Source organism: Eleutherodactylus coqui, chromosome 1 (assembly GCF_035609145.1).
Source record: "Eleutherodactylus coqui strain aEleCoq1 chromosome 1, aEleCoq1.hap1, whole genome shotgun sequence".
Lineage (NCBI taxonomy): Eukaryota > Metazoa > Chordata > Amphibia > Anura > Eleutherodactylidae > Eleutherodactylus > Eleutherodactylus coqui.
Genome location: NC_089837.1, coordinates 417,516,211 through 417,588,299, shown reverse-complemented (window position 1 = coordinate 417,588,299; position 72,089 = coordinate 417,516,211).

Below are 72,089 nucleotides of genomic sequence, written 5' to 3'. Positions count from 1 at the left end.
TAAGTCAGCACTTACGGAAATTCCCAATGAATAATTAGCAATGGAAACTACACTTCTTTTTATGTAGAACAAAGTACTTAGTCAGACACCCTAAGGACCAGAATGATGCTAACCGCTGCATCTTCATTAGCAGGTATTCTACTACAGGAATATTGCACATAAGTCCTTATGGTTTATGAGTGAACACACATCCAACTTCTCATCTGATAGATCAGCCTTACACTTCAGACTTTCACTAAACATATTAATTTATATTTCATTATATATTGCTATATTCGTCTGGACCTGTAACCCCAAATGGCCAAGATCATGGCTAATTCTTAAAGGGGAACTAACGTTTCAGACAACTTATGTGCATCTACTAGCTTGAGTTAGTGATATCATTTCTGTAATACACTTGCATTATGCAAATAATGCAGATGGATCAATGCCTCCACAGTGCCACCTATTGCAAAGCAGCATTCCTTCAAGTCAAAGCTAGACTCTTTATACAAGCCTTGTAACAATGACCGGTAATTGACAGCATTTCTGACACTTGCATTAAACATGTTGTTGCTTTGCCACTGTAAATCATATTTGAAGTGGCTAACACTAGGGCTCTTCCTTTCAACTTCTCTGCAATTCACTCTCTGTCATTAGGTTCAGAGCTTCTGCGGTAATAAAGACACATAGATGTTTCCATAGCAACAGGGGAGGGGCTATCTTTATAGGCATCTCCCTTGCACTTACAGGAAACAGGCTGACAGATCTGCAGACACTGTGATAAGGATCTTCTCAATCTCTGCCTGTCCTGCTCCTACATTGCCTGTGTATAACTGTGCATACATTATAGTGGGTATCCTAAGCATTGGGCCAGAATGGTTGAATACTTGAATCCTCCAGGGAAAGCAGGGAGCTGGGCATTCAAATACTGTCTCCCTGCTGATTGGACCAGAGAGTGCAATGCAGCATGGGAAGTAAAGGCAAGCAAGTCTAATCAGTGAACTACTGTCAGAATTCTATCCTTCCTATATGCCCTTTCCTTGAAAGTGGATTGCAAACAGCAGTAGAGCAGAAAATTGGGAAGATCACCTAAAAATCAGAACTTACAGACATGCAACGAGTTCAAACAGCAGCAAATGAGGGGGGAAGGCGAACATGGTGTTAAAAGTAACTTGTTGAAAACTCAAGAGAACTTTATTATCAACATTTCTATGGTATTCTCTTTTTAAGAAAAGCTTATGTTCAAAAGGTGTAGACATGACTCAAGGCATAAATATGTATCTAATATAAATATCTATATAAACTCATGAAACACGCGGGATTAAGGAATCTATATTTGTTGATGCCTTCTTACTTATTAAAACTGAGGTCCAGTAGTTCAGCACACGTGATTTATTCCAAAGCTGCAGTGATCTATAATTCTCTTTGATCCTGTAAGTACATAGGACACACTTTTACAGAAACATTGAATGGTATGGAAATTCACTGCTTAATATATCAGTCTAGAATATCACATTCGCTTGTTCTATACTCAGATCACTTCTGGACTTGACATCGCTTTCCCTTTAAGTCATTATAGTATAATGTGAAAGTCTATAACCTACTTTTAATTTCCATTAGACCATTTTGTGATCTTACTCAAATTAATCTAAAGTTATTTCCCTGTAATAATAGGTGAATATTCCATGATTTTACTACAGAAAAGCTTCTGAAAGCTTTGAAACATTTAATGGATTATCGGCTATTCTATCCAGATACTGTTATGTGCCAATAATGTATGTGGTATTTTAAAGATTACTGTATTTAATGACTTTATCTGTGCAATGTTCCATTTTATAATTTTATTTTACCTAACACTAATCCAAGTGTCTGCCTTGAGCCCCACTGTTCATAAATAATAAACTAGTCACTGAATGCATTGTTTGAGAAAGCTTTAGATGGCTAAATTATTGTGGGAGCCAAGCTCATTATTCCATCTCTATAGTTTCTTACATGCCATTACTAACCACCGCAAGCTTTCCACTCTCTTTCCGCTACAGATACGTTCAAGGCTATAGCTTTTGATAGCAGAAATGTGCATACAGAATCTGTCTTAAATTGCACATTAAAAAAAAACCTTACTGCATTTCATCTAAATCGACCCTAGCTCTGAAACAGCGTTGGGTACACAGATAGAGTTCAGTTTATGGTGGGGGCATACATACGTTTCCATGGTTTACTTGTGAGTACATCACAATATCTGAGTCACCGTAAAAGGTTTTAAGTGTTTTTTTCTATCTTCAATAACATCCTGTATTGAAATAGCTAAACAAGATGTACACAGCAGCACTGACGTTAAGAAAGGTAAATAGGTGCATGTCTCACAAGGCCGCAAAAAATGCTCAAATCCAATAAGGTAGAGGGAGCCATCGCATCCAAGAAGTGGTGACTTGTTTTATCTCACCATTAGGCCTTATTTAAATGACTGTATATGCGCAGCTATTTAGCTGCGTCCAAAAATCGGGCAAAAATTGTGAAGTCTGAAGCATTGGATTCAGATGTAGTCATTCAGATGTCCAATTTTTAGCCATGTACAAAAAATTGTACCGGCACAAATAGGCGGCCATTTTCGGTTACCGATTTTATATGCTGAGTCCAAAGATAGGTCTTGATCTATCTTTGGCTAAGATACACTGGAAGCTCCCAAAGACTCCTATGGGAGCTGAAAAAAGCGAGGGGAGGGAATCTAGCTGCGTCCAATGCTTGGAAAAGAACACAATTGGCTCTATTTAAGCATTAGCAGTGACTCCAAGGATTTCTGTGCTGCAGCATATTTTTTCTTGTAGATGCGCTCCGGCCACCCGTGTGAACGTCAAAAAATATGTGGCAAAAGATCAGGACTTGAACGTGGCTATTCTCTATTTATGCAATTTTTCAGCACATATGGCCGAACGTAAAAACGCATAAGGTCGTATGAAATAGGCGTTAGCAACATTCGAGTTCCTGTGAACCTTTCTCAAGTCAATCCATAGAGCAAATGAACAATATATATATATATATATATATATATATATATATATATATATATATATATATATATAAATCTCAATACTCAATTGATTTGCCGCATGTCCCAGTGGGAGAGAGATGATTGGCATGCAGCACGTCCTAGATGACATTTCGTACTTACTCCGTATTGCTAATTGCCATGCACTATCTTGGAATGTATGCACGTATAATACGTGCCAACATAGAACATGCTGCGATTTTATAGCAGCCTATGGAAGATTGGTACAGCATACTCCATGTGCAAAACCTGCTATTACAATATGTTTGTGTGAGAGAGCCCTAATAAGGCTAATACATAGATTATTTATATAACATGTATTTTAATTCATATAAGAGTTCATTCTGTAAAAAAGTGACAAATATGTAAGGGATATTTAAAAAATACATAATTTCCTCAAGTCTTATTAATGTGCTAATATAAAGCATCACCTAATATTGTATATTCTAATTATTAAACTGCTTTAAGATCTATGGGAGCAGCTTCCTCCCGCCGCAGTCTTGGTGTTTCAATACTCACAATGCACATGGAGAACTAAAAGAACTGCATTGACTTGAGAAAGGTTCACAGGATTTGAAATATTGCTAATGGTGAGATAAAAGAAATCTTCTCTTGCTGGATGTGCTTTCTCTCAACTTTATTGGATCTTGTATTACATATTTTTTACTTGAAGGGGCTGCCCAGGACTTATGCTATTGATTGTCAGGGTTCCGTCCCTCGGGATCACTGCCAATCAACTGTTTCCTGAACCAGCCATCAGTGTGGATAGCACTGGAAGCAGATAGTTCTGTCAAAGTGGCAGCAGCTGGGTTGTTGCTGCAGGCAGAGCTCCCAATGTATTCAGTGGGAATTGTGCCTGCAGTATCAACCCAGGGCAATGCAATACAGAAAGCACTATCTGCTTTCAGCTTTGTATATACTGACAGCTGGTCTGGAGAACAACTGATGGTGGGAATCCTAAGGGGTAGACCCCTGTTGATCAACTATTGATGACCTATGCCAAAGATAGGTGATCAATAGGAAATATCTTGGACAACCCCTTTAAAGTGCACATCTAGTTTGCTGTAGCTGACAGACTATAGAAAAAACTTCCCTCCATTGGCTCTACACGCTGAACCATAAAATTCACTGCTATGTAGATAAGATCTATAAATGCAAATATGGTTTGTAATAAAGACTTGTAAAGGTTCCCCAACCAGGTATAGAAATGTGTAATACATTACAAAAGAAGCAGTGCCTCTAACCTCTACACTTAGAAATGAAATTGTCTAGAAGAGGGTTCTTTACTGTAAGAGCATTAAGACTATGGAACTCTTTGCCTGAAGACGTGGCGATGACAAATTCTGCAAAAGAGTTCAAGAGGGGCCTGGACGCCTTTCTTGAGCAATACAATATTATATGTTATAATCATTATTAACTACAAAAGGGGTCGGTGATCCAGGGATTATACTGATTGCCAGATTGGAGTTTTTCCCTTAAATGGGAGAAATTGGCTTCAACCTCATTGTTTTTTTGCCTTCCTCTGGATCAACATTGGGGGGTAATAAGCTGAACTGGATAGACATATGGTTTTTTTCAGCCTTACATACTATGCTAATTGTTGGTTAAAATCCACTCTGGAAAAACACTGGCGCCAGGCAGACAAAAATGTACAAGAAAGAGATGCTCCAGTTTGGGAAATAATCCCGGAAGTTTTACTAATCACCTAAAAAGACAACACAATCAACAAATAGATCCCAAGTTTGCACGTTACTTTTCCTACATGTTTTAAACTGAAGAGTTCTTGGCATTTGTATCTGGTGGCATTATATTAACATATGAAATGAATAGCAAACATCAGGACTCAAAATTAGAATTAACCCCTATTGTGCTGAATTGAAATTAAATATATTGATTCCATGAAGCTGTATATATTAGAGATGAGCGAGCACCAAAATGCTCGGGTGCTCGTTACTCGAGTAGAACTTTCAGTGATGCTCGAGAGTTCGTTTCGAGTAACGAACCCCATTGAAGTCAATGGGCGACTCGAGCATTTTTGTATATCGCCGATGCTCGCTAAGGTTTTCATTTGTGAAAACCTGGGAAATTCAAGAAAGTGATGGGAACGACACAGAAACGGATAGGGCAGGCGAGGGGCTACATGTTGGGCTGCATCTCAAGTTCCCAGGTCCGACTATTAAGCCACAATAGTGGCAAGAGTGAGACTCCCGCCCCCCCCCTTCCACTGTCAGCATAAAGATCGTTCTCCTCTGCCACAGCTGTAACAGCTGTGGCAGAGAAGAACAATGTTAGCCCATTAAATTCAATGGAGCCAGCAATACAGCTGGCTCCATTAAAAGCAATGGGCTGCCGGCGATCGCGGGATGAATTGTCGGGAAGGGGTTAAATATATAAGCCCTTCCCTGCAATTCATCCAGAAATGTGTAAAAATAAAAAATATATATATATACTCACCTGGTCCCGGCAGACGGAGTTCAGCGCCGCCAGCGGCAGTCCTCCTGAACTGCTCTGAACAGCTGTGAGTAGTATTCAGCAGCTGGGGATTTAAAATCCCCGCCTGCTGAATGAGCTGCCTCTAATTGGTCACAGCCTGACCAATCAGAGGCAGATTCCACTCACACACCCATTCATGAATTTATGAATGGGTGAGTGACTGCTGCCTCTCATCTGATTGGTCCCGCTGAGCCAATCAGAGGCAGCAGTCACATACCCATTCATAAATTCATGAATGGGTGTGTGAGTGGAATCTGCCTCTGATTGGTCAGGCTGTGACCAATTAGAGGCAGCTCATTCAGCAGGCGGGGATTTTAAATCCCCGGCTGCTGAATACTACTCACAGCTGTTCAGAGCAGTTCAGGAGGACTGCCGCTGGCCGCGCTGAACTCCGTCTGCTGGGACCAGGTAAGTATATATATATATATATTTTTTTTTTACACATTTCTGGATGAATTGCAGGGAAGGGCTTATATATTTAATCCCTTCCCGACAATTCATTCCGCGCTCGCCGGCAGCCCATTGCTTTCAATGGAGGCGGCTGTATTGCGGGCTCCATTGAATTCAATGGTCAGTGCTCGTTTAATCGAGACGAGTACCGCGTGGTGCTCGTCTCGAGTAACGAGCATCTCGAGCACCCTAATACTCGAACGAGCATCAAGCTCGGACGAGTATGCTCGCTCATCTCTAGTATATATATAACAAAATACCAGAAAAAATATATGGCATGCCATGACTAACAACTCTTCAGTTCGAAACGCATAGGAAGAGTAGTGTAAGAACCTGGGATCTATTTGCAGATTATATTGTTTTTATCGAATCATCAATAAGTCTTCTTAATTCTATTCCAAGAACCGAGTATTTCTTTCTTCCATGTGCAATGCATTACTAGGGACAACCGGACTTCTGTGGTGCCATATTCCATATTCATTTACCACTTTGAATAAATCAAGTAAAGCCACATAGATGTGAAGGTTTTGAGTGGTCCAAGTGGCTTTCTAATAAGAGGTTACTATGTTTGTTATACTGTTTGCTGCATTTTATTTCTGAACTGAAAATGTCACTCTTCAAGTGCTCTGAAAAGTTCAAACAATGATTTATATGAAAATCCGGGACCTGCATTAACATACCAGAGCAATAGTTCAGTGCTCCTCAGGCACCATCCAAAGACTAAGATAATTACTTAGACCCAGGCCACGTTGGTGTGCTCACTTATATGCCATAGATATGCTGTATATGGCTTTCATTTAATCATCTTATATTTTTCTATAACAATATGAAGGATATTATTCAAAGGACCAAGTTACATTCCACTTTATGTATAGCACATAATTAACATCACATTTGGGTACACTGGTCTCAGCTGAACTCCGCAAACAATAAAGCTTGTCACTTTTCCCAAAGTACGGCACAACAATAATTTTAGATAAAAAATAATTTGCATAATATAAACAGTTGGAAAATATTCATTAAATGAGTTTGACGTATGCACATTCCCTCAGTCCAATGCAGTCCTTTCCTAGAGGCATAGCCACAATGCCCTTTCGGGCTGCTGTAGGCCATTTTTCCTTAACTAGCACTATTGAATACATGTATTCAAGTCACATACAGTATTTTTCTTCTGGTTGTATTTGCGATGTTTATTTGTCATATACATTCTAGTAATTAAAATGTAAATATAGCTTTTGCGAATACTAAAATGCAAAGATTACAGGCCCTGCTGCCTGAAAGTTCTCAAAAAGTCCATTCTTCTGTAAGAGAATAAATAATGCTCTGCACTTTAGAGGGGGGCTGTTACAGGTTTCGCATTGGGGCACAATAGCTTCATAATATGACTCTGTATTTCATATTATATTATTAGTTGACCTTTCAAATTACTACGAAGTCAATGGAAATGAAGCATCAATCATGCATTGACGAGATTTATACTTTTTCCAGTTTTGCTGGCTTTTGCAATGAATTGTTGCAACCAGTCTCTATTACTTACATTAAGTTGTTTCCTATAAAACAGATGACATTTAGGGGACAAGGCAGTTTCATTTACAATAAGCCATTAATACAATGCCATATTAATTCTGAACTAATGGGCACAATAGCACACTTTAAGCACACTCTGAACAGTTCCAAAGAGGCGGACTTTTTCATAAATTCACTCAGCATAACATTGAGTGGCACACAACAGACTTCCCTGAAGCCTCTTGTGAACCACAATTCACTTTGATAGCCTCTAGTGGGTGCAATTATGGGACATAGCACAGCATTGATACAAGCATTGTACACATGCCAAACACAATAAACACTGATTATCAAAAAATCAAGCACCTGGAAGGAGGTGTCATTTTGCCGCAAAGCTTGGCATGCAGTTACATCTCAGGCAGACATGCAAATGATTAGAATTGTGGTGTGATTAGATGTATGGTCTTGCCACCTGAGGCTCTATAAGTGCTTCCACCCTCAGCCCATAAAAAAGGCTGTCCGAGGCTTCTTGTGTGTAGTCGACCTTTTTTCTTGCCTGTGTAGAGCTTGTTCACCACTAGACATGCCTCTATGATACAATCAAAGAGATTTAGCCAAGTTCAAAGTGTTTGAGAAAGGGGCACATTATTGGAATCCAAGAATCAGGCCATTCTGGCCAGACTGTTAGGAGGTGTTGGGACCAGTGGATGCATGGGGGCATGCACACAAGGCAATCTGGCTCAAGATACCCTCAACAGACCATACATTTAAAAAAAAAAATCATTTTGTTTACCTTTTTAGCCCCAATAAAACAAAGAAAAAAAGCAGTGAAAAAAACTTCCCTATATGTAACAGAAAGAATGCAGCAAAATAAATTTGGTAGCTGAAGAAAAAAGCAATAGGGCAGTAAAACCGCCACATGGGTAAAATCCCTAAAAAGTGTCTGTAACACCCCGGGCGTTAAGGGGTTAAGTGATGTACAATTTAATCCAAAGCCATTTTCTTGTTATGGCAGTAGAGAGCACAATCCATTCCAAATTTCAGATACATGTTTTTAATAATATATTAATTTGTTAACTTTTGATTAAATTGTTTATCATGTACTGTAAATATTAAAGAAGACTGCGATCTCTGGTAATGATCCAGGAAACCGGGAATTTTCCAAAAAACTTTTGACTTCAACATCTTCTCTTGCTATAGAATGCACTGCAGCATTGAAGCAGCTCCCAACACTTTCATATGCCAGTCAATGGTAATGTAATATTTATAAATACTATTATTTAGTCTTTGTTCTTTACTAACAACATAAAAATAAAACATCCACTTTCTTCTTCCTGATAAAAGGCATCAAAGACAAAAGAACAAAATGTACTGCATGTCAAGCAAATCAGTGTATTGTCAGTGATACAATGCAAACGTCGACAGACAGATGTTAGGTATGTGTGCTTAATGCATAGCAGCAGAATTAAACCTCACTGATTAACAGCTTCCTGATGAAAATAACCTAGTTTATCTTATAATGCAAATTTAATAGGGACAAATTATCTTTGTTTGTCGTAAGATTAAAAATGATCCAAATAGATGTTTTCTAAGACCATATAAGCACACTTTAGCTTTAAAGACTCAGTTTCTTAAAATACAGTGAGTATGCCTAATTTAATGTACTAGTAGGATGGCTCAAAGTCCCTTCTGGCTCAAAGAGGGTAGTGCCGATCAGGGGCTCAAAATTTATGACAATTACCTATGTCATGTGTAGGAAACAAGAAATGATGCAGCAGATGGAGTAACCAAGGTGCACAATGTTTATTTCAAAACACAGAAATAAAAATGAACAATAGAATAATAATGACTAGGCTAGTAAGGTTATGTTTTCAAATATCTATGTGCTATCTGCTGCCAACTAAGAGAAAGGTCGGGCTCAAATGGGAGATTACATCGGAATCCATGTGGATGATCAGCGGCAAAACGCGGGCATTGTAAAGCATGCGAAATCGTTTTTTTACTCACACTCATGAATATGCATTGTGTATTCCATGAGCGGAGGAAAAATCACAGCATGCTCTTTTTTGCTGCGGACTCCACATAGACGGCCTCCATTGAAGTCAATAGAGGCCGTCTTCCTTGCAGCCCATATGCAATTAACATTGCTTATGGACCACGGGCATCCGTGTTGTCGCTAAGCGACGGCATGGGAAATACAAATATTGAAAAAAGAAAACCTGTGCTGCAGATGACCGACAGCGAGCCGCCACACCGCCGCTGTCATTTGCAATACAGAAACCAGAGGTACGCAGGGTTGCTGGCTAAATACAGGCTACAAAATGTAAAACACAACTTCCCTTTTGGATTGAACACTCTTACACCTCTAATATCATCTGTTGTTCCCCTTGCAAAACATCTCAGTCCACAAAGCAAAGGGGTTCCAACAGAGGCGTAACTTAAAGCTCCTGGGCCCCAATGCAAAACCTGTAACAGGGCCCCCACCTATAAAGCTTTATTCATAGTACTGGGCTCCCCATATGGAGAAGAGAGGCCTGATGGGCCCCCTAAGGCTCATGGGCCCGGGTGCAACTGCATACCCCGCATCGTCTATAGTTACGCCAGTGGGCTTTGGCATTAACCAACAGTCTTATTTCCTCAGGTCAGCCTCTATTACCTGTAGTAGGCCTGCTGACTATTTTGAATCCTATTTTGGTGACAACATCCAGTGTTTCTTTGAGGCCAGCTTCACGTAAAGTATGTTATATGGGGCTGCAGCTCCTGCCAACCCAAGCAGTTCTGGAGCATTGCCTGGGGGTTGGTAGCATTTGCCCGTCTTTTCATCTATGCTGCTCTGCCCAGTTCAGCTCAAGGCTGAAAAAATTCTCCTGTCTCCTCCTTCAGCAGCTCTTGTCTAATCACTGAGGCAGTCACAGAAGTCTATACCAAAAATGTAAAGCCCTATCACAGAATAGACGTAAGTCACAATTTTAAAATTTTATTAATAATCTTTTTTAATGATTATTAATAACATTTGGATATTTTAACTAATGTCTATTCTGTGATAGGGCTTCAGCAGCTCTAGCAACCTTCTTCCAAAACATTTCTTCCAGTTGTGGTGCAGTAGAGCCAGCAGCTTCTCTTCACCAACACTGTGCGTCTCTTCCTCGCACCCAGCAGCCATTCCTGCCTCTGCCCAGCATCTGCCCCCGTCACTACACAGCAAGAACTTGTCCTTCTTACCTCAGGGCATTTACCAATCAGAATCAGTCCAGTAAGCATGCTCAGATCCATTGCACCAAAATAAGGTGCACATTTTGTCATACGGGCTGATTTCTACACCATTTTTGGTGCATTTCCCATTCCATCTCCATGATGAAAAACATTGGTTTCATAATCTGATTTTTCATTGACTCTCGCATGGCGTGAAAATCACATGATTTTATCACCCTGGTGAAACCACCCTTCATAAATGAAAACATGTCAGCAGCCAGTAAAGATGAGTGCAATAAATTATGCGGTTCGCAAAAAAAAATATTCCTTAGTACATACAATTTATGCCATTAATGCATATTATAATGTCTACATATTAATAATGCCACAAAATGCCTTATTTCAGTAGAATAGCAATATCGTTTGGGACTACATTTTAATGCTATAAGTTCATAGGGCTTGCAGCAGACAGCAGCAGTGATATACTGGGAGTAGTTTAGAGGCGCAATGATGTGGAATGGGATGATGAAGCTATATAAAGCTAATTCCCTCCTCAAACATGCACTTTATTTGGTAAAACCTAGCTTCTAAATCAATGGCACATGCGCCCCAGGTGCGTGCTGGGTCTCTGGGAAGCACTCTCATCCTCTCACCATCTTTAGCTTGATTCTGTAGTGAAGCATGGTGGATGATCTTGGCCTTAAGAATGTTGATGTCATTTATTTGAATAGAGGGTACTTGGCTTAATAAACACAGAATAAGGGCTCTTTCACATGAGCGCTGTTTTGACACTGAGTTGGTGTGTCAAAAAATTGCATCTAAAGTACCCCATGGTTTCCTGTGGGTTCTATCAGATGAACGATTTTTTGATGGTACAGCTCCGGCGGGTCCCATAGACTCCTATGGGAGCCAGCCAGCAAAAGGGAGGGGGCAGGAGGGAGGGGGAGCAGCTGCAATGTGCTCGCGGTTGCTATTTGTTCACCCGATTTAACACTCAGATAGCCACCCTGTTTTAGCTCGGCTATCTGAGTGTTAAAACGACATGTGAAAGAGCCCTAATGCTGATATAGACTGTATAGCTCCTATATAGCAGTTGTCTTTAATCTGCAGATCTCCAGCTGTTGCAACTCCCATTAATTTTAAAGGCATGATGGGAATTGTATAAGTGGCGATGTCACTCTTATATGTCATAATCACATGCATCATGTACAGAACAATGCAAGGCAATTGGTAGTCGGGGGGCGTATCCAGGTTTAGTTTTTGCTGTGGGCTCCTATCTTGTTTATTTTCACTTGCAATCAAATTTAATGATAAAACTTATACCCTAAACATAGGCCCAGTGCCCATGGACGGATTATCGCTGCAGAATTCACGGCCAGACGCCTGCCGCAAATTGTGCAGCAATGTCCGTCCATAGACTGCTGTGTTAAAAGATTCTCCCCTGCCCACAGGTGGAAATCAACTGCGATTTTCTGTTCGTGGGGGAGAATCGCATCATCATGTTCTATTTTGTGTGGAAAATCGCATGGATAGGTTCCATTGCAGTCAACGGGAGCCGTTCATACCCCAATATTACGCGCAGTGAGCACTGCAGAAGTATCGCAGGAATCTATGTCATAGCCCAGCACCGGCACGTCATGCCCTGCACTGTGCATGTACTCTGGCTCACCAGGTGAGACACTCACGGCAAATTAGACAGGTGAGTATGGGGTCTCTGGGTGTCACTAGGTCTGATTCTATAGTTGGAATCCGACCCGGCAGTGGGCATGAGGCCTTATACTTCGCAGCTCTGTCATCTTTTGTGCTACAGATAAAGACAGTACACAGTAGTTTTATACTTGTGCTTGTCAATTGTCTTTAGAACCATTGACTCCAATAGTTTATCACCTCAGTTGCTCATAGAACCTGTGAAACCGCCATTATTATTGTCCCCAATGTACTCATATTGAACATCCATGCGTGTGACGGAACCATTTCACACAATGAGTCGCTAGATATCACGGCTGCTTCTCCCACTCTGTTGTCTAAAACACTATCAATATACTGTACATCTCCTATACACAGGCCAGCTAATACAAAAGATTACATGCATTTTAAATACTAGAAATAATGTCCCCAATCCTGGTTTTAAGACAAAGTTTTGTTGACTGACCGGAGGGGAGCACTTATTTTGCCTGCTGCCACTTTACTGTGTTGATGCCCCACTGATCCACCGGTCTCAGATCCTATTTTCAGCTAGCTAAGATGGCTAATGTGATCTTCAGACTGCCTAATCCCCACACTACATTGATAGTGTTAGACTACAACTACACTATATCTGCTCTCTGATTGGTCAGCCCTGCTCACATGACCAGTGCTAACCAATCAGAATGCAGTGCACAGTGTATATTAAGTAGCTAGAAAATTGCAGTGGCCATTTTGGACAGCTAAAAACAGGATCCCAAAGCAAAGAATCAGAGGGACATCAGCAAAGAAGAACAAGGCAAGTCATTTCCCCTTTTCCCCTTCAGTCCTGGGTCAGAATTTTTCCTGAAACTGGAGAGTCGCTTTAATTTAATATTCCGTTATTATTTAACTTGCCCCAAATAATCAAGATAGTTAAAGTCAGCAACCACTAATAGTAAAGGGTAATCAGCTAGCTCTCCACAGACACTACATAACATGTACAGTAAGAGCTCATTCCCACAGGCGTATGCGTAAAACGCTGCCTGGACCATGCAGCATTTTACCGCCGTAATGGCAACGGGGATCCGGCTATCGCCACGTGTGGCAGCGATCGTGCACTGCACATGACAGCCTATATCACAAAAAGTATGACTTGCTTTTTTTTTAATTCCCCGCTCTGTTTCATAGTAGTGCCACCCATATGCAATCTATTGTGTATGCGCATTAAATATGTTACCCATAGAGAACAATAGGGCAGTACAAGTGTCATACGGGGTGAAATAGAGCATTCTGCACTCTTTTTCACGCAATGTATATACGCTAATGTGAATGGATCAGTGAAAATTATTGTACTTTTATTGTCTCCATTCACCACGTGTTACGCAGGCGTGCATCATGTGCATAATACACAGTGAAATCACGCTTGTGGGAAGGAGCCCTAACTCCATAAGATTCTATTTCTTTGCTTGTGTTTCACTAGTGTTCTGTCTGTTACCTATTTTGTTTGTGAACCACAAGGCTCAAGACGCTTTGCAGACCCACATAGTATTCTCAGTATTCTCCCTTCGTGCATGAAATTGAAGAAAAAATTCAAAACAAAGGAAAATCTTAATGCAAATGTTAAAATTCAATGTGGTTATAATTAGTATTCTGCACTTCATCTATAACTATAGGATCAACTCTCAAGAAATATCAAGATTAACTACAGTATCGCCCAATTAATGTAAATATTTGTGTTCCGTATGTATCACTTGTCTCCGGTTCAAAATAGTTTTGAGGTGATTGTGCTAAGAATAGAACCTTTACTTTGTGTAAATTGATTTTATGCTGTCTACATACTTGTAGACCTTCTCTGGGATGTCATCTGCAATACATTATTGATTCAGTACGCATTCTCTATGCAGTTCACATCTGGAGATTACAGATTCAAATTGATATGACACAAGAACCCGGTAAGATTTATTAAATAAGAAAGAAAAGGATGCACATCAGTAAGATTTTAATGTAACACTTTTAAGAAATGCTAATTATATTCAGACAATTGCACATTCTCCTAATTATGGCAGCCAGCAACATACTGTACATTATTCCTGGATATTAATACCGGGGTTGCGGAACCTTTAACTCAACTCAAATGTTGCAATACTTTCACAGAACAAGCCAGCAATGAAAAATTAATTATTAAACAACTGCCTTGAGAAGACATCAGTGGCCTTGTCACTAAAGCGCAAGATTGATGACACATTATGTTCTAAAAAAAAATGGGACCCCATAGCTCTTGAATTGAAACCCTGGAAGGGCAATACCAATGCTAGTCACAGCATAAGTCAATTTTTAATTTAATTTTGTATTAAATGTAAGATAGGATAAATTTATCCAGGCCTCACGGACTCTATCTTAATAAAAGAGTTGGCACTCTTTCAAACATAAAGAATGGTCAGAGCTTTTCAAGGACATCACGAAGCCTGAAGCATAAGACACCAGTAAATAGTAAAGGTAGAACAAGTAGAAAGAGATATATTCACACGAGAGCTGCACAATGGTAATGTTTAGCATGCATAGACACTAACAAAACAAATACAGCAAACGGCAAGAGCGGTTAAGCAGCTGGATACGGTATCTCTGCATAAGTTAAAACTGTCAAACAGCGCAGAGGGGAAAAAAAAGTATAGCTGGAGAGAGTCGTATTTTAAAATATATTTAGCATTTGCATTAATTACTCGATATTGATGTACAATGTGATATAGAGGTTGAATTGTTATCGACTCGGATTTGGAAATTTTTTTTTGCATGGTTTACCCTGTACCTTCATATAAAACATATGTATTTTTTCATTTCAGTCATCTTCAGCGACAATGACCAAGAGAGGATGGGGTAAAAAACTATATGTCACATGGAGAATAAGTAGTGTATGGGGAGCAATAGAATAGTGCAGTAAAATGCTGTAAATCCCGTATAAGTAACAATGTCGTTTTCGACTAAGTGGAGCTGCAAGAAATGGTACAAAAAGAGGAATTATACAGTAGCTGTGTATATTTACGTAAAAGATTCTAAATAAATGTATATCACTAAGAAGGTCATGTGCAAATAAAACTCATTCACCATATCCCAACATACATTTATCTGCAGAGCAATTATCATGTTGCAGCCATTCTGTCCACTGGCTCTGCACTTTACTATCCAGCATATGCCAAGTTGGACAGCACACTTCAGTTGATGCAATAATTTTAGTGTTCTGTTGCTCAATCCTCAATATATTTCTGCACAATTAATCAACTCAAGTGTGTGTTGTATTATTTGGCATATTCGGGATTACTTTAGGGTTCATGAGACTGGCACCCCTTTAGGATCTGCATCATCTATGCATGAGTACTAGCCTGAGAGGGTGCTGACATACTCTATTACACATTTTACTATCCATTATAGGGACACTAAAGTGTGGGATTTACTAGGGGAAAATACAAAAATAATGAGATCAACTTTTCCATCACTAAGATCCCCCAATTTGCAAAATGGAAAGAAACAGTTTTTATATATCAGTTTGCATAGAACATACATATTCCTCATTATCATTGGTTGTGTTTTACATTATTGCTGGATACCATACCATAATAAGTGTGTAATGACACCAGCTGGACAGTAAAAACTGCAGCACATGACTAGACCTATAGCATTCACCTTTCCTGGGTACTAACTGTGCCTCCCAATATTCAGATATCCCAAGGACTTACAGTAAAGCTGAATAGTGTAACAACCAGATCTTCACATGAATAATAGATATGAAGTATGTATAAACACATGAGAAAATATAAATGCAAAGCTAGGGACTCACCATTAGATGGTAACTAGCTGATGAGGATGAAGATGATGATAACGATGAAACTGACAGTGAAGTCTGAAGTAGATGGTATGGAGCATAAATAACAAGCAGAGAAGTCCTATCCCTAAAACTAACTCTACTTATGTTCTTCCCTAATCTCTCCCTGAAACCAATGCTAATACCAGACACCACTAACTAGCCCTAATTTATCTCTACTGGCGACCCTGCCTAAAATACTGTTCATAAGAGCAAGAAGGCATTAGGACCCAGGCAAAAAGCCAAACAAGCAAGCTGAATGCTAAGCCAAGACTAGACTGATGCAAACACGGAATGAGCAGACAAAAAACAGAAGCTAAGAAACAAGATTGGACTAGGTTTGTACAGAAGCTAGGGCTACCAACATTCATCTTAAAGAGAATGCATAACAAGAAAATGAATTACTGTTTAAATCACATTTTTGCGTTAAGCATTATCTAAGACTTCTTGGTGTTTTTTGACATTTTACTCATATATATAAAAACCTGACACCCTGTAGTTTTTACTCTGGTTACTGATCCTCACAATTTGTCAATTCCTGTTCTGTATAGTTCACTTTCTAGTAGTCATCTCAGTATCATCACAGGCAGAATTATAACGAATTGTAATATATATATATATAACAAAGGATCAACCACTCACAATAGGTGATGGTCATAGTTTCCCCTGCAGCTGGAACGAGCCTTGATGGAGATGCAAGAGAGATAACAGATGTGCACCTGCTTGTCCTCTTTTCAAGAGGTCCAAGACATTGGAAGCTAGAACACATGAACTGCTGGTGGGTGGGATCACACTGCTGGTGGGCTTGGGTTCTAACCAGGAGGTCTCAAGTGTCCTGCCAAGAAATACTCCTGTGGGCTTCAAGTCGAGACCTGAGATCTATGACACTATTATTATTACTTTTGAGATTGACTATGGAACTGTACAGCATGAACTTGTTAAATGTAAAGATCTGGATGTAGAATTCTTATGGGGAAGAGACTTTCCCTACTTTTCTTAGTTTGGGAGGGATATGATGGTGTAAAGCCTCCTGTAGAGACTAATATGCAACTGCCTAAAGATAAAAGGCAGAGGAATGTCCCTGGACTGGCGGGTGGATACTCGTTGTCCGACTGTCTGAATTGTGACCAAGTTGGGTCAAAAATGCATCCAGAGATGTTACATTTCAGGAAGGTTCCTGAAAGGGATGAGACCGTTCTAATGTCTGTTGAGACTACACAGTATGGACTTTAGTCTGATGGACTAAATGATAATATTGCAAAGGCATGTGATGCGTATAACATGTGTGACTTTATTTATATGGAAAATGAAGCCAAGTCCAATGAGCCGTGTGTTGATTCTGTTGCAGTAGTTGCTGAATTGACAGTAATCTTGATTGAGCAAGTTAACCCTAAATACTGTCTGATGAAACTGACCCAGAATCCTTATGTTAAAAGATTAATATAATGTCCTGTTCTGTGTAGAAAATGCCTATAATCTATGAAAGTATCCCACAGTCTGCCCAAGTGGTTGCAGAGTATGAGCAGGCTGGTACAAGAAGCTCAGCCACCAGTGCATGAGGGAATTAGCTCAAGAGCCTTGTGTGGCACAGAGTGTTAGGGCAGCAGAAGGCAGTCCTACACTCTCGCTCTCGTCCTGGGAGTTGCAGATTCAATCCTTGCATGGTTCAGGTAGCTGACTCAAGGTTGACTCAGCCTTCCATCCTTCCGAGGTCACTAAAATGAGTACCCAGCTTGCTAGGGGGTAAATATGATTGGGGAAGGCAATGGCAAACCACCCCGTAAAAACAGTCTGCCAAGAAAATGTCATGGTGTGACGTCACCCTAGGAGTCGGTCATGACTCGGTGCTTGCACCAGGGGACTTTACCTTTTACCTTTATGCCCCTAATGGTAGGGAGTAAAAGAAAAAAGATTACCTCTAATTCTGAGGGTGAAGGCAAACAAGAGTTTGAATTTTTGCTGTGAATAAATATAATAAAGCTGTCTAAAGTTAGTTTAGAGTGGATCTCTGGTGTTGAAATGAGGTCCTGTGGATCGGTACCAACCATCTTGACCCGGAGATGGTGATCCAGCAAGTGGACTAACCCCTAAGGTATTACCAAGTCTAGACAATTGCTTCAACAGAGGTATAGCTGCACATGAATGGTTTTCTCTTTACTAAAATTCCTAATCCAAATGGCTCTACATAGCAGTGAAGATCCTCACTCCTGGATTTCCAGCCAAGAGATATTGAAGCACGACTAACTGACATTTCCAAAGATACTAAAATTTAAAACCAGCTTTAGGAGGACAAAAAAGCAGGTCATCCAACTAAAGCTAAAATGTTATTATTAATCACTTAATGACTACTACTAGGATGGCCAAACTTAGAAACAGTAGCATTTAAATAATATGAAACTAAGTGAACTGAATTTATTAAGGTAGATGGGTCCCAATGAGGTTTCACCTCATGAATTTTAAAACCCTGTTAAAAAAGACAAACAAATAAATGCATGAATAACACTGTAATGTGTCTGTCATGGTAGCCCTGGGAAATACACCAGAAAATAATACGAAAGCCACCGGGAAATTTAAATTCTGATGTAAAAGAACCGTAATGTCAGCAACTGTACAGATTTGTAGCCATTTATCCACTAATGTACGTGTTAAATAACTTTTTATTCATTAGGTTAAACATAAAGCCGTAGACCAAGTTCCCTTGCGAAGGTAAAAATGATTTACAATGTAGTAGTAAAGCAACATAGTAAACATCTTGCTAAATTGTTCAATTAAATAGAGGAAATGCATTTACTAGAATGTCTAGAGCCAATTATAGCCAGGTTTCTATAGCTGTTACACAAAAAAGTTTGTGAAAATGCCAATAACGGGCACACTAAGTGCTGGATTCTTCCATTTGTTTTCAATACAATATTTTAAAGCCATGTAATGAAATGTCAGCGAGTATTATGTCTGCCCTTACCTGGTCTATGCTAGATGTATGATATTGGAAAATCTTTATTGATTGACTGCAGTGCAGGGTTTTAGCTGCCTTCATCTGGATCAAATCGCATACATGACAGTTCAACAGCAGAAAAGGTGAAAGAAATTGATAAAAACACAGTCTTTTCATTTAAGTTTAGGCAAACAAATATTTAATTGTACATTCATTTAAAAATACCCTACATTATATACTCTATTTGCACATATTATAACTAAATGGTCCTCCTTACTTTCGACTTATTCCCTGCATAGCGGCACACCTCTTCTCTATCTTTGCAGTGAAATGCAATACTGTTCCTACAATAAATTGCCCTGCATTGTAGTTTCCTTCATCACTAGTAACCAGAATCATCCCTGTACAAAAAAAAAACCCTCACTTAAAAAAAAACAAACATAGTTTAAAGTAGATGTAGAATTTAAATTGGCATCATACAATGTATGTGTAGTTAAAAAAAAACAAAACACTCTTTTTAGTTTAAGAGTAGTGCCATAAACAGTGAATCATGGATATAGCGGTTGATGAATGCCCATTAGTATTAATTTCCAGTGACTCAGACCATCTCACTCGGTCCATGTGGCAAGCTAATGAGATTCACTTGTCACATATTTTCATTATTTAATGCAACATTTCATTTGCTATGCTCCAAGAAAGGATCATTTTACCAAGAATTGACCAGTTATAAAAGCTACAGTATGTCGATCAGCACTCACTAACGCGGTTTAAACCAGCAGATGATCACTGGTATGGAGATGAACAATCATTATTACTATCGTTCATGTTTAGGCCTCGGTCAGAGGAGCGTGTTTTTGCACATGAATAGGCGCGCAAAAAGATCGCGTCTATTAGAACCATTGGTTTCGTATGAAGTGTTCACATGTCTGTTTTTTAGAGGTGCAAAATACTCGCACCTGCAAAAGAAAGGACATGCTAGTGCAAATGCATTTGTTCACACGCATCATGCACTTGCGTGGAGTGCATTTTTTTCACGCACATAGGCGCGCAAAAAAACCTGCTCGACTGACCGAGGCCTTACATGGTAGATGTGCTGCCGACCAGCGATCAAGTTTATACCAACGTGAAAGAATCAGTCAGTTAACAAACAATAGCTTAAGGTCCATTTAGGCCTCATGTCCACGGGGAAAATCAGGCCCGCCGCGGATTCTTCATGCAGAATCCCGCAGCGGGTCCCTCCTTTCCCACGGACATGAGGCCTAAAAAGAAGAATTACTTACCTGTCCGGATGCTGCAGATCAGCCCTCCATCGCGGCCTGATCTTCTTTCTTTGGCCCAGCGGATGTGCTCGGCACATGCGCCATGCACTCCATTTTTTTTAAACTCCTGCTCTTCCGCGCTCCCACGCCGGAGAGCAGGAATTCAGCTGTTTGTGTGCCGTGGATCCGGACGGCTTCCAAGCCTGCGGGAGCCGTCCCCGCGGGAGACCCGTACTAAAATGGAGCATGCTGCGGGTGTTTTTCCGCACACGCAATCCGCGCCTCAGGGGAAAATGACATCCGCAGGTATTTAATTACCTGCAGGTGTCCAATGCATTCCTATGTGTGCGGGTGATCAGCTGCGGATCTGTCCCCGTGGACATGAGGCCATAAACCTGCCGATTTGTTGTTTGAACAAGCAAACAATGTCGGAGTTGGCAGGAGCAGCCTATTTATACAGGCAGATACATCATTGGATCGTTCACATGAGAAATTGCTCAGCCATTCACATTCACTGCATAAGGGCTTATTTACATGAGCGTATATTGGCAGCCATTTTCACAGCTGTCCATTATGCACTACCATCTGATGCATTGGATTCCAATGCATCAGATCACATGGGCGTATTCCCATGGCGTAAGAGCGCCTGGCTGGCCAATACAGTGCCAGGCACTTTTACGCTGGGCAGTCATCCTATAGAAGCCTATGACAGTTGCCAGAGAAGGGATTTCAGAGGGAGTTTAGCAGTGTGACAGGTAAACTCCCACCCCCTTCCCTCCTCCTCTCTGCTTTTTGACAGTTGTTTGCAATGGGAGGAGGTGACACAATGGGTGGAGCTAGTTGCTAAGCTCCCGCCCCATCATGCCCCCTCCCATTGCTGGCTGCTGACAAGGGGCAGAGAGGGGACGGGAACTTAGCACACTAGCTCCTGCCCGATCCCGCCTCCTCCCTCTGCCAAGAGCCGGCAAGGGGGCAGAAAGGGGAAAGGCAGTTTAGCAAAGCTAAACTGTCTTCCCCTACCCGACAGCATTGCGGGCTCACCGTATACGTGCCGGGCCCAGGCCATCTGAACGGGCACATAAACGTTAGCTTTGTGCGCCCATTCATGCATTTTTACGTTGCCGGTGGGTGATCGTAAAAACGCTGATGCCCGTATGAAAGAGCCCTAAGTGAATGACTGAACAATCAGTATTTAAACCAAACAATTAGTGAACAAGTCAACGATGATTGTTATGCCTGCAGAAAATGAATGATAAATAAAAACTATAGTTCATTCTTGCTCGTTTGAATGATTTTTTGAACAATAATTGTTCCATGGTAAAGGGCCTTAACTCATTCATTAGTCGATCACTGGCATAATCAGACAGGCTGATGATCAGGCAAACAAACATTTGGACTATTGTTTGTACCTGATTATTGCACTGTATAAAAAAATTTTAAGAATAGTAAGTGTATTTGCACTAATTGGTATGAAAATGTTTTACGCATTAATGCTAAGTTTTGTAAAAGTTTGATTATCACCTTAATAGAAATATTTTATGTCTCCTACCTGATTTTGATAGACATAAGCAGAATAAGCATATCGAGCTGTGAATGAAAGATATCAGGGGCAGCTGAAAGAGAAATCTGCCAGTTTGTGTCTACTTGCAGAACAGGCCAAGAGGCAAAGCTACTGGCAGAAGAAGAAACAGGAAGATCCGGAATGAAAAGCTGGCTGCCATCAATGAGGTTACCCAATTGAAAACAGAAGCTGAGGTCATCTTAAAGGAACACTTCAGAAGATTAGCCAAAATGAAGCTGATCGTAGATTATTACTGGGAGAGCGAACTGCTCAGTGCAAGCAAGACTTTGAAGAAAAAATCTTGCTCTGTTAAGACAGGCCTCTGACCGTGAGAAGCAGAGTCATAGAGGGAAGATGAATTGCTCCAAGTAAGAGCATAGATGGAGGAAGTCCTTAGAGTAAAGGCTGAGTTAAAAAAAAAAGCTCAACACACAAAAAGGCAACACTCACTTTGCGCCAATAAGGATGTTGACAAGTAAATTCTGGAACTGGACAAGTCCAAGTGTGTGTTCCAACAGTTGGTAGAAGAAATAAAGACCCTATTGTAGAAACTTAAAGATAAGTTACAAGCAACAAAGTATTCCAAGTTGTGCATAGAATGTAACCTGAAAGTTATGTGCTAAAAGTTTGTGAAAAATGAAAAAATCCTAAAAAAAAGAAATAACCTGTGTGAATAGTAGAGAAGAAACTATGTAGAAACTGCATGAGGTGCAGGAGCAGCTGAAGGATTTCAAAACATAAGAATGTCAAAAGAGAATTGGAAGACACTAACTCATCCGGGGATTTTGCACTAATTGGTATGGAAAACATTTTACACATTATCGCAAAGTTTTGTAAAAGTTTGATTATTAGTTATTACTCTTAATGGAAATATTTTATGCCTTCTACCTAATTTTGATGAGTGTAAGCCAATATAAAGCCACATTTTTATAAGTCTCATGCACCATTTTGAGAGTATTCTGCATTCAAAACTCTACGAAAACAAATATTAGATACGTGGAATTTTATTCTATTCCTAAAATATTTCACCCTGCAAGCGGTCATATAGTTGAGTGTCAACTGATTGAGACACTATCAGTATCCTAAATAAACACACCCTTCTAAATATTGCCAGCTGAAAGATACTCATTAAACAGGCTTGCCAACTTCAATTCTTCTACTTTCTGGACAAGTGATGTATGTTTCTAGCTGAGGTACAATATGAACTCATTATCAGCGTCTACTGCAAGCTGTAAAATGACAATAATTACAATCATAATAACCTGCTCAAGTACCAACAGCTCAAAAAAAATCACAGACACATCTATATTTTTTCACGGACAATGGAAAAAAGGTCCAGGTACTTTTGAATGGTTGGCAACCCGGAAACTGTATATAATATCATATCTACATTAGTCATGTCTGTTTTAGTAAAATATCTGGATTGTGCCATTCTACCTGAAATATATGAATAAATTGACAAGTTGGTAGTAATATTCCCCTGGTCAAGGAAGCATGTCCTATATATTCTGACATGCCCAATCACTAGTAACATAGTATGTAAGGCCGAAAAAAGACATATGTCCATCCAGTTCAGCCTATTACCCTCAATGTTGATCCAGAAGAAGACAAAAAAAAAACACAATGAGGTAGAAGCCAAATTTCCACAATTAAGGGTAAAGAAATTCCTTCCTGACTCTAATCTGGCAATCGGAATAATCCCTGGATCAACAACCCTTCTGAAGTCATTAATGATTATAACATATAATATTGTATCGCTCAAGAGGCTATTAATACTGTGTAAGAACACACTATATTGGGAACATGAATGGTAATTTCCAATTGTCAAGAGGGTATATCAGTAGACTAGCACAATGCAGTCCTCTAAGAAAAGAAATCTCAGAATCGTTATTACATGAGGATACAAGATTCCCTAAAATAGACTTGTCAGTAGAGCTGACCAGAGATACAGTATACTCCAGTATGTGCGCGCGTTTAAGTACCCCCACTATAAATGCTGATGTTAAGTGATTCTCTTTCCTGTCTAGCGCCAAATAGTACACTATATTGCATAGCTTTTTATTTGCACTTGTGACACTAGAGTCATAGAAATGTTATAGATAAGAACTATTAAAACCAGAGATCTTCCTGCTTAGATTTTAATACTGTAAGAGCGCAATATTGTAAATTAGAAATTCCATATTCTATGGCCTCCTGTCCTTAAATCAGATAAATGCTTCAAATCAAATTCTACCAGGCTCATGCATATAACACCCCTCAACCAATTATGCGTTTTAACTGTCATATAAACCAATATATTTCCACCTAATGACTTCACCACTAGAGAACAAGTATATTGCAAAACATAGTAGTTTATTTTCCTGACAGAGAAGGACACACAATAAAACCTCCTACTGATTAAATCCTGACATTGGTATCTATCAACCTACTTCATATTGAAGGACGTTAGTCTTTACATTTTCATGCTGGAAGGAATATGCAGGGGAAAGGAATAAAGATGTGTTTTGCACTGTGCATTAGAAATTCCATCAAGTACTTTTTAATCTAGGTCTTATTAATATAATGACTTATTTATCGGCTGATACCATGCATGGCTTTTCTGCGCACAATGTGAGCGCTGATAGATACCATAGGTTAACTCTATGCAGCATTCAATTTCTATATGATGATTAACATATTACATGCAAGTAATTATCAATTATTAGCACCTTAATTCTGCAATATTTATTTTCCACTTTCAGAATAAAAAATCCCGTACTTGATCTTTAGGGGCTCGTTCACATGGGCGTCAAAATCGTGTAGAAGTTCGCCATGCAAAAGAATTGTTGCAAAATCGCCCAAAACTCACATCAATGGACAATTTTTTTTAATCAAGTTCCATTAGCATTTAAAGTGTCCATTCACATGATCAGGAGTGGCGTGTTGCCGAAAAAATGCACTGCTGAGAAAGAGAGTTTTTTTTTTTATTTCGTCTGGACAGCACAAAACTTTCAACCCACTATATACACCCATCCAACACCCTTTATCAGCACTACCCCTGCTAATCTCACTCCCCCACCCTCTGGCATTGGTTCACAAACTGTCTCTCCCTCCCATTGCCATTGTTTAGCAGTGTTAGTTAAACAATGGCAATGTTTAGCTGCTAATCTCAATCCCATTCCCCCTCACATACACTTCTATAGCACTCTTTGTCAGTTAGTTATCTTTTTGCGCAGCAGGGAATTTCAGTTGCTCAGTTCAGTCACTGATGTCCTATCTTCTCAGATGTCATTTTTTTTGCGCGCGGCTGAAAATCGTTCATCTGAATGTTTCCACAGGAAATCATTGGTTCTATTGGTCACAACTTTTTGCACGTGTAACTTAGCTGTGCAAAATCGTTTATTTGAATGTGCCCTAAAGGGGTATTCAAACCATAGACATTTATTACCCTCTAGATAATAGGTTGAAGCTGCTAGGACCGCATAGGACAGCATTTTTAGTTTTTTTATGCCTCATCTCCATGTTCTGGTCAGATTCCGACTGCAAAATTTCATGCCAGAATCAGACCCGGAGCCCTGCCAGTGACCCCCAGAGACCCATACACACCTATCTGGATCCGTCGCAAGTGTCTCGGCCGGTGAGGCAGTGCGCATGCGCAGTGCAAGGCATGACGCATCGGCACTGGCCTATGACTCGGATTCCAACAATACTTCTGCAGTGCTCACTGTAGAAGTGCTGCAGGATGGACGGCTTCTACTGACTGCAATGGAAGCCATCCGTGTGATTTTCCACACCAAATAAAGCATTTGAATCGCAGTTGATTTTCGTTGGTGCGCAGGGAAGAATCTTTTAACAGAGCATGTTTATGGACAGACATTGCTACAGAATTCGCGGAAGGCATCCAACCGCGAATTCCACTGCAAAAATCCATCTGTGGGCATTGGGCCTCTCAGGTATCCCCTTAGAGAGCGGCCTATTTTGTGCCTTAAGGACCAAGCGATTTTTATTGTCACATTGCAAGAGCCATACCTCTTTGATATAGCCATGTGAAGGCATGTTTGTTGTATTTTAGTGATGGCCCCACTCTGCCATAGATATAATGTCTTGTATAACTTTCCTTAAATTATTTTGTGGATAGATGGAAAAACCCCTCAGAAATTCCATTATTGTTTTTTCGGTTTTGTTTTTATGGCGTTCACCATTAGGTAAAAATAACAGTATAAATGTCTTATCTGGATCAGCACGATTCCTGTTATACCAAGTTTATATAGATGTTTTTACTACTTTAGCACAATAAAAACACATTTATGAAGAAAGTCTATTGACTCTGCAACCTAAGACCACTCTTTACTTTTCTGGCAACATACGTAGTCCTGGTTTTTGCATGAAGAGTTTTTTTAAGTACCATTTTGTGGTCTATGTGCCTTTTGGGTTGGCTTTTATAACGAGTTTTGGTAGAAGAATAGTGCGAGATAAATACAAAAATATTTTCATTGCTTGGGTTGTTAAGAACGTAATAGTACATATAAAGTGTTCTTTTTTAAAATATGTTTTATTTTAGCCAATTAAAATGGAGAAAAATGTGTACTATTTTTTTTTAACCAGGATTTATAAAAATCTTTATTAAGCTTTTTTGACACTACTTTTTGTCTTAAGGGGACTGGAAGATGCAATTGTTCAATAACTAGGATAATACATCGCATTACTTACATAGTGCATTCTATTATGCTTATAACATCAGCCTATCAGATTATGCTGGAGGCAGGGTCTAATAGGCTGAGTTACATGGCAGACACAGAGGCTTTTGTCAGACCTTTGGCTACAATGGAAATCCATTGGTACCTTGGAATCGAATTGATGCAGTTGCTATTAATTGTGGTATGTAAGAGGTTAAACTTCTAGGATCGGAGGTTTCTCTGCCCCTGGTAGTTAGAGCAGGAGCCTGGCTGTCAGTAGTCAGCCAAATGACTGCCTTAACAAGTGTATGTACTGGTTTAAAGTCCATTAAAAAAGGCTTTACAACTTTGGGCTGACAGATTCTTTTCAATATCTACATATAAGATCCCTCTGTATAGCACTTATAATCTTTGAATAGTTGATCTATCTGTCTAGTTTAAATGTTTCAGCAGCACCCCTTGCAAATGGGTGCATAAAATCAAACAAGCAAGTGGTAGACCATGCAAAGTCACACAGTGAGTCAGTAAGTGCTACAGAGTACGATGCATACAAATCACCTATTCTCAGCATCACTCACTGCAAAGCTCCAAACTAACTCTGAAGATGACAGCAGCACAAAATCTGTACATTAGGGACTTCATGAAATGGGTTTCCATGGTTGAGCAGCTGCAGACCAATTTAAGATCTACATCTGCAATGTGTTGGCTAGAATAGTATAAAACATACGTTTCAGCTTTTCGGCTAGCCCCTTATTTCCAGCGAGGGACAATGTCAATAGTACAGCATACACAAATATTTTAGACAGTTGTATGCCCCTAGCTTTGAACAGTGTGTGGTAGACCCTTGCTTGTTCCAGCATGGCTGTCCCCTGTGCAAAGCAAGATCCGTAAAGACATAGTTTAATGAGTTGGATGTGAAAGAAGTCAAGTGGCTGCCCAATTCCCTGACCTCAACCTTATTGAACATGTTTAAGATGAATTGAACAGCTTGCAGGCGAGAGCCTCTTGTCCAACATCAACGCTTGACCTCACAAATGTTGTTTTGCCTGAATGGGCCCAAATTCCCTTAGGCACTCTCCAAAATTTTGTGGAAAGCCTTCTCAGAAGAATAGAGGCTGTTACAGCCACAAAAGGGGCACACATACATATTAAATGGGTTCAGAATTTTTTGTACTGATGATCAGCAGAGGTCTGCTGATCGGGATCCCTGACTATCAGCTGATTCCTGCCGCCACTAGTCGGGACAGCTCAGGTAGCAGACCACACTGTCTGTACGGCAGTGGCCTGGTCTGGTACTTCCATTTCCTGCTGATTTAAATAGGAACTGCACCTGCACTACCAAACTAGGCCATTGCAGTATGAATGGCTCAATCTGCTTCCTATGTCATACTTGCTGACAGTGTTGCTGGGACTCAACTATTCACGGGGATCCCGAGTTAGGACTCCTGCCGATCATCAGAAGACAAAAATGGATGAAGTCCCGTAAAACCCCTTTAATGTTCATTGTTTTGCAATTTGATGCCCTTATACAGGTGTGATGGCCCGATGTCTACATACTATATATCATATAGTCTATCTATCTATCTATTTATCTATCTATCTATCTCATATCTATATACTATCTATCTATATACTATCTATCTATCTACTATCTATCTATATCTATCTATCTATCTATCTCATATCTATATACTATCTATCTTCTATCTATCTACTATCTATCTATCTATATCTATCTATCTATCTACTATCTATTTATCTATCTATCTATCTCATATCTATATACTATCTATCTATCTACTATCTATCTATATCTATCTATTTATCTATCTATCTATCTATCTATCTATCTATCTATCTATCTCATATCTTCATACTATCTATCTATATACTATCTATCTATATACTATCTATATATATCTATCTAGCTATCTATCTACCTATCTCATATCTATATACTATCTATCTATCTACTATCTATCTATCTATCTACTATCTATCTATCTATCTCATATCTATATACTATCTATCTATCTATCTCATATCTATTTATCTATCTATCCATCTATCTATCTATCTATCTACTATCTATCTATCTACTATCTATCTATCTATCTATCTATCTATATCTATCTATCTCATATCTATCTTTCTATCTAACTATCTAGCTCATACTTTACATACTATGCATTCAGTATTTCATGCATCAGACAGACAGTTATTATTTTCCCCATTTCTCACTTTACTATTATAAATGCCATACAATTATTGCACTGTATAAGTCAATGTTTCTAAGAAAGTGATACAAGCAACAATTTATACGATCTTACCCAGCAGTTAGCTAGACAAAAAAGCTGTATATCAAAATACATTTTCCTTTGTGATGGTGCACTGATTCATTAGGATTCTTCAGATATATAGCCCTGCCGTTCCAAACTATTATCATGTTTGTGATCATCCCATAATAACAACATGACAAAGTTTTATTGCCATTTTTCCATGATTTGTATTGAATTATTCTTGTTTGTATTTCCTTCCAGTTTTCGAGGTATCTTATGGTTTGCATTATCATGAGTTATAACACTATCAGTGTCTCTAGTCTGTTATGTGCCGTCTTTTTATGCTAATATGCATTTAAACATTGAAACAACCTTCAGCTTAGGACGTCCAAGTTAGTTTAGAAATTGTTAATGTAGAGGTGTAAATGTAACCTTCTGGGCCCTAATTCAAAATCTGTATTGGGCTTCCCACCTAGCAGGTGTCAATTAGAATAATAGTACATTCTTCCATATGTGGCAATTGGCCTTTGAGCCCAAAAGTTACAAGAACCTGGTTAGGGCTGTAATCTCTGTACAGCTGTAGTTAACGGGACTTAAAGGTGATGACAGTATCTCTTTATCAAACCTGTTAAATAATTGCTATCGTTTTAAAATGATATGTAAAGGGTTTATGCAGAAGATAACTATTGATGGATTATTCTTAGGATAGGCCATCCCTTTCAGATCGGTGAGGGTCTGACACAATAAAACATACTCTTTTGTCACAGATGTATGTCCTCCACCACTAATTACCTCACTGTACATCAGTCCACCTCCGGCGAGGTAATTAGAGGTGGAGGACATACATCTGTGACAAAAGTGTATGTTTTATTGTGATTGGTTAATTGTAGGTGATGTATTTTGCATAAATTGTCTGAATATGTACTGTGTTATATAAGCTTGAGGAAGGCCACTACAGCCGAAACGTTGCTGTCATGGTGATGGGGCAAAGTCTTGTCGTCTACATCCGCTTATGCTGCCAGTTACTTGCTTAGTTGAATGACTTACTAATTGGAACTTGTCTGACTTGAGTTCCTTCTCTGGCTTCTGCATGACCCAGCCTGACCCAGAGTGGGATTACTTCTGTGCTACTAGTTGGACTCTGAATATTCTGGACAAATAGGTCCGACTGTGACTTTACACCAGACAACTTTAGAGAAATACAGCGATTATTTTTTTTTATAAGTTTAACAGAAATGACTTAAGACTTATCGCTCGTCACCCTGTTGTTGGCCATGATTGCACTGAACGAGTACCATTTCAATTTTCTGTTTCAAGTGATTATTCAGCCGATGATTGTCCCATGCAAAGGTACCATTAGTTCCAAAATACAGTACTGTATAATAGTTTTAGGCAGATGTGGAAAAATGTTACAAAGTCAGGCCTTAGTCACACGGGCGTTTTTTCACGCGATTTGCGGATCGCATGACGGATGCGCATCCGCAAATCGCGTGACCGCTGCGCACAAGTCGCCCCGCAAATCGCCCGAAAATCTGCTCCTAGCCGCGTTTCATTAGAAACGGGCCGGAGCTGTCCAGCGCATTGCATTCAATGGAGACGGCAACAGAGCCGGTTCCATTGAAAGCAATGCGCTGCGAGCGAGCCCGGGATGAATTGTCGGGAAGGGCTTAAATATATAAGCCCTTCCCTGCAATTCATCCTAAAATGTGTAAAAATAAAAAATATATGTATACTCACCTTCTCCCGGCAGCCGGAGCTCCGCGCGGCCGTCCTGTAGAGGGTGTGAAGGGGGTGTGAGTCAGACCTGCCCCCTGATTGGCTCAGCGCTGAGCCAATCAGAGGCATGTCTCACTCACACCCATTCATGAATTCATGAATGGATGTGAGTCAGACCTGCCCCTGATTGGCTCAGCGCTGAGAGGCAGCAGTCACTCACCCATTCATGAATTCATGAATGGATGTGTGAGTGAAACCTGCCTCTGATTGGTCAGGGCTGTGACCAATCAGAGGCAGATCATTCAGCAGGCGGGGATTTTAAAGCCCCGCCGGCTGAATAGTGCCGAGAAGCAGTTCAGCAGAACTGACAGCGGCCGCGGCTGGACTCCGGCTGCAGGGGAAAGGTGAGTATACAATTTTTTTTTATTTTAACACATTTTAGGATGAATTGCAGGGAAGGGCTTATATATTTAAGCCCTTCCCGACAATTCACCCCGCGCACGCCGGCAGCCCATTGCTTTCAATGGAGCGGCTGTATTGCCGGCTCCATTGAATTCAATGGGCAAACATCGTTCTTCTCTGCCACAGCTGTTACAGCTGTGGCAGAGAAGAATGATTTGTCTTCTATATGTTCTCAATAGGGTCGGCGCTGCTGCCGCCGGCCCCATTGAGCGCATATAGAGAAGAGAACAGGAATCGCAGATCGCAGATAGGTGTGATCTGCGATTTCTGTTCTATAATTTATCGGACGAGCGCATAAAAAGCGCTCATATGTCCGATACCATTGCAAAGCAATGGTTTTATAAAATCGCCGGACGCATGCGCATGCGCAAATCGCGGCTAAAAACGCCCGTCTGACTAAGGCCTCAGAATGTTTTAAAAAATAGAAGTGTTAATAGTTTCATATTTTTTGTTAATTAATAGAGATGAGTGAGCACCTAAATGCTCAGGTCCGCGTTATTCGAGTCAAGCTTTTCGTAAAATTCGAGAGCTCTACTCGAGCATTTTTGTATGTGGGACGCCGGGTGCCGAGCTTTTTTTCTCTCTTGTTTCTCTCTCTCTCTCTCTCTCTCTCTCTCTCTCTCTCTCTATCTCTCTCTCTCTCTCTCTCTCTCCAGCTTGCCAGACAAAAAATTTGCCATTGACGCACGCTGCAGGAGGGGCCAAAACAGGCACGTCACAGCGGGGAGGAGCCAAAAACTGGGGCAGGGTGGAACACGGTTTGATGCTCGTTCGAGTAACGAGCACCATCGAGTACACTAATACTCGAACGAGCATCAAGCTCAGCAGAGTATGTTCGCTCAGCTCTATTAATTAACAAAATGCAAAGTGAAAGAAGAGAAGGGAAATCTAAATCAAACCAATATTAGGTATGAACACCCTTTTACCTTCAAAATAGCTTCAATTCTTCTAGGTACACTTGCACACAGTTTGATCTTTTGTGGATGTTAGCTTGTTCAAAACCTTCTGTCTCTTCATGTAATTTGAGACAGACTGTTAAGATCAGGGCTCTGCTGGGCCATATCATCACTTCCAGGACTCCCTGTTCTTCTTTACACTAAAAACAGTTGTTAATGACATTGGCTGTAGGTTTGGGGTCGTTGTCCTGCCGCAGAAAATAATTCTTACTTTGCTGAATTTTTTCTAATTCTGTCTAAAACGTTTGCGCAGTACTGTATATCAATAGCAATGCTTTTTAAACTGTAAGTAAACAGATAACCACAAGAAACCTGCTATTTTTATTTTATTTTATTATCTCACGCCTTTTGCAATTAAGTGATTTGATCTATGATATTAGCAATCCTGTTTGTAACTTGAGACTATTCATGCTTATTTTCACCTTGTACTCTGCCTTCCCTTTAATTGTCACCTAGTGACCATAGTAATTTTAATGACATCTCAAGATTCCTTCAGGTCTGTGTAGTAAAGATAGGCATCTGTTGCCATGGCAATTTGCTTCTTACAAAGGTTGTGTCTGAACAAGCGGCTTGTTTGTAACAATATCCATGAAAGCTCAGCTCTAAAATACTACTGCACTTTTTAAATGTTAATCCCTATATTTGCTACATGTTTATGTCTCTTTTGTTACTTATTTAAAACTTTCTTCCCTTGTTAGGCCTAACTCCCACGGCCGGATGTCCGCCGCATAAAACGGGGCAGAAATCCGCGGCGTTTCACTGCAGCTATTAGGTTCTATTGAACCTAATAGCTCAATGTACATGCTGCGGAATTTCACAGCGGAATTCCGCAGCATGAAATTATCCGCAGCATGTCCTATTTGCCGCGGGAGTACACAGACGGTTTCTATTGTAATCAATGGAAGCCGCCCATCACTCTATACTTCCACTGTAGCACAGCGGAAGTATAGCGTGAATACGTGACCCACTCACTGCCAGCCACATCATGTGACGACGCTGGAGCGTCATATGACACTGTCGGCGCGTCATGCACTGTACTGCACATGCACGCCGGAGCGTCACGTGGGACTTTGCACAGTGGATCCGGAGGTAAGTATGGGGTCTTTGGGGGGGCGCCATGGCAGGCTCTGCAAGCGGAATACCGCAGCGGAGTCCGTCATGGCCGTGTGCATAAGGCCTTAAAGTAAGTCTGTAACCATGCAATGAAGAGTGTCCATAAGATGTTCACAGTAATATGCCTCATTGGGTATAATAAGAGGCATAACCTAAAGCACAGAGACTAAATGCAACATCTGTAATAAGCCCGTCCCAAAAACTATCCTGCATAATTTATTTTACTTGTCCTTGAAGGACCTTTTTGGTCTCCTCAAGCTTCAGGGCCCAGATGCAACTTCAAACTCTGGACCATCTATACTTACGGCCCTGGGTGTTATTGCATCCACTGAACTCCCATTCAGGATGCCATTCAAAAGCATGTGACACTCACTAATTACCCTGCCCTCCAGCCACAGTGACCACATTGTGCTTCTCAGCCAATCAGTCTAAGAGGTGCTTTAATTAGCATATTGTGAAACGCTTTAGAACAGTACATGGCTTAGAGGGATATTTCTGATGATTGATTCTGATTAAATGCATAAGGCCGCCTGCACACGGGCGGAAGCGTAATCACACTCGCAAGAGGAGGATGCATTTGCACTCCGAATGGAGCACTATCGCATCCTCTGGTGAGCAGATGCACGCTCCTTACTGTACTCTTCCTCTCTGCCAGCCCTGTTCACATCAGCACGGGACACACCTGTGCCATGTTTGGACAGGCAGGGCAGTCTAATGAATAGGTGGGCCAGCTACTTAGTCAGCCGAAGAAGTTTCTAGTGTTAATCAATTAACAGCAAGAAATTGTGCTGTGAATTGCGCAATTTCGTTCACAAATTTGTGAACCCGATAGAATCCTAGAGCATGTTGCATATTTTTGCCATCGGCAGACATGCGTGCAGAAAATCAAGCAACGTGAAGGAATCAGTTGAAAACTATGGGTTTTAATCATTTTGTTTCCCGTGGCCGATTTTCTGCACGCAAAACTGTCTGCAGGAGCCCTAAGAACATATGTACTTATCACGTCTTATACTGTAGCCTACTGGAAGTAAAGATTGCCCTGGTATGAAGTGCACCAAATGTATTAAGAGGCACAAGACCCAACACATGGACACATCTTTGGGTTGTCCATCCACCAAATCTGAAATCTACGTAACTACAAGCTTCTGGTGTAAATTATATTAAATCTGATTTGCTCACAAGGCCATGCTCTACTTTTGCTAAAGCCCATCCACTTTTAGAAAAGTGGTGAGTGAGGTGTAAGAATGCTGAAAAATCACAAATTATGTCACAAATATGGCATAATTCATGGCTTTTGTCCACCAGAAATGTGGCGTATAGGAGTTACTAAATTTCCCCAATATGCAGATATATTTTGAAGATTATATCTCTACTTGAAAATGGCCAGAAGCAACTGAATGGCGTTAAATAGCCATAGCTTACTGAGTGTGTTTGGTTATCACATATGCATTTTAGAAAACCCATTTGCAAATATTATATCAGAAAATTCCAACTTAATAATGGGTGCGGTGGGAGAGAGTTGTCAATCAGAATCTGCAGATCTGGACATTACACAGGCAGTCTATGATTTTAATGAGAACTATTGTGTGCTGCTTCATTTCCCCTGCAGCAGCATGGCAGGGAAATTGAATTCTTGCTGCCAGGCTTCCATAAAGCCTGCAATTGATTGCCAGAGGTCCCAGCAGAGGAATACCCTGTGATGAACTCATTGTCAGGGGATGTTTGCAATGAAAATGGGTTGTGTGAAGTGAATGACCCCTTTAAAGTTTACTGCTACATTGTTTCTGTATGTGTGAACCCCTCCCCGCCCAATTATGTATTTGGTATGGATCTTGGTGCAGAATTCACCACCTCATTAGAAGATATAGAATCTGCACCAAAAAGTTGGAGCTATAGTTGACATGCTGCAGGTTTTTTCCACAGTACATGGAAGAGATTTTTGAAAATCCAAGTTCTACCATGCAGAGGGTCCATATGGAAAAGTATTAGCAAATCCGTCCTGTCTTTATATAGCCTTAGGACTTGAGTGAGAAAAATGAAAGCACAGAGAATAGAACCCATTGCTTTTAATGGATTTGTACTAACAAGCGTGTTCTGTGTGAGCATTTTACGCCGGCGGAAAAAAGTAGGACTGCTGTATTTTCTTGCATTCTGCGCAGCAATGGCCCCCATAGAAGTCTATGGGATGTGCGCAAATACACAAGAGGAAGAATACAAAACGTGGGGAAAAGAACACATTTGGACCTTATTAGGCTAAATAACCTTTAATCCACAGAAAGGATGTGTTGCATTTGTGTGAACTGGCCATGCATGTGCAAAAAGTACAGTACTATATACAGACATGAATGTAGATATGCCTCATCCAACCTCGTTCGTGCGCAAATACGTTGTGCCGCAGTGAACATATTTGCGCATACGGTCGTGTGCATCAGCTCTAACAGTATGTCTAGTTTTATACCTCAGTTCCCTTACAGTGAATAAGGCTGAGTTGCAATACCACACACAACCTTTCTACAAGTGTCACACTATTTCTTTAAGTAAGCAGCCATGTTTTTCTAATCCTATCAGCGTAATACGCAGCGCAAATATGCTCGTGTGGATGAGCCTTAGCTGAATTAAACTTCTCCAACTCAGAGGCCTCTGGATGGCGCTCACAGACAGCGGCCACCTTACATGATGCACTCTCTATCTATGGAAAAGAAAACAATTGGTAAAAAAGTCGCTGATGGGTGGCGGAGCAGGTCTACCGTAACGGACCTTCAGTGCCATATCAGAAGGTCAGCATTCATCAGCATGTTGGAGCGATTAAAGCTGACCCACTGTATTTAGAGGTGGAAAACACGGTTTTGCGTTTGGAGAGCGTTGTTAAAAACCAAGGGAGACTTATTGAACATTTGTAGCATTATTCACATAGCTACAGCGCCACTTATCTGCAAGTTTTGTACCAATTATTTTTCTCCGAAATGACAAGCGCGTTGTATGAAGTGGCCATTGTGCAAGTTTTGTCTTATTTGCGGCAGCACAACACCCTCCAGAAGACTCAGAGTTGGCTAACTTTAATTTTGCCAAGGGCTTATTCACACGGGCATATATCAGCCAGGTTTTCATGCCCGGCCAATATACGCTGCCCTTCTGATACATTGGCTTACAATGCATCAGTGTACAGGGGTATTTCCACGGTGGATGCAGCTGCATAGATTCCTATGGGAGCTTATGCTTGCTGCTGGAGGTGGGAGGGAGTTTAGCAGCGTGACTGCTAACGCCCCCTTTTCTTCTCCTCTCCGCTCCTTGCCGCTGTTTGCAATGGGAGGGGGGGGGGGAGCTAAGCTCCACCTGCTTCGCACTCTCCCATTGCTGGCTGCGGACGGGGGGGGGGGGGGAGAGGGGGCGAGTGCTTAGCTCAGCCCCCATCCCACCCCCTCCCATTGCAAACAGCCGGAGGGGAGGAGAGAGGAGGTGAGCCGGCGAGGGGTAGGAAGGGGGAATGTCTACTCATGCCCCATGGCGTAGCGACCTCGGAGTATATGTGCCAGCCTCTTTGCTGTTCAGGCATTTTTACAACACCGGTGGGTGCATGTAAAATGCCTACTGCCATGTAAATGGGCCCTTACCCTGTACATTGGTAAGCAATATGCCAAAGAAATATGAACATTGTATAACATAAATCAGCAGGGATTAGGTTGCATACAGCACAGGATACGTAGTACAGCTGATTTGTCTGTATTTTTTTTATTAATACTGTTTTTATTAATAGAAAATAATTAGAGATGAGCGAACGTGTTCTTAACGAACACTTACGCACCCGAACACCGGCTTTTCCGAGGACTTCCGTGTTCGCGCGTAAGTATTCGGGGGGCGCCGGGGGGCGGGGAGAGGCGCGGCGGCGCGGGCGGCAGCAGCGGGGAACAGGGGGGAGCCCTCTCTCTCTCCCTCTCCCCCCCACTCCCCGCCGCAACCCCCCGCGCTGCCACGGCGACCCCCGAACTTTTTTCGCCCGAACACGGAATTCCTCGCGAAGTTCGGTGTCCGGGCGAAAAGGGGCGGAGCCGAACACGTTCGCTCATCTCTAAAAATAATTAATTCCTGCTTTTCATAAGGTATTCAGCCGTGTTCATCCCTAACTCATCGTGAATTTCATGAATGACCCCAATTTCTCATTATACAAATTTGATACATTCTTGCCCAGACACATAGCATAAACAACGCCGTAACACATTTTTTTCCCTCCAACTATGCGTCTTTGTTTATCCACGAATTTGGTGTACATATTCTCACAATTATTTCTGTTTTCACCTGTTGAGATGTGAATCTACTTGGCAGCGCATCTAGGCACATTTTGGAAGCTATTTATAAGAACGCGGCTCTTTATAGCGAATAATGGAGGGTGGATCAGTGGAAGCTATAAGAAAAAACCTTTAGAACTCACAATATCTGTCATAGTTCGTGATATGCTGTTAATCTCTTGGGAAGGCAGATGGATGAATGCTATTCCCAAGTGTAAAAAGATCTAAGAGACCTGACTGTGACACTCCAATAAATCTTCCCCATGTTCACATTAAGTTTGATGACGTTTTGGGTTTTTTTTCAACAAAATGAAGAAAATGTTTCTGGAAAAAAAAAAATCCCATCACATCCCATGTCTGAAAACATTCATTTTAGGAAAAAAGGTTTAAACCATTTTTGAAACTTTTATCTTGTGCATGCTTTTGCACTCCAGGGTGATTATACTGAAAATATATTTGCTTCCATCTTCACTTTTTTGTGACTGACAGCCATAAAGAAATATTTACAATTCCAGAAATACAATCTATTATTTGCCATTTGAATAGATCAGCTTTGACTGAAAATACAAACAAAAACAACTAAACTGTTTTTTATCAGAAAAATACAGAATATTTGTAATCTTAAAGAATTCTTATTGTTAAAAAACATCACAGTTCATCCCTAGATGGCTGTAATATGCAGTAGTTGGAGTGAAGTCAGAAATAGAATGCCTAACATGCAGATTTAGGGTCTTTCTTGGGATCATTCCTATGCTAGGTCTTGTAAGAAGAAGTTTGCCGATGAAGAATGGCCATCCTAGTATGATGATAGAGTTAGACTGTGTACGCGGAACCAAATCGATGCTTCTCCTCCCCTCCAACATATCGTTTTTTCTGTAGATGCTGAATCTTCTTCCATGTCTTGGAATGTTTCAACCTGGACTCATATGTTAGATAAGGGGACTGCTGAGATATGAACAAGACGTCCCTTTCCATTTAGGACAGACTATGCTTTGTTCTTCGAAATACATTGAATCCTGCTAGAATGGCACTATGCATAGTAAACATTCATGAGACTGTCATGTGACAAATACTGTATATAGATGTTTGGTGAATTGTTTTCAAGTCCTATGCAAGTCTCATGACAATAGCTGCTGACGTTTAAAAGGATTTTCTGGGACTATAGTATTCATGGCGTATGCTCTGGATTGGTCATCAACATCAGATCTTTCAGAGACCAACACCCAGGCCCCCACTGATCAGCTGTATGCAGGAACTACTGTATGAGACTAAGCTTGCAATACCATTCCAGACCACTACATAATACATGGAGTTGTGCTAGTTCTGGCATATCGCAGCTACTGCAAACAGTTGATCGGCAGGGGCACTAGACCACACAGATTTTATATTGGTGACCTATCTAAAGGCCCATTTACACGTAACGATTATTGCTCAAAATTCATTCAAACGACCAAAAATGAGCGATAGTCGTTACAGGTAAACGCAGGCATCGTGCACTTTTCATTTGAATGATGATTTTAAGGTGAACTTAAAATCCATCGTTCATCTACTAAGGGCTTAGTCAACGGGCGCATTGGCACCCGTACACGAGCGCCGATACGCCCGTGTGACTGAGCCCTTACTGCAGGAAGAAGACGGCTGCACTTCAAGACTGATGACTACCCGCAGTGCTGAAGAAAGAACACATGACTGGCAATGAAGCCGGTCACATGTTCTTTCTTCCAGCGCTGCAGAGAGACATCCGTCATGAAGTGCGGCCGACTTCTACCTGCAGTAACACGGACGCCGATGCGCCCGTGTGACTAAGCCCTGAGAGGTAAAGCAAACACATTACCTCTCAGTAGACCGCACACTGTTATCTCCATTGGAGCTGGCAGATAACATTGTAATCTGACGAGAGCCGCATGCAGAACAATGCAGCTGTGTGCACAGCTGGGCATGTCATTAATCTGCAAACAGCTCCTGGGGGCCATTTTACATGCAAATTAAGATGATAAAGTGTAAATGGCCATTAACATTTTATGCAAATAAATCACAAAAACTTTCAATCTTTTAATCATTGAAAGATTATCTTTGTGTGTAAATGGGCCCTAACATAGGCCTCCAAAACCCCTTTAACTGGAGCTGTCATATGACAAACGCCTGTGTATAGACCCAACTCTATTCTTCCATTGTGCATTGTTATAGCACACTGAACAAAGAGCAACTCAGAAGATTTATCTGAAGTCTAATGCAAAAGTACAGCTTTCCTATATATGTTATGATGGGATCGATGCATATATTGGTTTATACAGTATGCAAGGCAGACAGGGCAATGAGAAATGATCTCAGGACTTCTTCAGATGGGCATGATTTCGTCCCAATATGCAACCGCGATTATCACAGCTGCATGACGGAACTAAGTGAAACCGTTAATTTCAATGCTTTCATTTTCACTAGTGGTATTCTCGTTAATAGAATTGGCGAGAAAATATAGAACATGCCCTACCTTTCTCGTACACACTTAATACTACATGGAAGAAAACTCGGGCAGAACTTATCTTCCCGCATTTTTTTTCAAACTCCCATCAAATAGCACAGTGTTTGAAAGGTCCGAGAAAAAAACAACAACCCTGGTTCATGTGCAACTATACTCCATAGCGGCGAGCAAAGTTGTGCATACGCCCATCTGAAGAAGTCCTCAGGGTATGTTGGTACACAGTGGAAATGGGGATTTTCCACTGTTGAGTTAACTGCAGAAAATCCACAGCATTATACAAGTTCTAACAATGTGGATCGGGTTTCAAGAAATCTCATCCACATGATATGGAAAAAAATCTGCATTGTAATCCCCAGCATGTCAATTTATACTGCAGAACATAGGCTTCAACTCTTCAATTGAGCAAGTGAAATCAATGTCGAATTCCACACCAACATGTGCATCAATATCAAGGTTACATGTGGATCTGCAACAAAAATCTGCTACTTGTGAAAGCATCCTGAAGGAAGCCTGGGGCTAGGGTTACATGGTGACTTTTAGCCGTAATAGGGATTACAAGACTGAAGGTTGCTGTGTAGCTCTGTGATCTCACAATCTCATTGATGTAAAGGGTGTCATGGTGTGAGTAACAGGGTGTCAAGATCCAGTGTTACAGGTTGCACAAGTCATGGATTTCTTGTAGCTTGTGACCCCCAGTCACAACAACCTCACATTGTGATCCCACTGACCTCAATGTCAGTGCAAGGTTACAGGACTACCGAGTGATCTTTGGTTGCACAACCCCTGCCATAGTCAAAAGTCACTTTGTAGCCTTAGCTTAAGACAATCCATTTTCCCTATAGCATTATGCAGTGTCCTTGGAATCAATGGGCTATCTACATAATGCATGGGTTAGTTGTATAGGGAGAGAAAGTCTTTGCAACCACACTTTGCCTAACAGATGAGTCTCTTGAATGGGGACCTCCCTCTGCTATTTACTCAGAATGTCCTTTAAAGGTATATGAAAATTGATTTTTCTTTAAGCCACATAACCCCTTTATGTTTAATCTACTCTTGAGCTTCGCTTTAATATACTAACTTTTGCCTATCAAGAACTATTATTAATGAAATATTTATATAATTTGCTCTTTGAACAATTTATTTTATATTTTGCCATATTTCATTCGGCAGTTGACCACTTATATGCTCTACTTTTATTGCTGGCATTTACCGTGCCCCATTAACAGAGCGAGACCTAGCTGATCACTAAATTATCAAAATAGAATCGTGTAAATAAATTATACTCTGGGCCTGCAGCATGATCCTCATATTCAATTTCTATTACATGAATATTTTATTTCTCATTAAACTCTTTTTGTAATGAAAATGAACAGGAAAATAGTGGAAGTTACACTGCTTACATGGATTGATATATAACAGTAAATCAAAGCCCGAGTTTTCCATTTGTTAAGAGGAAACATAGTTGAACTCTTTCGGCTGAACTATTTTCAAGTCTGTTATTCTTTATAATGGTATCCATTTTTGGATAACCCTTCAATAAATTCTGTCACAATGGAGTATGTACCATTTTATGACCCCTGTCCATTGGCTAGAGCTGAGAACTGTATATTATCTCAGGTGGAGTTCATCCATATATCGTGACCCATTCAGACCTATGAAGTGTTCTTTAAGATGATCAATTAATGAGATAGCTGCTCTGTATGTCATAAATTTATCTATAATACACATATAACAATTATTTACACGCCCAAAGCAAAGAATTTCAGTTCTTGAAGAACTTTGCAATATGGCAATTGAGAGATATTTAACAAGGGGCATTTTTATCAGAATGGCACTGTGGTATAAGGTACTTAATTACTACACAAGATTTGCTGATGTCTTAGTCTTATCAAACATTATATCTAACTGCCATTTTTGTAAATCTGCAGGTATGAAATTACTATGTAGATCTGCAAACTTGCACCTTTGTAGAGCTAGTTAACTAATATGTGGCTAATGCCCCTTTTACATGGGCCAATTCTCGTTTGCCTGAGCGAACAAGATGATGATGAAGTCATCACCAGCTCGTTTGCACTCAGGCCGCCTTAGGCTGGGTTCCACGCTATGGTAACTGCATGCATCCGAAACCAGACCCATCGGAGACAGTAGCTACACAATCAATGGCACCAATCAAAGGGTGGGATATATTAGGCAGCAAGTGAACAGTCAGTTTTTGAAGTAGATGTATTGACAGCAGGAAAAATGGGCAAGCATAATTTTTTTTAAGGGCTTAAATAGTCTACTGTGATTTTGTCAGGTTTTGCAGGCATGAAAATCACACCGCAAAACGTGATGAAACAAAACCACTGATTTCAATATTTTGTTTTCACAAGCGTGATTCTCCCACAACATTGGTACATGCAAAAAAAGGTAGGACTTACCCTATCTTTCTTGCACGTAGTTTTTCTATGTATGAGAAAAGATAGGGAAGGACATATCTTTTTGGCTTTTTTTGAACAGTTAAAAAAAAAGACTTCACTAGATCACATGCAAATGTGCTCTGTTGTGGCAAGCGTATTTGTGCATGTAACTATGGGTTCAAGCCCTAAGGCCTCGTTCAGACAAATGTGTTTATAGCGCAAAGAACGCGCTTCTATAGAATCCAATTGGTTACTATAGATTTGTTTACAGGGATGATTGTTATCCGCGCTAAATTAACTCATCTAACAAAGATAGGATATGCGTGGCTACAATGCCCACATCGCAGGTCCATCCCTCTAGCCCTGCCCTCTCTATCTTTGCTATAGGGTATCTCTGTGAGAAACCCTACAGCTCTGCCCCCTCTCTCTAGCCCCAACCACTCTCTCTGCGCTACGGGGATATCCCTTGGGGGATTAACCCATAGCAGGGAGAGAGAGAGAGAGTATAGCTATGGGGGATTAACCCATAGCAGGGAGAGAGATAGAGCTGTGAAGGATTAACTCAAAGCAGGGAGAGACAGAGCAGGGCTATGGGGTAATCCCCTGTAGACCCATTCTCTCTCCCTGCTATGGGGAGGTCCCAAAGCCCTGCGAGGCGTCTGAATGAGGCCAAACCTCATAAGAGAGACAAAAAAACGAAGTAGGCAAGCACATCCAAACAATGTAAAGTAAAACTGCAGATGTGCACCACTATAACTGAAATGCAAAAGCAAATAAACACAACATACTACAGCACACACATAAACATGTATTGTATGGATTAACATGAACTACATTACTGCTATATGTATTATACATATACATTTGAGGTTGTTAATTTGATCAAACTGTGAAACCCATTTGCATTGATAAGGCAGGTGAGACACTACAATAACAAACTTACCTCTTCTGCTCCTAGGCCTACAAAGTGGCAGAACTGATAGGAACAGATAGGATTCAGCTACACTCTGCTCTAATTAAGAGCTTTGGAGAGATGGATAGATGTACACACGCACCCAGCATATCAGCATTCACCTATATACCTGGTTCATTTTGTTTGGATCTGTTGATCTACTTTTTTTTGCATAGTACATCTGAGGGTTTAAACAAATGAGCGTGTTTTTGTCCCGTTTTGCGGCCATGAAGTCACGGCTGGAAAACGGGATGTAATGAAACCATTGACTGCAATGGTCTTGTTTTCACTATTGGGATTCTCATTCATTAATACTACGTGCGAGAAAAGTTAAGACGTGCCCTATCTTTCTCACATGTAGAAAAACTACATGCCAGAAAGATGGGGCAGGACTTATCTGCGCGCTTTTCTTTTCAAACTTGCGCACAATAGCGTGGAGTTTGAATAGTAAGAAAAAAAATCTGGTTCATGCGCTAATACCCTCTGCAGTGGCGAGCGTATTAGCACATGCGCCCATCTGTTTATGCCCTGAAGGACTGGCTGATTCCATTTTGGCCATGCACTCCTACCAATCAGTCAAAGGCTTTTAGCTAGAGCAGAGTATAGCCTGGTCTTATCTGACCTGACTTTATTTTGGAGGCCTAAGGCGAGAAGAGGTAAGTCTGTTAGTTAAGGACTCCATCAGAAGAGGTTGTCTTGTTGTTGACAAGCTGGGTCTCACAATTTTTTTTTTAAATCTGTGCCAAGAAAGTCAAATTTATATGTATATTAACTACAGACGCAGTGACAGCTGCTGGTGTGCTGCAGGACTGGATTGCTCCCATAGGCTTCAATGGAAGCCTGTGCGGGAAACTCGCACAAAATGGAGCATGCTGCGGGGGCTTTCCCACATGTGCGATCTGTGCATTAGGGAAAAATGACATCCCCGGGTATTTAATTACCTGCGGGTTTCCAATGACTCCCAATTGGCGCGGATCACGCATGCGGGACAGCCGCTGGGATTTACTAATTCCATTTTGCCTATGGACATTGGGCCTAAAAGCTGTGTGATACTGTATGTTGTATTTGTTTGTAATAACAACAGTATGACACAAATAAATATGTAGGTAATACATATAATATTCTTGTTATTAGCATAGTATATATTGTTATGTAACTAGCATAGTAGATTTATCCCCTGATGGTGCTATACTTGATATATTCTTGATTTGAACCCAAAGTGTAAATGTGAAAGGTCTGCTTCCATTAACAGCATTATTCTATTAGCTGACATTTATTGAAAATATATTTGACAAGTAAATATACCATATTGTGCAGCACAGACGTTTCAACATTTGGTTGGAAAAAATGTTACATGGGTAAGATTATTCCAAATGTAACATCTACAGCGACTTGTAAACTTACTCCATACAAGACTTCACTAATTCAATACGTAAGACAGATATCATATCCATATGGTGGTAATCCCTTTGCCCATACCTTTTTGGCTGCCAAATCTGTAATAGGTACAGTATTGCTACAATGTTGTCTTGACATGATGGCATTGATACATTGAGATCTGAAATGATATTGGTAACAATGAAGTGCAGAAAGTCTAATATATCAGCACATAGAGGAACTGGAGCTGGTCAAGTTATAAAGGTTTTGCTGTAATGTATACTTTTGGTTCTCCACTAGTTAGACTCTAATTGTATCTGCAATAAGGGATCTGCCATAGTTCTCACCGTCCTTTACTGTATTTTTTACAAGTGCAGCCTGCAGTACCATTCTTGCAGTCAAAAATGCTGGAAATACCAACAAACTGTGACAGATGCCATTAAAGTCAATGGAGTCTGTTGAGATTTACTGACATCTGTTTGATGGTGGATCCAGTATACTGTAATTGTTATACCTCCATTAAAAACTGAAGCCATTGTGCTAGTGAGAGCAGTCTTATTCTTTCATTTTAGGCACTGCCAACATAAGTCAGCTTGTTATTACATATCAGTAAGGGTTAAAAAAATAGTGCATCTTGTAACCAACTTTCAATCCCACTAATGCATCTGAATAAAGAATAGAAGCAACTTAGCAAGTAGCATTATATTTTAAAATATCTAACACTTTTGTGTATGTAGCTGCTTGACACATTCCTGTTTTCTGTGTTTTCAAGGCCACAGACTACAAACCTTATATTTAATCAGATTCTGCTGCTTATGTATCATTTCCATCCATCTGCCTTTTTTCTACTGTCTATATGTGTTTTTCAAATTTAGTACATTGGCATATATTCCATTACATGTAGCGCTTGCTGACTTCTGTATGCTCATGCAATGATGACCCTTTATAGGTATTTATCAATTGGCATGTGATACTTCAGCTAAGATTAGGACTAGAGATGAGCGAGCACCAAAATGCTCGGGTTCTCGTTATTCGAGACGATCTTTTCGTAAAATTCGAGAGCTCTATTCGAATAATGAACCCCATTGACTTCAATGGGAGACTCGAGCATTTTTGTAAGTGACCCGCCGGTTGCCGAACTTTTTTTTTTCCTGTTCTCTCTCTCTCTCTCTCTCCTTGAAGTACGCAGCGTCGCAGCAGATAGGGGTCAAAACTGACATGTAAGCGGAGGGGCCAAAACTGGGGCGGGGTCGAACATGGCGTGATGCTCGCTCGACTAGCGAGCACCATCGAGTATGCTAATACTCGAACGAGCAACAAGCTCGGAAGAGTACGTTCGCTCAACTCTAATTAAGACCCATTTACACATAAAGACCATCTTTCAAACGATTGAAAGGTTGGCAGTGTAAGTGATCATTTGGCATAAAGTGTTAATGGACACTAATGTACATTAACCCTTTATTAGCTTCATTTGCATTCAAAAGGGCCTCCATGAGCTGTTTGCAGATCACAGCATGTGGTCTGAGCTCCGCACACAGCTCCTTGTTGTCACAAGGTCTGTTGACAGAATACAATGTAATTTCTGACTCCTGTGCAGAACACAGCATGTGGTCCCTGAAATCTCTCTTTGGCTGAATGCTGGATTTTAAGCTCACCTTAAGCTCAGCAGAAGAGTGAACAATGAAAGTGCTTGCACACAATGATTATCGCTCATATACCATCGTTTGAACGAATTCTGATCGATAATTGTAGTGTATAAACGGCCTTTAGTCTCCTATCTCTAAGATATCACAACATCTTTAACCATCCAAGTGAACCTTAAATGGGTTGTCTCCCTTCTAGCTGTTTTGCTGCAGGAAGGAGACAGCTCCATACATTGCACAGTGCCCTGAGTTGGTACTGCAGGCTGAGTCCTATTAAAGTGAATGGGATTTACTCTGATAATGTCTTTACTTCAATAAGTAGCTTGTTAACTCAATGTGCGCTTCACTGAAATCTCTTCATGGAACTCAATTAGCTCAATGTGAGTTGTCTTTCTCTTCAGTTTACATGTCAAAAATAGAACAGAGAAGCCTCAATGAAGATTATAAGTGATTCATGCCTATATTAAACTATACCTTACATGTTTTTACTGAAAGCAGGACACTGGTTATGTATGCACCCTTATACTCTCTCTTCAACTCTACCAATAGGACCTAATTGTAGGCTATAACTTTTTTCTCTATATTGCCTAAAAGTGATATAGAATCTTAAACTGTGCCTTCTCTGTCTATAAAGAAAAACAACATTAAAGTCCCCATACACATTATTGGAAAGTCATTTCAAGCCACTGATTTTGGCACGATTGGATGTGCAAGTTTATGAAGGCCTGCTGACTATCCCCCAACAGATGATGGTGAAAGAATGATTGGGAATTTCACGACTGATCATTTTGTTCTTCCTGGAGGTAAGTGTCACCAGAACTGTCTGGCTGCAGCTTTCTCCACTCTTCCCTTGGAAAACACAAAAACACATGAACACTTGGCCAAACTAAGAAATCATGTTTGGCCAAACATGGGAGTCCGGAGGAATAACTGTCAGCCAAATAAGCATTTGGCCATAAGTTATTGAAGGTTTCTGGGGACCTATAGGCTTTGTTTAGATCTTGTTTTTTCTTGTATTGAATTTATATGTCAAGGGTATCCCCAAACATACATCTCTGACCAAAGACTGTGGCACATGCCAATGTATACAATTAAGAACTCTGCACTCTTAGTCTCCGCTTAGGGTAATTGTGTTCTGCTGTCTATTGCATCACATATATTCTGTGGATCTATGGGGATAACCTAGTGAGCATTTGTATTTTATACACACCACATTATCTCATGCACCTATCTATACTATAGTATAGATGCATTTAGAATGTTGTCTCGTAATTCTGGTATGCCCCATTTACAGGGGATGCCTGGCGGCTAAATGGTCCGCACAAGCAGGTGAAGTCACGGTATATACTGGCCCAGCCTACAATATGTCAAAAGTACATTCTTTTGATATACCCTGGATGTACAGGGTCCTGTGCTTGCATTTCAGCTATGTGCTAGAAGCCTTCCTAGCACATGTGCTGAACTTAATAAGAAGACAATTCTAAAGAGGGGTCAAATATAAAGTGCATTTAATGAGGGATTTCTTGGTAGCTGATTTTACTAACTTGTTTTGTTGAGTTTATTAGAAATTGGTTGATTTTCTACATTCTCAAAGTAAGAAGCAGAAAATGTTATATTTATCACTTCTGAGTTGTTCCTAAGTGCCATAGGAAGATGGATAATATATCCATCTTCAGCAGTATCTTTTTAGAAGCTTAGGAATTGTTCGAACATGATGAAAATCTCGAAACATATGCACACTTTGGAGAAGAAGAAATTAGGTACTTGTGCAAGGCAATAATATTATAAAATGTTCACCTGAAAGCCTCTTCTCCTTTCTGCTCAGAGTACAAACGAATGAATATTGAGCATTTTATTCAATTCCAGATTGAAAACGGAAGCCTGCTGCTTAAATGATTCTGGCAATATATATAAAGTATAGTTCAGCACCTAATTTGTATACAAGAACCTGTTTAGCAAAAGATGACAATAATACAATCTAAAATAATAAGGATTGCTTTCAAAATGTAGGTCTAAAGAAAATTATATTGAAACATGGAAAAATCATAATTGCAATATTGAAAGGATATTCAAAATGTTTTATAGAGGAGGACACTGATTAGCATGTCACTGTGAAGATAAAAAGGCCATTTATAATGAAGTTGAACTTATAACAAAGTACTTTCTTCAGTGCTGAATGTTGGGTCCGAGGTTTGGTTATTTAGACAAGTGCTGTCAATATTAAAGTAAATTAAGGGATATGGACGGCAATGAGAAGGGTCTCCCAATCACACCCTATCTAGGAGCCAGAGCTAAGGGCCACTTGAACAGCACAATAACATATTAACCCTTTCCAATCCACTGTCTGACGTCACCCTACATTCTGATTGAAGCTTGAACAGCTCCAGTGTCAGAAGACGTCCGACAGGGTATTCTTACCATTTATTGCCAGCCACTCCGCTGTCGGAGCCTCTCTGGCACACACACATTGGCTTTAGCCAGCAGATGGCACTGTTGTATAACAGCAAAAAGAGAAAGCTTTTTAGAAAACCCTGAATCCAAAATTGGATTGGAAAGGATTAAGTAAGGTTGATAAAATTCTCCTGGATTATTGTTCCAGAGGAGGGGAAACATATGAAGCACAAACAAATTTCCTTTATCTTATGCCTAAAATTGCTTCCAATCTCCAACTATGGCAACTGTTAAAAATCCCTTGATTAATAATATTTTTCTGATATATTCTAATCCGCAAAACAAATATTTGCTGTTGTGTCATAAGATGATGTGAATAGTCTATTTGTAACTGTATTTTAAATAACTTGAACCAGAAGCAAACCAATATGTCCAATCGTCAAAGTTTTATATATCTTCTAACTGTGCAGCAAAGTTCCAGTTCCTTACCTACTGGGGTAGCTCGGTATTTAGTCAGGTTTGTACTCATCAATTTAGTGGTCCCATAGGGTTTCTTAACATTTTGCTTCATAAAATAAAGGTATTAAGTACAAAGTGTATTTATAAGTACTACACAATTGCCTTTAAATCCATAGTGACAGCGTATCAAAGGTTAAAAATACTTGTGATATAGTAAAGGCAGAGGTGCTTCACACTCCCTCTGGACTTAGGTATATCTGTTACCTCTGCACCCCCTCTAACTTCCTTCCAGAGAAAGCCACTCCGCTTCTATTCGCAGAACAACTATCGCTACTGTGTGAAAGCATAAGAGCAACAATCGCTGGGACGACTGTTGGGTACCTAAGAAAATGACAATTGTCCCATCTAAAAGGACCATCACATTGCAGTGTCTGTATACAGTAATCTGTAGAACATGCAAAAGACAAAGGGTGGAAGACTTTTAATTGAACTCAGTTAAAGAAAAATGGTTGTCAGTCCAAAATACATGCATTTAAAGGAAAAACAAAAACAAAGATGTACGGAGCCTTTAACCCTTATATTGAGACAAATTCTTAATAGTGTCAAATGCAGTGCCCCCTGACTATATAATTAAGGATGCTCCATCCCGACAAAAAAGGCACTATCAAAACTAATTATATATTTAGACATTTAGAAAAATTCTACTGTGCCCCCTCAATAAACATATTGTCAACCTGTACCCCATTTTAAAAAATTGTGAACTTTGCCCCTCCAATTAAAAAATAGTGCCTTTGTACCCCTTCAATAAACTATAGTGCCACCACGCCCTTGTGCGCCTCCAATAGAAAAAAATAACTTTGCAATTAAACAACAAAATCCCTCACCTTTGTACATTCCCATGCAGCTGTACCATCTTCCAGCCGCAACCTATTTTGGCCAGCAACCCGAACAACAACACATGCAGTGCAATGACATTACTGTGACATTTGCATCATGGTGAAGGCATCAAATGGCGTGGCAGTGAGCCAGAAGCATCACTGTTTTAGTCTATTGTATCTGCATGTTATAGATATGGATCAAGTTGGTATTAGGACAGGTAGAGACATTGCTGGGCAACCTGAACCCCGTGAAAGATGTGCCCCTACCATTATAACAGAAGCCATGCTAGTGTGAACAGAGCTTTAGCAACAATTGTAAGCTGGAAGACAATGACTTCAGTGTCCTTCAGACAAACTAGCGCTTAGAATTTCTGCTCCATATACAAAATAGTTTCTTCATCACAAAATTATTTCAAGTCAGTTCACTGTGGAAAACTTTGCAGATGAGCATCTGAAACCTGTAAACTTGCAAAATGTTGCAGATAATATTGCTGGCAGTTAGTTAATTAGTAGAAAAATATTACAGAATAAAAATACTTCAACTTCTAAGTTGGAGACATATTGTGGCATATGTAGAAGACAGCAGAAACAAAATGTAAGCCCCCTAGAGGTACTGCTTGACACCACCACACACCTTACCACCTGCAACAAGAACTGGTGGGGCCTAAATCTCATTTTTTTATCAGATTTCTCACTTAATTGTTTGCTAACATTGCAACATCTGTGGCATGTGCTCACCACCACCCATGTGCACAAAACCAATATGGAATGAGGCCCCTTTCTCCAGGGGTCCCATATTAGCAACTTTGGTAAGAATTTGAGCTTGTCCAGAAACCCCAGAAAATAATACAGATGAAGGGCATTTGGTAATATATTTCGCTATTATGTAACAATCTTGAGTTATAATCATGATGTTGGTAATTGCTCTATCATGTGACCTGTTAATTGATGCTCAAGTGTCTGTAATTACCTATTTACTTTTTAAACGACGTGTTGGTGATTCACCTATCCTACAAGTAAAGGCACAGTTACAAGCCAGAAATGCGTCTCAGGAGTTTTTGTAGTGGCGGTCGTCTTTCACTTTTTGAATATTTATCAGATAAAGTGGAGTTTTTAGATTGTTCTAGGTCTCCAGATGAGCTGAAATCCCTTTCAAAGTTGTTTGCTTATCTGGATGGTTAAACAAGTCCATACTCTCTTGTGGATCTGGAATGGGCTGGTGAGCTGGTTCTTTTCTTTCTATATTGCCTCATGTTAGCCCATGCAATATCTCTGTGGTACTGACACCCTTGTGAGCTACATTTTATGACATTTCAGTCTGCTAATTCTAGTCCCAGACCTTGCTTTAAGAAGAGAAGTTGCCATCCACGCATGTCTATCCTCCAGTGAAATAGCATAGACACTTTGGCTTCTGCCCTTGGGGTTTTTTGCCTTCCTCTGGATCAACACAGGAGGATAGACAGGCAGGACTAGATGGACATTGTCTTCATTCAGCCTTACATACTATGTTACTATGTATGTTACTATGTTACTTTCTACTCTGGTGTTTACACCATTCTCATCCAGTTCTATTCACTATTGCTCCCTTTAAGGTTAGTGCCACAGCACGGCTGATGCTAAAATAGACAGAACACATTTGGTGGTTTGGGATGACTTGACCATGTGATGCTACTATTGGAATATGCACAGTGTTGCTAGGCATTGCATGGCAATGGAGAAGCATCTCCCTTTTTTTAGCGCACTAATAGGCTGGTTGAGCTGTCCATTGTCTTCCAGCTCCTCTTTACAGAAAAGGCCCATAATAACACATTTGTGTTTTGGGCCTGCTATGCTGCTGGGGATGTTTTGCCTTGTTGCTCCTGAGCATTTCTTTGATTGTGTCTGTGTTTTGAACTTTGTTCTTCATACTGCAACTTTCTGCTAATCCTAGTGGCATCTGCAGCCACTCTTGAGTGTTCTGCTCTGTCCTAGTGCATTCCCTCTTCTCCCTTTTCCATATAGAAATATATAGGTAATCTATCTAGGTTCCTGATCAGGGGTCGGACTTTTTGGGGCAAGTGCTCTACGTTTTAGGCAAGATCAGTTGGAGTAGAATAGGAAAAGATCCTTGTTTTCTTTTCACGAATGTCTAGAAACCCAGAAAGCCAGTCCTTTTCCCCTTTTTCGGAATTTTTTGGGTCAGTTTCTTTGACAGGACTGGGAGGACATGACAGTTGGGACTGTGTGCCTGGCTATTTTTTGGAATCTGTGGAATCTTTATTGCTAAATCCTCAATAATTTGACTTTTATGACACGTTCCAAAATGCATTTTGGGGCCAAGCCAATTAATTATAATCACTAATTAGTAAGTATATTTGTAGTCAAATGCCATGCATTCACTTCTGAGTACTTTAAGGTTAAACAAGTAATAATAAGTACTTTGTAAAATTCATTTCGCAAGATAAAACCTCATGATTGTACTTTTAATAAGGTTCAGATTTAGCAACACTGCCCTGTTTCTAAAATATCCATGATAACTGACTAGAAATAATAGACTAGATAATTACTAACACGGGTCATAGAAAAAAATGTACCATATGGTAAAATACAAGTTATTCATATAATTTATCATTAAAGTGACCTAAATGAACTGAAATACTTATCCTTATTAAACAAATTTCATATTAATTAGGTTAGTACCATGTCCAATGAGGATTATTTATAACTCTGTATCCCCAAACTAATTTTCATATCATATGGAAGGCCTAATTCTTACAAATGTGTGATTATACGTGAGTTCTCCCTAGCTACATTACTAATTCCCATTTTGTTTGCAGGAAAATTTGCCTCCTATAATTATTTCTCATTCTCATGAGGTCCCAGTGTGGAAAAACCATTGTGTTTTTATGAGCTGACATGCGGAGGGGGATTTAAAGCAATGAACATGAGCTGAAAGCTGTCATTTACTTCATAGGACAAGCTTAGTTTTGATGAAAAACACAAGTAGAATGATCACATCTTCAGGAATACTGTCTATATACTCTATTACTTCCTATCTCTGTCTTGTAGAAGTTCGGTATATTAGCTGTGTAGAATCAGGGAGGCATTTTTTAAGTCCCTCCTAACGTATTCACCTTTGTCATACACTGCAATGAGTTTTCAGTTTCAATGATATCTCATATGTGATGGAACTGTACATCTCCTATGATGTGTACATGCAATGTCATTCAGTATAACATGCATAAAAGATTTCATGTGCGATATTCTGGGATTTAGGATGGAAACGTCTTTTAGAAGGTAAAAAAAACCACCATTTTGCTATGGTGCTATCTAGAGGTGAGCGAACGTACTCGGTAAGGGCGATTTCGCAATCGAGCACCACGATTTTCGAGTACTTCACTACTCGGGTGAAAAGTACTCGGGTGCGCCGGGGGGCAGGGGGTGGCGCGGCGGAGCGGGGCGTAGCAGTGGGGAACAGGGGGAGCCTCTCTCTCTCCCTCTCCCCCCCCACTCCCCTCTGCAACCCCCCGCTCACCCACAGCGCACCCGAGTACTTTTCACCCGAGTAGTGAAGTACTCGAAAATCGCGGTGCTCGATTGCGAAATCACCCTTACCGAGTACATTCGCTCATCTCTAGTGCTATCACATAACAGTACAATTACTTATCATCCCATGTGATTTGAAGTGTCAAGTGACATATGCCAAAAAGTCGAATCCTCATAAAAGACAATGTAACATCTAAAAATGACATATTGTTTAAATTAGGGTTTAATTATATTTATATCTGAAAAACAAATGCTGTTTTTTAAATTTATTTCATATGACTATCCTTATAAACAAGGAGGATAATAAAGGCCCTTTTACACGTGATGATTATTGTTCTGGTGATTAACCCTTTCCAATCCAATTTGTATCCTGGTTTTCCTAGGGGGCTTACTCTTTTTCTTCTGTTATACAACTGCGCTATATGCTGGCTAAAGCCAGTACTGCATGAGGTGACACGTTGGATAGGCTCCGACAGCAGAGAGGCTGGCAATATACAGTAAGAGAACCCCGATGGATGTCTTACAACATCGGAGCTGTACAGCCTTAAAACATAATGTCTTCAGAGGTCAGACAGTGGATTGGAAAGGGTTAAAAAATCCTGCGCTCCTGCAGGGTTTTGAACGATAACCGTCCAGTGTAAAAGCATGCAGAAACTGAATGACTGAGTGAGAATCGTCCAGTTGTTTAGTTTTAAGCAGCTTAAAATCTGTAATGACCATGGGTCCGTGGAAACAGCAGGCGTTCAGTACTGAATGGATGGTGCTTACAGTGGAGGGAGAGCGAGGAATAAAATCTCCTTTAGCCCCTCCGACTCCCTGCTAGCCGTGCTGTGAGCGATCCAGCGATACTCGCTCCTGTGTAACAGCTTGGGAGCGAGTATACACAGGGACGAGTATCGGGCACTGATTGTCCAACACTCGTCCTGTGTAAAAGGATCTTAAAGGGTGACCAAGTTAATGACAACTCTATTGTACTGCTAGAGACCTAGATAGGGAACGGTGGGATAGCAACAGTATAGACGTTATACATCCAGAATATAATAAATGTTATGCATAAAAAAACCACACATTGTGGCAAATATGTACAAATTAAAAACAGCTAAATGTTTCCTTTTTGTATAATTTTTCCTGACCTTATTCATGTGTTTTGTTGTTTTTTTCAACAACACTTGTAGGCAGAGGATAGCTGTAAGGCAATAAGAAAATATAAAATGCAACACAAATAGTGCAGTTTTTTTGTGGCATTATTTTCTCACTTTTGGTACATTTTTTGGGTCAATAGAGTTTTTCTTCTTTTTTTTTTTAACCATAGCATGTTCTAAGTAGTGTTATTTTAGGCGTTTTCCATAGGGAACATAAGAATGCCTGGAAAAAAAGCAAATACAAAAATATCTGTAAAGTATAAAAACAACGGCTGCAAAAATAGTTGTAAAATGCACTTTTTTCTACAAGCCCCATTCTCAAAAAAAAAACACAAAAAAGGATATGAAGAAACCTGGACCTAAAAATATCAACTCACAAGTCACTTGGTCTTCCTATCTCCAGAATGCAGACAGTATGATTCATCTTAGAAATGAGAAATAAAATCCAATTTTATTCTAATAATATAAAAATCCATAGGACACATTGGAACAGAAACGTGTATCAGCTATTTCTTGCATCCTTTTACTCATAGCCTCTTATAGTATAAAACTCAACAGCTATTTATGTAACATAACCAGTCCGTGAATACAATCAAGTCACATGACCATGACAGACTGTAGTCATGTGACATAATTTTATTCACTAATTGGTTATCTGCGATTTGAATAGGTGTCAGGTTTGTAATATTGTATAGATAATATACGTAAGAACATGAGCAATGTCTGTTATGTGTGAACGTCTCTGTTTCGGTGCCTCCAATGGATTTGGAAATTCTTTGAATAAAATAGAATTTTATCTTCATAACCATGCTGGATCATACAATTTATTGTAGTGTGTGAAGCAAGCCTAAAGAGGTTTTCCTACTAAAGTAAGTGGTAGTATATTGTAAGGATAGGCAATCGCTTGCTGATTAATGGGAGTAAAACTGCCATGACACCTCCAATTCGTATCATGAAATTTCCTTATTTTTTAACCCGTTCAATTTGAAATTTAGTTAGCGCCTTAAAGGAGTACTTCCATATAATTCATAACTTCATATAATGGCATATTGCTAGGAGGTCCCCTTGGAATGTCTCCTGCAAACTGATCCTTCCAGCCTCCTGCCATTCAGAAAACCACTATACAGCTTCATTAATCTTCCAGATTGGCAAGAATTCTATAGGTTGGATCCTTATTGATCATAATGGTTCTACAAATTCTATTGACTTACTACCCCGTTTCCCTTAAAATAAGACATATCCTGAAAATAAGCCCTAGCCCAATTTTTCCAGATTTCCAACGAAGCTTGAAATATAAGCCACACCACAAAAATAAGCCCTAGTTACACTACATTAAAAAAATAGGAATACATTACCTAGCAGGCTCGGTTCCGGTTCTTTCCGCTGCTCTCTAGAGCTTCGTTGCAGTTCCCACAGTCCTTGGCTGCCCACACAGGATCACTTCCTGGTTATGGGATTCATAAATCCCACCTCCACTAAGCAATGGCTGTGATTGGTTCTTTGAGTGCTGCATTGATTGGCTAAGCCCCGGCGCTCAAAAAGCCAATCACAGCCATCATGTCATGGAGGTGGGATTTATTAATTTGTAAGGGACCTGGCCCAAGCCTGCTTTGTAAGTAAAATAAGACACCCCCCAAAATAAGACCTAGTGCCTTATTTGGTGCAAGAATTAAAGGGGTTGTCCCGCGCCGAAACGGGTTTATTTTTTTTTCAATAGCCCCCCCGTTCGGCGTGAGACAAACCCGATGCAGGGGTGAAAAAAGAAAACGGGATAGTGCTTACCTGAATCCCCGCGCTCCGGTGACTTCTTACTTACCTTGCGAAGATGGCCGCCGGGATCTTCTCCCTCGGTGGACCGCAGTTCTTCTGTGCGGTCCATTGCCGATTCCAGCCTCCTGATTGGCTGGAATCGGCACGTGACGGGGCAGAGCTACAAGGAGCCGCTCTCCGGCACGAGCGGCCCCATTCAGAAAAGAAGAAGACCGGACTGCGCAAGCGCGTCTAATCCGCCGATTGGACGCTGAAGATTAGACGGCACCATGGAGACGAGGACGCCAACAACGGAACAGGTAAGTGAATAACTTCTGTATGGCTCATATTTAATGCACGATGTATATTACAAAGTGCATTAATATGGCCATACAGAAGTGCTGAACCCCACTTGCTTTCGCGGGACAACCCCTTTAATATAAGACAGGGTCGTGTTTTCAGGGAAGCACGGTATAACTTTGGCAATAGGCTCAAGATATAACCTATACTATGGATTAAATAAATTGTAGGGTTTTATCTCATTAATGTGTCTCCAATATCCCCACAATGGTGATAACAATTCAGCCCATGTACAGTATGTGCTCACCCAGTTGAGGTTCCCCTATATCCAGTATTTTACTGCTTTAAAATTGCACCAACCCAATCCTTTACACCGCCTTGTGCTTCTTATGAAACTCACTTGTGTAATAAATCCTTGATGTTTCCCAATTTAGGCAATGTTAATGATTGTTTTTCCTGGTACCCACTGATTAATTCTGTCAGACAAGAACCCTGACATCATCCATAAAATATTACACACAGTCCCAGTCCGAAATTCCAAGAAGAAACATTGCTTTGAGTTCAGGGACTTGAGCATGAAAGTGCTGCCCACATACAGTACATGCATACAAAAGGTACAATTTATCACACCTACTACTCAATACCGACTCTTTGTTATTGGCAAAGGCCACTTGTGTAATATTAAGTCAAGTGATGCATGCTGTTTTTATGGGGAAAATATCCCAACTGGCTGCAAGCTCATTTTGTATGTGATTTTCACTCAATTTAAACTCTGGTCTCCAGATGTAAAAGTCTAGAAGGTAAATCACTATATCACACTGTCTCTCAGTTTGTATTCTTGTTGGATAAAATGTATGATTCTGCTCTGCCGCTTCTATCCTGACAGATTGAAAAACAAACCTCACAGCTGTTCTTCATTAGGTGAAACATCCCTCTATGTTAACATCTTCCTCTTTCCTAACACTTTCTAACATCTTCCTGTCTGGAATATCTATTAGTCTATATATAATGCCGAGGTGTGCCAACTATTAGCTTCCTTTTTTCCCTTTAATTGAACTAAAATTAGACTTTCGCGAAAAAGTCAGTTTTTTTCTAATCCCAGTATGGTGAAGTAGCATGATAGATAATGACAAATCTGTTGTGAGTTTTAAATAACTTTAGATAATTTAGACTGAATAGCCCCCCCACCGACCCCCACATGGCACGGCCATCTAACTTTATTCTGCGTCCTTTAGATCCAATATGCAAAAAGCACCCAAATATGTAAAGATACAGTGTTTGTTATTTAGCACAATGTGCAGTGTCACGAGGGTTCTGTTCATAGCATTATTACACATCAGACGGCACATAAACTTGCTAAGTTTGTTATCACAGTGCATAACACCTGAAACAGTGAAGTAGTATATGCTGTATTACGTTATATGGCTTGTATAGTTGTGTCACATACACACATTGTAATCTGTCACAACGCCAAGACACATGCAAATTAATTTCCCTGCACCCCATGCACCTCAGGAACAATTCTATAGAAAACCTTTATAACTGATCATCATGTTCTTGGAGAGTGCAGTAAATCCACACAGGCACAAGAAGAACATTACTGTATGTTAAAGAATATTGGGAGGAATGTCAGTCTTGGAAAAATTTCGCATGGCGTACCATGCCCCTAATACATGAAGAGACACACAGCTCATCATGTATAATGCACATCCTGGGACCTCCATGCGTCTTCTCAGAAATGTATGCCAAGTCCAATTTGCAGTACATTTCGGGCATAATATATATTAGTTTCTAGTGTAAATTATACATAAACTTGAGGGTTCATGGGGGCCACACTCCCTCCTAACAAGTCATGCATCCTTTTTTGGAAAAGTGGCTAGGCTGGTATAAAAACAAAAAAAGTCACAAATTCTATTAAAAATGGGCCTTGCAAAAATGTTGGTGACTTTTTAACACCAGAATTCTGGCATAAAAGCAGCAATAACTACATAGTAAGGCCTCAGTCACACGGGCGCATCGGCACCCGTACACCGGCGCCGATGCGCCCGTGTGAGTGACACCAGCAGACGGACGTCTCTCTGCAGCGCTGGAGGAAAGAACATGTGACCGAAAGAACATGTGACCGGCTTCATTGCCGGTCATGTGTTCTTTCTCGGCGCTGCAGAGAGACGTCCGTCTGCAGGTACGTCCGTCTCCTTCCTGCAGTCACAGGGGCACATCGGCGCCGGTGTACGGGTGCCGATGCGCCCGTGTGACTGAGGCCTGACATAGTATGTTAGGCTGAAGGGAGACAATGTCCATCCAATTCAACCTGTTTCCATCCCCCCCCCCCCCCCTTGTTGATCCAGAGGAAGGAAAAAAAACAATGAGGCAGAAGCCAATTTAGCCCATGTGGGGAAAAAGATTCCTTCCCAACTCTATAATGGCAGTCAGAATGATCCCTGGATCAATGTTTTCAAAGTTCCTACCTGACAGCAAGACCTGAATCAACAACTTCACTGGTCATTTATTGTCTATATCCTGTAATATCATAGTCTAGTCTAGTCCCCTCTTAAACTCTTCTATGGATTTTGCCATCACCATGTCCTCAGGCAGAGAGTTCAACAGTCCCACTGCTCTTACAGTGAAGAACCTTTTTCTATGTATGTGATGATACCTTCTTTCCTCTAACCGAAGAGGATGCCCTCTTGTTGCCGTCAGAGTCCTGGGTAAAAACAGATCATGGAAGAGATCCTTGTATTGTCCCCTAATGTATTTATACATAGTTATTAGTCTCCCATTGTCCCTGATATCTATCTATCTTCATTACCAATAACCAGATAACTCATAATTTGCATCATAATTCTCACAGAATTGTCTCTATGTGCCGTCTTATGTGTTATAATTCTCACAGAATTATGGCACAAATGTGGGTTCAGTCAGATCTTTAGAATTGTATGGATTTTGCCCAATTAAAACTCATTATGTTACTGTTAGTTAAGCTAATCATACATATTTGGCAAATGGAATAACAATGGTTAAATGAGATGAATTTCAACCATACAGTACCATGAGGATTCATGATCCATAGTGTAAAAGCATTACAAAAACTGAGTGACAGTCACTTGCCTCATATCTCCTACTGAATATATATGGAGATAACTGTTGGACAAGGAACCCTTCAGCTGACGACCAACTGATTTGTATACCCAACTGTAAGATAATATAGCAAATTGTATCTGCAATATTATACAAATCCACGTGTAAGACGCCATAGTCTTATGAATAGCTAATTCAGCCCTGCTCCATTTGTAAAGTATGATATACACTGTAATGTCCCACCAAGAAGAGTAGCAGTTTATTTTATATAGTCATCTCATGCCTGTCTAGAATACTTTCCATGACAATGTAGAACACAAACCATGCTAATTAGATTTATTTGTTTAATTGCCTTGTCTGTGACATTTTGCAATTAAATTTGGTTTCCATTCAAGATATTGTTAATGGTATTATATTCCTTTACCTCACCATCTGTTATTATATATTTATGGCAGAACACAGGCCATGGTAGACAAAATACTAGAGTAACTCAAAAGGACAAGTTTACTCCTTGTATTAAAGGTTGAATGAAAGAATGCTCAAACTGAACTTAGAAGGAAATAGACAACAATACTTTATATAGGAAAACAAGATATATTATTTAGTGCAAATTTGCCAAGGTGGCACAACTTATGACAAGTATTTGTGTCGTAATGTTGACTATTTCATATATTTGGAGGTATTTTTGGAGGAACAGCACAAATGTGAAGATTGCCAAGATTGTCAAGACAAATGCTGTTGTCAATACTTAATATTTTAAAGTATAGTTTAAAGAATTTCTTTTGGAAAAGCAAATTTTAATATTAATGCTGCAGCTCGTGGAATTGGAAATCGTCATTTCTCATAATATACATCAGTTTTTACCCTAACATTTCTATTAGCAGATGTAACAAATGGGAAGGTGTCTTGCTGTATAGCTGCCACTTTATTTTTTGCCATATCTCTATGGGCCACCCTACTCCTCAGCTGCATCATCCTTGGTTAGCACAAACTAATTTCATCCAGCTCTCTGGGTTATAAGTCTTCAGAACGTTATAGTTACAAAGTTAAAAGAAATCCAGGCAACATCCAGAAAGATAAACACTAGAGATGAGCAAGCACCCAAATGCTCGGGTCTGTGTTATTCGAGTCGAGCTTTTCGAGAGCTCTACTCGAGTAATGAACCCCATTGACTACAATGGGAGACCCGAGCATTTTTGTATGTGGAACGCAGGGTCCCGAGCTTTTTTTTTGTTCTTCTTTGGTTCATGTTTTTCTCTCTCTCTCTCCCCCTTCCCCTTCCCCTCCCTGCCAGACCAACAATTTTCAAATGACGCGCGCTGCGTTGTGGCAGGGAGGGGCCAAGACAGGCACGTCACAGTGGGGAGGAGCCAAAAGCTGGGGCTGGGTCGAACGCGATTTGATGCTCATTTGAGTAACGAGCACCATCGAGTACGCTAATACTCGAACGAGCATCAAGCTCAGCAGAGTATGTTCGCTCAACTCTAGTAAACACCAATGCGTTTCAGATGTCTAACATGTCCTTAGTCATGGCTTTGGTCCAGACACGTAGGCCACCTTTACCCACTACGTAAAGTGGCAACTACTGTGCAAAGGAGATTGATATACATAAAGTTGGTTTAGCGTCACCATACCCTGATCATTTGCGCCATAAAATACATTCCTGTACCAATTTGTACTCATGCATACCAATATCATAGCAACTTATACCACTTACATTTATTAATGTAACTTTATGTACATTGGCAAATAAGAAAATGCTTCCTGTAGGAACTACTGTATGGTGAACATTTGGTGAACAATTCGGAAACTTTAAACACTGAGCTTTCTTTGACTTCACTCGCTATGCAGCATCCTTAATCCTTTTTAATCTTTTCCCTTTCATCCTGACACAAAAACACGGGGTGTACATCCACAAGAACTTTATGAGTACCTCTAATCACCAGACTACTGTAGTGGGGTGGGTGGGAGTTGATGCCTTTTCATTAGTGAGCTCATAAGCGAAGCTTCTAAAGTGATTGAAACTTCTCCTCTAGTAGTAATAGCAGTATCTAGAGACACAGACACATAATGAAATATAACCTGTCTGATTGTTACAGGATGAATACGAATCCTTTGCACAAGGAAGGAAGATAAAACTGTGTTAACATCCAACAGAAGCAAGATCAATGCATCTGAATAAAAGATCCTGTTACCTGACCCGTTTCGCAGTGACCCCTTTTGCAGTGATATCTATAGGATGATGATAATTTATTAACTATTTGGACGATATAACTATTTAGATAAAACAATTAGAACTACTCTTAATGCTTTTATTGAATCACATTCCATATACATACGTAAACAACGCCAATATCACCAACTTCATCGTGGGCTTTAAAAAAACACAGATTTAGATGCTTTAAGCCTTTTTGTATAGAAGTAGGTGACTTTCCATCTCAGGGGCTTTACAAGTCCCAATTTATCCATCTACAGCTATATATTATCAAAGAAATATAAAAAAAACCTCCTTGACTAAATGTTCCGTTTTTGTGTTAATTAGATTTTTTTTGTTCTACACCATTCTATTACTTGGCAGTCACAGTATATTGAAGCTCTTTTCTAGGCCCGGGCCCATGAAAAGTCTTTGGTCCAACATCAAACCATGATCAGATAATAATCTTGGTGTTTTTCAGAACCATCTCATTTCAGTAAAAATGAATTAACGCATGCATAAATCCAGAAAAAAAAACAAAAAATGTTTCTTCTTTATGTTTTTCTAAATAGGCATGGATGCAAAAGTTACAAATGTTCTGGCCTCATAGGGCCGTTAAAAGCTACATGACTTGGATAGATCTACATGGTGGCAGATGTACATGGTGGTATTCACTTGCAATTTCAAGCATTGGCAAGCTAATACCAGAAAACATCTGGAAGGTAATTTCACAGTTTCCTTCAGGAATACACACAACCTTCTTAAAATGACCCTACGGGCTCCGCCTTATTAAAGGCCCTTTTACACAAGCCAATTATCCGGTACAAGAAATGTATGTTCAAACATTTGTCATTTCATTGAATCTTTCATGCGGACATTAAAATCACCAGTTGCCGGTGGTATATGGTCCTGTGTAAAAAAGGATATAAGGCTAAAAATGAAACTGTAGCTCTCGAACATTCGCACTAACTCTTGTTCTATCACATACAGTGCAGTGCTAATGATTGTTCCTCATATATAGAATTAAACAAACTATATGCTGTCATTTTGTGCTAACAACGTCCCGATGATTAAATACCTGTATGTCATGGAGCGGCAGAGGTCATAGAGTTTACTTGTTAATTATGTCGTCTTTTGTGATTTTTTAAAGAGTTTTCTAATAAAAAAAATTAGGGCATATGGATTCTATTGAGGGCCATCCACTGCTTGGGACCACTCCCCATGACAAAGCAGCTCCCCCTCCTCTGGAGTTGACCTGTCCATGCACTATATGCTCATCCATCCATTTGAATGGCCAACATGTAATGCTACATTTGAATGATCACAACTAGTGATGAGCGAGCATACTCGCTAAGGGAAATTGCTCGAGCAAGTATTGCCTTTAGTGAGTACCTGCCCGCTCGAGAGAAAAGGTTCGGCTGTCGGCGGCTGGCAGGCAGCGGCGGGGGAGAGCGGGGAGGAACGGAGGGGAGATCTTTCTCTCCCTCTCCCCCCCCCCCCCCCGCTCCCCCTGCTCACTGCCGCAACTCACCTCTCACCCGCGCCGGCAGCCGAATCTTTTCTCTCGAGCGGGCAGGTACTCGCTAAGGGCAATGCTTGCTCGAGCAATTGCCCTTAGCGAGTATGTTCGCTCATCTCTAATCACAACATGTCGTGAAATCTAGGGTTTTACTACCCCGTTTACATGTACTGTAATCTGTTGTGGATTTTTTGTGCAGAATCTACATCAAAAATGTCCAAATCCACTATGCTTGCTTTGGACATTAATCCAGCAACAAATATTCCAGAATACCTATTATTCCTGCATTGAATGAAATAGTACCACAGCCAGTAATCCTCAGAATTGCTAATTGAAGTTTGCGGTTTTCTCCTGCTATTTATGACTCTGGATATATTAAAAGAAGTGACAAGTTGAAATAAATTCTAAATAAATGATATCTACTTTTGCTAATGCTTTTGAAAAGATGTTTCCAAGTAAGAAAGAGTTGTATCTTGTGAGTAGATGATTGTCTACTGACTTAAAATAAGTTCATTTTTGGTAAATGCTCTAATTAGGAAACATATCATGCAATAGATGTGTATCACAAATAGCATTAACAGCTTCAGTGTTTTATGCTCATGGAAATGTTTCTAATAAATAATGCAAAAGTCAAGCACTGATGCAATAACAAATGTTATCAATTAAAGATAATGTATTTGCATATATTACTAAAAGCACAGATTATTTTATTTTATACCAGGTACAGTGTTCTTCCTATGCATCCACTGAATAGCAGCAGAATAAATTCAGCATTACTTTATAGAACATTATGTCCTACTACATGGATTTTCATTCTGGTTTGTTCTCTGAACATTGAAAAAGCATAGAGCGTCATATCACGTCATCTAAGCATACTGTCTGGTGGTCTCTGGTAGCAGTAAATTCTATATTACTAACTTCGCTTAAAGGGGTTTTGTCATTAAAAAAAATCAATACTTACTAGAGATGAGTGAGTATACTCGTTAAGGCACTTTGCTCGAGCGAGTAGTACCTTAGCGGAGTATCTCCCCGCTCGTCTCTAAAGATTCGGGGGCCGGCGGGGGGCGGGGAGCGGCGGGGGAGATCTCTCTCTCCCTCTCTCCTGCACGCTCCCCCCTGCTCTCCCCCACTGCTCCCCGCCCCCCGCTGGCCCCCGAATCTTTAGAGGCGAGCTGGGAGATACTCGGCTAAGGCACTTCTCGCTCGAGTAAAGTGCCTTAGCGAGTATACTCGCTCATCTCTAATACTTACCTATGACTCCTCAGGCAGATTCCTTAACGCATCTTCTCCCCGATGATCTTCTTCAGTCCCCCCGGTTACCTCACTGCAAGTCGGATGGATCCTCTTTGTCTTGCTATGATGCATCCATTCCTTGCATTCTTCTTCCTGCCGAACAATGTACGCTACGTCACTAGTGACATAACATTCACTGCCAAGGAAGGAGTGCCGATCTATTGCTGAGACTGCATGCATGCACGTTTGATTGGCTGCAGCAGTCAGGCATCACCTTTCACAACAATCACTGGGAAGATGGCAGGGCAAAAGCGCTGGACCCCACGGTAGATGATGGGTGACTACTACTCTATTTGGTATTTTAAGACAATTGGAGCTATTGCAGCAATGTTGTCTGATAGCCGGACAATCCCTGTAATGTGGCAGTGAAATTTCCCTTCAGCTCGGAGTATATATTTCATTAACCATAGATTAGATGATGCTGTTTCAGAAGAATAATATTTCTATTATAGCAAAGCCCTTTGAATATGAAAGCCTCAAGTTCCCGACAGTATAGGCAAGCAGCGGATTTTGCCAAAGCCAGTTGTCATCTGCTGCTCGTTTCCCCTGCAGCAGTCACTACAGGGGAAATGTAGCCCTACATGCAAACATAGAAAGGGAAGCTTTCATGTTGGAAACACTGGCTGATTTGCAGGCAGCATGTTATAGATCCGGAGGAGTAGAGCTGGTGGATATATAGTTTTGTAGGGAAGAATTCAATATGATCTACTATTGAAATAAAATGGCACGAGTGTAAAAAGAGGTCAACTGGCTGTATGTAATTGAAAATTGAGCATCAGGATTATCACTATGCAACTTTTGTCACTTATTTCTTCTTTTTCATTTTTACATTGTGCAAGGCCTCTTGGGGTGATGCAAGACTAAATAGAGGACTTATGCACTTCAAGAAAATGTGCTCTAATGTCCAAGACTTTCAATTGTTTGTCTAGATCTGAATGTTTTCCATTGTTTTGGATGAATGTGGCATTTTCTCAGGCAGGGGATGATTGGCGATTAAGTTGTATTACTAGTTATACTGCAGTGTCAGTACTCCTACACTTAGGGCACCCACCCACTGGCGTTTGCGATTTTCGTGCGTGAAAAGCGCAGCGTTTTTGGCGCGTTTTTGCCGCGTTTTCCGTGCGTTTTTCGCGGCATTTTTTGCGGCGTTTTCGCTGCGTTTTCGCGCCTTTTCCATTAATTTCTATTGACATTCATGGGTGCATTAGGAGAAAAATAAGGACACATATGCAACTGACAGTTCCTATGTTAAAAATCGCAACGCACCGCAAAAAAAAACGCCAGTGGACAGGAGTACATTCAATTCTAATTGCTCTTGAGAAAAAACGCAAAACGCAAAGAAAAAAAATCGCCAGTGGGTGGGCGCCCTTAGAGTAATGTTTCTAACTTAAAAGCAGCAGAAAATGCGTTTTCTCTTGTCACTGGTGATGAATGTTAACAGTAGACATATGGATAGAAAAACTATGTGGTAAAATGTCTCCAAAAGACAGCTTTTGGTAAAATGTGGTAAAATGTCTCCAAAAGTCAGCTTTTCATCTCCACCAGATTTTTTGTGATAGATTTCCCATTTTGCTTATATTCTGTATATATTTGCCTCTTCTTTGGGAGGACACCCCCCCCTCACCAAATTTCAGAGTGGTCATCTTAAGCGTTCTTTCACACGATCAAATGCATTTTTATGGTCGCCTATGGGCGTCGTAAAATTGCATGAATGAAGAATTGCTGCAATTGAGCCCCAATCTTTAGCCATGTATTCTCTGCCTTTCACACGGGTGGCTGATGCGTATTGGCAAGAAAATACGCTGCAGCATGGAAATCCCGCGATCGCCAGAAATCGTGATAATGACTACTAATGCCTAAATAGAGCCAGCTGTCTTCTTTTCCCAGCTTTGAGCACAGCTAAACTCCCTTCCCTCCCCCTTTTTTAACTTCCAACGGAGTCTATGGGAGCTTTCAGCATATCTCGGTCAAAGATTTGGCAAGACCTATCTTTGGACGCAGAATATAATATCGCTGACAAAAAACGGTTACCGATGTGCTATTTTTCAATTTGTGATTTTTTTTACATGGCCAACAATCATTCATTTGAATGAACACATTGGAATCCAAAGCTTCAGATGGTCGCGATTTTTATCCGGTTTTTGGATGCCATTAAATACAGTTCATCTTTGTACAAGATTTGTGCATCTCGCAATGCAGAATCTTGCATGAGAATCTCTACCATGTAAAAGCGGCCAAATGAGGTTTCACTTCATGTTTACGCATTTTAAAGCTTAAATGCATAGGAGTGTTTTAGTTATGATGAAAATCACGGCCACATAACTGAACAAAAGCATTGATTTGAATGATTTCATTCTCACTAGCGGTATTCTGGCTCGTTATTACTACATGCGAGAAAGATAGGGCAGCACCTATCTTCGCGCTTTTTTTCAAACTCACTTGCACTAGCATGAAGTTTGAATAGTCAAAAAAAAAAAAGTTTCATGTGCTAATAGAATCTTGTTATTTGTATAGTGCCAACTTATTCAGCAAAATGAATGGCGGAATCAACCTTGAACCGGCTACCTGCTGAACCATGCAGAGATTGATCTTGCAACCTTCAGGTCATGAGCAAGAGCTGAGAACTATATTTCTGCTGCTCTAACACTCTGCGCCACACGAGGCTCCACAGCGGTGAGTGTATTGGCACACGCTCCTTGTGTTTTTGCTCTTATATAGATTATTTCATTTTTAAGTAGAAAGCCATCCTCTCTCAGTATTGCACGTCAAATGTTTAAACATATACCGTATTTTGGCACATGTTGTTATACATCTTTGTAAAGATTGGCATTTATTTCAGGTCTAGTCCTTTTCTGAAGAGCGGTGTGTAAATTTGCACAACGTTTGTGCTGCAGCAGTCACATGAACGGAGTGCTAATGCCTCTGTCCTTGTATAACTCAGTCTATGATAATAGATTTTCTGCTTTTCCCAGAAGTCCATTTCTAGCTGCCTGCTAAACTGCAAGTGAACTAAAGAGATACCAGTCAGTCTGCCAATACATTATGATTTTAATTTGATTTTGGCAGAAAGTATAAAAAACACTGGGAAATATTTCCTAAAATTGTTAGCGATGTAGGCTGTATTGTATAAGCAATCAATTAGGTTGAATGTTCCTAATTTAATATTGGTCATCGGTTGGTGCGCTCATTTTGAATAGCTGTTATGCAAGGAAGCTACATTTACTGTATGACAAGCTTGAGAAAGAAATACAGGTGCCTGGAACTGACAGTATCGTTTCCTCTAAGGATTGTTTGCATTTGTCATTTTAAAGACTTGTTAACCCCATATGTGCCAAACCGTTTTTGGCATTAAAACCCATAGGATTTGATTTTTTTTTTTTTTTGCATCTCTACATTTAGATAGCCATGGCTTTTTTTTCAATAGCACCATTTTGGGCTACACATAAGTTATTGATTCATTTTTTTAAACTCTTTCTGCGGATGAGATGGAAAAAAAAGCAGAGATTTCGCCATTGATTTTGTGATTTAAATTTTGCGCCATTCACCGTGCAACATAACTAATGCGTTACTTTTATTCCAAGGGTCTATACAGTTACAGCAACAACATATATGTATTGTGTTTAAGTTTTACTATTTTTGTGCAATAATAGCACATCTCATGAAAAAAAATATTAGCAATTCTGCTTTCTTTGCATTTTTAATTTACGCAGTTCACCACGTGGCATAACTATTGTATTACTTTCATTCTGTTCAATTTTTTGTGGCACTTCTCATGCAAAAGAAAATATATTTTTATAAGCAGAGCCATAACTTTTTTTTTTAATTTGCCATTAATGTGGCCATATGAGGGCTTGTTTCTGCAGGACAAGATGTAGTATTTATCGGTGCTAGGTCTATAGGGCACACAGGTCATACGGATTAACATATATTATTTTGGTGATGGATAAGAAAAGCAATTTTACTGCTGTTTTGCATTTTTTAAGCTGTTCATGTATGGTTAGCTCAGGGTGTTAACTTTGTTATTTTGGTCCTGATGATTGTAAGGATACCGTATATCTGCGTCTGTGGTTTTTTTTTTTACATCTTTACAAAATAAAACCACTTTTTTTCTGAAAAAAAGCTAATTTGTTGTTTTTTTAACTATGTCTTTTTTTAATAAACTTGATTACATTTATTTAGCTATTCATTTAGACCCAGTTTAGATATCACATTGTAATCATTTGATTGCTTTTCTAATGCTTTTCTCTGCTAATTATACAAAAGCATAATTCCCTTAGTCTTTCAATCTTACACTCAATCTATTAAGCTGGCAATACAGCCTAAAGCTGGATTCAGACGAACGTATATCGGCTGGGTTTTCACGCCCAGCTGATATACGGCGTCTCTTTCTGCAGGGGGAGGAGGCTGGAAGAGCCAGGAGCAGTGCTCTGAGCTCCCGCCCCCTCTCTGCCTCCTCTCCACCCCCCTGCACTATTTGCAATGAGGAGAGGCGGGACGGGGGCAGAGCTAATTCCCCCAAAAAATCTTTGCCCCGCCCCGTTCCACCTCCTCTCATTGCAAATAGTGCAGAGGGGCGGAGAGGCGGTGGAGAGTAGGCAGAGAGGGGGCCGGAGCTCAGAGCACTGTTCCGGCTCTTCCAGCCTCCTCCCCCTGCAGAGAGAGACGCCGTATATCGGCTGGACGTGAAAACCCAGCTGATATACGGACGTCTGAATGCACCCTAAGGGCTCAGTCACACGGGCGCATCAGCACCCATACCCAGGCGCCGATGCGCCCGTGTGACTGAGCCCTCACTGCAGGAAGAAAACGGCCGTACCTCAAGACGGACGTCTCTGTGCAGCTCTGAAGAAAGAACACATGACCGGCAATGAAGCTGGTCACATGTTCTTTCTCCCGGCGCTGCATAGAGACATCCGTCTTGAGGTATGGCCGTCTTTTTCCAACAGTAACACGGGCGCTGATGCGTCCGTGTGACTGCGCCCTCATAGAGGTTCAACCATGGCCTTTGTTAGACCTCGGCTTGCATCAGCACCCCACGGGTTCAATGGGGACAGAGGAAGCCTTCTTTCTTTGACAAACTCCTAGATTCCATGGTTGCTATTGACTGCAGCATCTACGTGGAACTCACAGAGGCAGTGAAATACCGAGAAAGACAAGTCTTTTTTGGAAATATTCACTGAATGTATTCCTAAAACGTAACTTTTATTAAATAATATTTTAAAACCTCAAGGTGCCTTAATGACACGACGTAACATAGACAAACATACACATACAAGGGCAACGCTATATTGAGCTAGTAGTAAAAGATGCTAGGAGAAGAAGCCCCATATGAGTGAATTGCTCATGTAACAAAAGGAAGGCACCTATATACGAAATTAGTATACGTTGGTGCCAACCAACAATAGTACAGGGCTAATGACCAAAACCGCGGTGGAGCAACTTATAAATATATAACAAGTCTCTCAAAAGAGAATCCTGGACAAATGCCAGAAATGTATGAGTTGTTTCACGAATGTAATTTAATTCGTATTTGGTTCTTGGTTTGACCGGAACCGCGGTAGAGCAACTCATAGATATGAAAAGTTTCACAGAAGAGAATCCTGGAAAAATGCCAGAACTGAATGAGTTGTTCCACGAATGTAATTTAATTCGTATTTAGTTCTTGGTTCACGAATGTGATTTAATTCGTATTTGGTTCTTGGTTCAACGCATTTCTGTCAGAAAACTGACTTCATCAGGAACCTATTGTTGTGGAAGAGTTGTACTAAAAATGGGTGCAATAACCCTAGCTGATGTAAAAGAGCGAGGCTGCCGTAACTTGGCGTAAAACGGATGCAACGATACCACGAGGCCCGATGGTAGTGCTGTACGGGCCCTTGGACCGTGCACCCCTCTCTAATACTCCTAGAGGGTAGACAAATACCACCCAGACCAGTCGCCTAAAAGACGGTCACCCAAAAATAGTGGTTAACCAACGAGCCTTCAATAAAGCCAAAAAGTGGATACTTATAACCAGCCTATTCTAAAGTAACCAGATTCAATACTGTTACTAATAGGGCAAAATACCCAGTAGAGATAGATGAAGTAGGAGCGAGAGAGCTAAGCAGCAGCACCTCCAGTCTGGATGGTAGACTGGAGGTCAAACAGCATCTAAGGAGTTAAATGGCTGGATTGGAGTTATTTAGGATCATGGCTGCTACTGGTGGAGCCAAGCAGTATTTCGGTGAAAAGCTACTGCAGAGATCATGCGGCATCGCTGCTGTGCCCAGATGATTACCCTAATGTAAATGTACATTGTGGACTGCATCAGAGTATCAATAAAGAGTACATAAAAAGGATCAGTGGGAGTTCGCTGAATTTTATAGTGCTGAGTTGTAAGTATTAGGATAGATCATGGAGGCCATTGTATGAAAGGCTCTGTTTACATCAAAACCTATGTTTAGAGTCTACATTTGCTATATACGCCAAATGTATCCACAGGCTTACTTAATAGAGGACAAAACAAGTATCTTATTGGCCTTCATTGGGATGGTATAGTGTGATATAGCTTTCTTTTTGCAGTATGGAATAGCGTAGCAAACTATATTATTCCATGCAAGGGTATGCAGTAAAAAATATGTTGCAGCTTTCTGATGGAAGTATACATCAGGAGATGCCCACTGTATACTTCTGTATGCTCTAAGCATGATGAGAACTGAGCCTAACATTCTATACAATGGAGAACTCGATGAAAAAGCAATGGAGCATCTCTTGTTTTTCTTGTAATAATGGCTTGAATATGAAGAAGTCCTTGTATGATGTTGCCTGTTGGATGGCTTACTGTAGGTGCTGCTGGCCCAGGTAATGCCACACTTAGAAAATGGACATTAGAGCAATTAAGAGAATGTGCAAAGAGCTAAGACTAGGGGAAACTTCTAGCGATAGCACAATAAGAATGAGAATTGTAGAATGAACCCAACTGCTCTGTTTATTAAACAACCATCAAATATAACACATTTCTTGGTAGCAAACCTCTAAGGCCCAAAGCCCACGGTTGTATTTGCACTGCGGGATACAGAATGAGCGTTCACCTCTGGATTCCGCAACAAACATTCCCCATAGGACATGCAAGGAAAATGCTTTTCCATGCTCACGAGCGAAAATCAACTGTGATTGTCCGCTCGTGGGGGTAAATTGCAGCTTGTCCTATTCTAGTATGAGGCTCGTACCAACGGCTTCCATTGCAGTTAATGAAAGCCATCCGTCCCGCTGCGAGTCGCAGTGGATCTGCGTCATCACCGGCGCGATTCTCCGCAATGTGCATGT